Raw genomic sequence first — 72,089 nt, 5'->3', positions numbered from 1 at the left:
AAGTGTATATATGCACTAATACTTTATGAAAATCCAAAAACCAGCTCCCTTTCTGTCCCAGGTTGCCAGGCACCACGCTGACTGCTATGGGGAGCAGCCACGCTGCTTCCCATAGCAGTCCCCATAAGCTAGAGGAAGAGGTTATTATCAAAAGTGCAGCAATTATGGTTGATGATGATGAATGGACTGAGCTTCACCACATCCTTGAGGCTGTATGTTGGCTTGGGGTCATACTCTCTTCCACTTCCAGAAATGTGGTTAACCTTACAGCAAGTATGTCAAACCGGTCCTACGAGGGCCGAGATCTTCACACATTTTTGACACAGCTCAAATGAATTGATGGGTCTGAATCAGGAAAGGTGAGGTCCATCAGGTAGAACACATTCCTCTCTTTCTCAGTCCATCTTAAACACTGGCATGGATCTGGCCCTCCAAGCCTGGAGTTCGACACATGTGTCTTACACAATGCAGAACATCATGTAACCATAGGAGGTACATTGAGGAAACCACAGAAATTACAGGAAAACATGAACTTACATTGATGTAACATATAACACAAGAAAGTACTGAAGATGTAAGAATAACATGGTGATGAAAGCTGGCTATGTATCAAATCAGGAAAAGTCGGAGCCACATTTATTATTAGGGACACTAGACATGCGCACCTAGATGTGTAACCTTTCAACTGGTTCAATATTGCTGCTTTGGTAGCTGTAAGTGACTGAACAACACACAGTGCTACCTTTAGCAACGCAGGTGGCTTTGCCTTATATACAAGTTGGAAGTGCTCCTAGTGTCCAGGTGAGCTAATTGCGGCACTTAACACTGAACTGAGGAAGCAAGCACTCATTCACAGAACGCGTTGTTAACTGGTGCTTAAAGAGGAACTGTCACAAAAATCTTAAAATTTAAAACACATACAAAAAAGAAGTACATTTCTTTCAGAGTAAAAAAATCCATAAATTACTTTTCTCCTATGTTGCTGTCTAGGTAGTAGAAATCTGACATTACTGACAGGTTTTGGGTTAGTCAATCTCTTCATGGGGGATTCTCAGCATGGCCTTTATTCTTTATAAAGACATTCCCTGAAAAAGATTTATACAAAGATGCTGGCCAGCACCCCTGCTTGCTGCACACTTTTTTTGAGAAGTTGAACGGTACAACTGCCATTCACTAAGTGCTTGTAAAAATAAAGAAAACCCTGAGAACACCCCATAAGAAGATAAGCTAGTCTAAAATCTGTCGGTAATGTCAGATTTCTACTACCTACTGTAAGTGACAGCAACATAGGAGAAAAGTAATTTATAGCTCTGTTTACTCTAGAAGAAACATACTTCTTATTTGTATAGGTTTACATGTATTCAGGTTTGTACTTTTTACCGCCCAAGGCCAATGTCACCAGCCGCCCCCTTTCAGTATAGGTAGCCAGATGACCCCTCCCCTCTTTCCCTCTAGTATAGATAGCCTGATGACCCCTTCCCCTCCCCCTCCAGTATAGATAGCCAGATGACTCCCTTAATCCCTCCCTATCCCACTCCCCCCTTTTATTACAGCTCGCCTCCACACCGCAGCAGCCATCACGTCTCCAGTGTAGTAGCTTCCTTTTCCCTCTCCGTCACCAATGCTGTCCAAGTCCGTAGCCGCCAGCCACAATGCCAACGTGCACAGAGAGCAAGGTGGCTGTTGCTAGCAGCAGAGTACCGCGGGCAGGCGCTCACCTGATCTCCCTGCATTGCAGCATTTGTATGCTTGCAAATGCTACACCAGTTTAGTCTGCTGATTTGGTGCCCTTGCTCCTGTGGTGCCCTAGGCCATGGCCTAGGTGGCCTAGGCCTAAATCCAGCCCTGCATGTATTTAAAATTTTAAGATTTTCGCGACAGAGGTCCTTTAATGAAATTTTTGTATAAATCTTGCCGATAAGTCATCTCATTGGGGTAAGCTAACACTTATCTTCCTTTGCAAGCTTTTTGAAATTATTTTATCATTGTTGGCAGGGGTGAAGCTAGGCTCTAGCGAACCAAACGGCCGCTTGGGGCCTCACCCACAGCAGGGGCCTCCTATACTGTCACGTTGCCCTATCTGAGACTTGTGTGGCCGCTGCTGCCTCCCCGTCACTCACACACAGACCTCAGATCGGCATCAATGTAAACAGAGGGGAGAGCAATCCAGTGACCAGAGAGTGCACTGCAGATGTGGAAGTAAAGTAATTGCTCATTTCCTGCACTTGACTCGTGCCTCATGGTTACTATGCGCTGCTCTCCTCTTTTCCAGTTGCTGCTGATCTACAGGTATGTGATGTGAGTGTTGTAGATGGGAGCCAGAAGGATTCTAGATACCCTCACTGACACCAGTGCCCTATATGGGGAGGCACCTCTGGCTACCCATACTGGGGGTGGCTATCTATACGGGGGGGGGGGCACTTTAGATACCTATATGGGGGTAACTACATATACTGGGCGGAGACCTGGGGTACCTATACTGAGGGTGGCTACTTATAATGGGGGGGAGGTGGACTTTTGAATACCTATCTATACTGGAGGTCTACCCTATTGGGGAGGAGGGTACCTTTGGCTTCCCAATATAATGGGAGAAGGAGCCTCTGATGGGGGGGGGGAGGCAAAAATAACTTAGCAGCACCCCTGATTGTTGGGCTCCTCCTCCTCCCTCTTACATATAAATGTATGCCAGCTGCATTGCTCGCTGCGCTGTACAGTACAATAGAGATGACCTGAACAGTTCACCGGCGAGCAGTTTCCTGCGAACATCGGCTGTTTGCATTTGCGGAAAACAGCGAACATTTGGCGTATTCGATTCGGCCCCCATACATTACCATTGAGCTAAACTTTGACCCCATACCTCACAGTCAGCAGACACATGGCAGCCAATCAGCTAGCACCCCTTCCTGGACCTCCCACCCCCTATTAAAAAGCAGTTGCGGTGGCCATATTGGATTCATTCTCTGCTGGCTGCTAACAGTTAGTGAGAGCAGGGACAGACTTGCTGCAGATAGATAGGGAGAGCAATAGCTAAGCCTGTGTTCTTGTTCTTCACTCGCTGTGAAAGCACCCCAAACAGTGTTGACAACCGTCAGTAAATATAATGACAGTCGGTAAAAAAGTCAACAAATCTGGGCTGTGAAAAAATGTGTGGTGTCAGTAAAAAACCTCCTTCTCTTTCCCAGAAGATCACAGCACTTACCGCTTATCAGTTCACGTATCACACTGGAATGTACAGTGCTGTAGCTAAAGGTGGCCATACATCTGTAAACTTGGCGGCCAATCAACCGTCAGATAAGACAATTGTTATTGATATCATAAAAATCGGTGGCACCAAGAGCATGCCTAAATTACAATCAAACCAATTTCGGGCCAAAATTGGTTGCATGTATCGATTGCATGTATCGATCGCAATCGGACATGCTGGAAAATCTTAGGTTGGCATGCTCGATCAGGCGTGCAGTGGTAAGGGCTGCGATAATCATGAAAAAATGTGATGAAAACCCCCAGTTGCATCCCCCAAATGTAAATATATCAAAGTCCCCCTCCCCCCGATGCCGTGCATTAAAACTTCACCTGTCCGGTGTCCGCCACTGCACTCTTCTTCCTCATTCACGCCCCATGTGGTTGCCGGTGTATTGCATGTGGGGCGCATGTGTGATATCTTTCATTTAATTTCAATCATATTAGATGTCAGTAAAAAAAGTGTTCTGTCAGTACATTTTTTGTGCTTTGTCAGTAAAAATGTATTTCCGAGGTTGGCAACACTGTCCAGTGCATATTATTTCACTGTATTCTGATAGTGCTAATGTATTTCTCTGTGTGAGACACTCCACAGCCCACTGTATAATGTGATTTCTGCGGATCAGTTAATTTCGGCGTGTTGACGAGCGCCAAAGCCGGGCGCCGTCATAGCAGCAATGCTACGAGGTGCGCCCCGTGTATTGGTAATTCAGGGCTCTGGCGGCTGCCAGACCCCGAATTACATATCCCTCCGAGTTGCGACATCTCGGAGGGGGAATAGTAGTTAATGCCACCTGTGAGTTTAGCGGCAGCAGGGAAAGCTGTCATTTGGCTCTCCCCGCGTCGAACTGAGCGGTGCCGTCATAATATGTACCCTGATTTCTGCACTTTAGGGATTAAAACCCAACTTTGCGTCAACTTCGTAGTTTTTGGTGTTAGACTCCTTGAAACAACTTTTCCATTACGTTTGTGCCCTGAAACAGTCTTTGTAGGTTTTAAAATTAGCCTGCCCATTGCAGTCTATGGCGGTTCGCCAGATTTGCCTGTTCACGAACATATTACGGAACTTTGCGTTCACCGTTCCCCTTTTTACTGCCCGAAAGAGTTAATTTCTAGGCATGGAAGTGACAGCTTCTGTCTTGTCGGTTGCTTGTTGGGAATATAGTAAACATCACTGATAAGCTAATTACAGTCATAAACGTTTTCCTGCCAGAATACAACTTCTGAGGGCAAGGAGAGATAAAATACATGAACTATTGACTTTTTTCTAACTCTGGGACACTTAATAGGCTGTCACTGATCAGAGACAGAAAAACAATAAACTTATTTTGTAAATGTTTAAATATAAAAAAAGTCCCTGGCATACTTAAGAAAGTCATTTATGAAAGTAGGCGGATAAATATAATTGTTTATCTCATCAGTTTATTTTCACCTCGGGTTCACTTTAATCTGGGGTATGCTTTTATTCAATGCTGATTTGAGTTTTCTTCTTTATTTCCGCAATTGAAGCTAATAGCATAGACTTTCCATTAACTGTGATGTCACGCCAATGCTTTCACCAGCACTGCAGGCCGAAAAACTTTTTCTTCCTAAAGAATTCAGAAAACAAAACAGAGCCAGTCAAATACTTATTATAACTACATACACAGAATATTTATTCTTGTGTGATTGCACATCTCTCTTCGTTTTTTTACAATCAGCGGACAAATATTACAATCTATTCTGTAGGTTGTAGATTTTATGGACTTCTGACTCTGGGCATTATAAGCTAATATTTATTGAAGAGGCCCACTTAAGTAAAAAACGAGATGAAAGAGCAAGATCAATAAAGCTGTCACGGTGAGCGGAGCAGTACGCCGAGGTCCGCCAAGATGGCAGGCAGGGCTCTGAGCTCCTGATCTACAGTGGCTGTTTAGCAGCTAAGCTTCCGGAAATTAATCTAAAATATTGGCAACCATGTAGTAATATTTTACTTAATGCATTGAGGATCGGCCAAGCAGAAGTTGTTCCTGAAGTACTGAGATGGGCATGGAATTTTTTTCCCCTCCCCAATTTAAAGAAAATTACAGCATTTTTATTAGCATATTTCTCATATTTAGCCTTGAAAATACTTTTACATTAAATGATATTTTTAACCACTTCACTTTTCCATCACTTTTGTGGCCAGAAACAGTGTTTGTAGTTTTTCAAGTTCGCCTGCCCAATAGAAGTCCATTGCGGTTCGAAAAGTTTGCAGGTTTGCAACATTTTTCGGAAGTTCGACTTCAAGGTTTGCGAACCGAAAATCGGAGGTTCAAGCCATCTCTAGTTACCGGCGGCGGGGACGGCAAGAGGCACATTACAGCTGTAGGGGGCCGATAGAAGCCCCAAGTAAGTGTCCATTTTAGCTTTTTAAAATACACCGGAGAACCCCTTTAAAGAGACTCTGTAACAAAATTTTGAGCCTTATTTCTTCTATCCTATAAGTTCCTATGCCTGTTCTAATGTGGTCTGTCTTACTGCAGCCTTTCCTAGTTGCACTGTCTCTGTAATAAATCTTCTCTTCTTTCCTCTGTCAGCTCTGTCGGGCTCAGGCTGGAATGTGCGGAATGTGCAGCACTGCTTGTGTTAGGCAGAAGCTTTACACACCTTCTCCAAGCTCTCCTCTCAGCCTATCACACTCTGGTTAGCAGCCATGTCTTTTGTTTGTAAACACTGCCTAAAACTGGCAATTACAAGCCAGGATTGCAGCAGGGAGTGGCAGAAACAGCACAGAACATAATGAAGAGAATGGTATGCTTTTTATTGTAAGAATTTTAGAGTACAGATTCTCTTTAACACTAACTGACTGAATGTTTACAGTTGATGTCCATGTTTTTGTATACAGACATGGGCATAGTTTAACATATCACAACCTAATGTAACTGTAGCTTTAAAGCAAACCTGAAATGAAAAATTTATTTTCAGTTATATAGCTTTTTTTCCCCCCATAACATTGCATCATTCTGCCGTTTTGCAGTTTAGAAACCACACACTGTCTTTTAAGCTATAAAACGAAGCAGAAATAATGACCCTTTGAAATTTCCTGTAGTAAAACCTTACCTCAGCTTTCTCTCACTGTTTCTTTGCTGTTTAAGTGCTTTCAGAAATAAACAGGACTGTGTTCCACCCAGTGGGTTGAAGAACTCAGAGAAGCTCTTTTGCATAGATAACAACTGAAGTTTGTTAACCCTTCTAGTACTGGAAAACAACATGAATTTTTTTCTTTGCATACTAATGTTTATTTTCTTAGCTGTACAACACAAACAAATCTCAAAAATGTATTTTTGGCTTCAGGTTTGCTTCAGCCAGCAGACAAAGGCTTTGACAAGCAAAATGCAATTCCTTACATGCGTCAGTGGAGATTTGCACGTTAGGGTTTTTTTTTTGTTCATCACTATTTTAGAGAATGTGTGTTAAGTTAAGAGCTTAGGTTTGATTGGAGTGACACCTGCTGGTAGCAGACAACACTTCTAAAATATCAGTAGTTTATATTTCATGTTTGCTTGATTTTTATCAAATAAGATATCTTTTTTTTTTGCACTGAACAAAAAAATATATTAAAAAACTATACATTTTTAAGGGTTTATTGTTTTTCCTTCTTTTGGTTTGGGTTGGTTTCTGAGGTGTATTTTCATTTTTTTTTTAGAAACCAGTGGGGCCAGTCAAGTTTTCATTATGACAGGTTCCCTTAAGAACCCGAGATGTAAAACCGTTTTCTTCTTTAAAGTGAATGGGACCCGCATTTAAAAAAATGAGACAGATACTTACCCAAGGAGAGGGAAGGCTCTGGGTCCTATAGAGCCTTCCCGCTCCTCTCCTGGTCCCCTCGTTTCAGTGCTGGCTCGCCCGATAGCAGTATTTGACTAAATTAGTCAAATATTGCTTTATCCGGCCAGAGGAGGCTTCAGAAATCTTCGGGAAGCCCGAGTGCTCCTGAAGAAGGGCGGCCCTGTACTGCGCCTGCGCAAGCACGCTCTCTTGCACGCTCACGCCTGTGCAGTATGGGGCCGCACATCTTCGGGAGGACACGGCTCCCGAAGACTTCCAAATACCCTTTCAGCGGGGGATTCAAACGGGGGGGGAGCCAGCACAGGATAGAGGGCACCGAGAGAGGAGACGGAAGCCTCTATACAACCCAGAGCCTCCCCTCTCCTTAGGTAAGTATTTGCTTCTTTTTTTTTACAATGCGGTTCCCATTCACTTTAAACAACATCTGTACTTAGTGAGCCGGGATAAAAATCATCAAAACTCTGTTTTTTTACGTTCTCTCTATCCGCAAGTTTCTTGCAGTAATTTAATGCTCATCACAATGTTTTCTGACAACATTCTGCCTGGCCCATATGTCTTTTGTCTCTCTTTACATTTTTGGCAGGTTAGTTTGTAATCTAAGAAGCGAAGATGGAAGATGCGGCAATATGTCACGCTACACTTGCGAAAATTAGTATTTTCTTTACATGTGTCAGCATCCTACCGTGCAGAATAAATCAAATGCAGGGCACCGCTGTTGTTCGGCAACCAACAATAAAATCGAATGGAACAATAGCGTTCTGCCGCACATATATTAAGTGTATAATGGACGGTTACCAGGCTTGATGGAGAGTTTCAAAAGGTAATGCTGGTCCTTTATTCTGCAAAGGCTTCAAGGGCACTCTGGGAATGTACTTCCTCCTTTTTTAAAAAGTTTAATTGATTTGAACTTTCCTGAACACTAGAAATAATAGCTTCTTACTTATTAAAACAACAATGAACCAGTAAACAATGGCTTTTGTCATTAGTTATAGTGTACCCGAGATGACATATGACGTGATGAGATAGACGTCTATATACAGCGTTATAAATGAACCTATTTTTGTGCTGCACACAATTGTCACTTATAGTAAATAAACTCACAGAAAACGGAAATGATTATAAATGTAATTGTATTGGTAAACTTCCTTAAAGGATACCCGAAGTGACATGTGACATGATGAGATAGACATGTGTATGTACAGTACCTAGCACACAAATAACTATGCTGTGTTCCTTTTTTTCTTTCTCTGCCTGAAAGAGTTAAATATCAGGTATGTAAGTGGCTGACTCACTCCTGACTCAGACAGGAAGTGACTACAGTGTAACCCTCACCGATAAGAAATTCCAACTATTAAACACTTTCCTAGCAGAAAATGGCTTCTGAGAGCAAGAAAGAGATAAAAAGGGGAGTTTCTTATCAGTGAGGGTCACACTGTAGTCACTTCCTGTCTGAGTCAGGACTGAGTCAGCCACTTACATTCCTGATATTTAACTCTTTCAGGCAGAGAAAGAAAAAAAGGAACACAACATAGTTATTTGTGAGCTAGGCACTGTACATACACATGTCTATCTCATTATGTCACATGTCAGTTTGGGTATCCTTAAAAACACATTACTAAGCCATGCTATTCCCCAAGTATTGCACCAATCCCTGACAATAGGAAATACCAACTGTCTGCACCACCTGCCACGTCCCTAATGCTGTACTATTTGTGAATCAGTCCCTATACCATTCGGCCCAGTGAATCTTCAGCTGTGCTACAGCCTATGATGCCAGTTGTCGTGCTTGCAAAAGTTCACATAAAAGTTTGCATGAAAAATTCAAACTGCAGTGTGTAATCATCACATGTGATACTGCTTAATTTACTCACGCTGCCCGGGACTTTGAAGTGTCCTGTATCATGCCCACTGGGTTTCCTTTAACCATATGTGAAATATGTTCCCAAACGGCTCGCCACATTCTTCGTCACCAAGTGACTCTGTTCTGCTGCAGCTCTCCCTGCACTCGGGTACTTCTTGTTGGTGGCAGTTGCTTTGCCCTCGCCTCCCACACTTTTTGGTGGTGTGCAGGCGTTTCCGCTTTGCTGGAGGCTCTTGGGCTGCTCTGCTTTCCTCTGTGCGTTGTGTGGCTTGCAAATGCCACATAGTCCATTTAGTGTATATGTTATCCACAAGGTATAGTAGCGCTCAGTCCATACAGTTATCTGTCCTGATTTCTCCAAGATGCTGTATACCATATGAAAACACCTCAAAAGAGAGACATAAAGGTCGCAATAGTGCAGACTGTTAACATCAAATAGCAACACCACCAGTGCACTTCATGCACAGGCTCACACTGGTGCTCAGGTATGGGGGGGGGGGGGGAACCACCACCAGCTATCCAAACACTCCCCTCCGCTCCCTATGCTACCCTGCTCACTGTCAGGCTGCAGTAGAAGGAAAAGGGGTCCTGCTAATCACTGTGGTGCCTGAAGTTCTTAAAGAGGAGCTGTTAGGTATAGGGTCTCAGAGAAAAAAAAAACATATATCAGTAGCTAAATATTGGCTGTACTTACATTACATATGCATTTCACTGTCCACGTTTGGATTTCACAGAATTTTTATATAGTATTTGCAGAGAATGATGCTCCTGACAGCTCATAGCAGGTTCCATGTTTGTCTGTCTCCTATGAAGCCAATTGTGATGCCATATCCTCCCTGCTTCCTGATGATTCGACTCACAAAAAAGATCCTAATGGACAACACTACTGTGCAGTGAATATTAATTAGCCATGTGGCTAGGAACAATAGCGGACTTATGCAGTATACTCTAACGGAACATGTGCCCTGTGATTTTTCAGTGCTTTGAGTTTAGGCTGCTGTGTTACAAGCTGCTGTAACATGAGCCTGTAACTTCTCACTGTGAAAGCAGCCTTAGGGCGTGATAGGGAAATGAAGGGGAGGACCCAAGGTAGTGCACTGGGGAGAAGAAGCAGCCCCAGAATGCTTTGCAGCATCTGTTATGCGTCCTGCGCCTCCTTAGGAGCTTGGGAATAACAGCCTTGCTGTTCAGCACACATCAAAGTAAGAAAGATTTTTAACTTCAGTATTGCCTTTTTGGCTTCCTTCTAAACTGTTTAACACAGGAGAATAGTGTGAGAAATCGCGGAAAAGCCGCCGCGTGCACTGGCGGCAAGGCGACTGATTCGCGTCCAGCACGGCGGTTTGTCTGCAGCAGCAAGCGGCTGGTGTGGCTGGGTCTGTTAGTTCACACAGATTGAGGAATACGCGCGTGCGGAGAGGCAGAACCTTTATGCAAACGTAGAGGGATCAGCTGACCAGGTTGGTCAACTGACCTCAAAGGCAAGTGGCTATTGGTTGATCTCTGATGGGCGGCGCCGGAGACCGCTGCTCTATATATAGCCACTGCTGGCCAGTCTCAGGTTGTCTGCCGTTGCGAACACTTACATGGAAGCACTCAGACCTTAGTCAGATCCCACAGAGTGTTAGAACCAGGAGGACCTGGGAATTCACACTGAGCCAGATTACTTCTGTGTATTATTGTGTTATACTTCAGACTAGTTCCAGGGTGTCGAGACCATGGACCTCACACCCAAGATTAGGAACTCTGTGTTATCATTCTGTTATACTTCAGACTAGTTCCAGGGTGTCGAGACTACGGACCTCACACCCAAGATTAGGAACTCTGTGTTATCATTCTGTTATACTTCAGACTAGTTCCAGAGTGTCGAGACCACGGACCTCACACCCAAGTCTAGGGATACTCTGTACCATCATATTATATTCCAGACTAGTTCCCGGGTGTAGAGACCACGGACCTCACACCCAAGACTAGGCATTGTTTGTATCTGTTATGTAGTGTTGGGCGAACACCTGGATGTTCGGGTTCGGGTCCGTTCGCCGAACATGGGCCAGATGTTCGGCATGTTCGGCCCGAACCCCGAACTCCCCGAACATCCCACTTTTGGGGGCCCTATGGGGTCGCAGGCATAAGGGGGGAGCATGCCCCGGTCGCGGGGGGGGGGTCGGAAATTCCCCCCACCCCCTCCGCTATCGCTCCCCCCTCTGCCCGCTTCCCCATAAAAAAGTTTGATGAAAGTACCGGTGGCTGGCCTGGCAGTAGAGTGAGTGAGGAGGAGGAGTCCGGAGAGTGACGCGTTGAGGCCGGGCAGCGGGCGGTTCAGCGTTATACCCTTGTGGTACTTCCGCCCTTTCTCTGACCTCACGTCCTCTACGTGATGACGCATACGAGGGTACGCGTGACGCGTACCCTCGTATGCAGAGGACGTGAGGTCAGAGAAAGGGCGGAAGTACCACAAGGGTACTACCGCTGAACCGCGTCACTCTCCGGACTCCTCCTCCTCACTCACTCTACTGCCAGGCCAGCCACCGGTACTTTCATCAAACTTTTTTATGGGGAAGCTGGCAGAGGGGGGAGCGCTAGCGGAGGGGGTGGGGGGAATTTCCGACCCCCCCCCCCCCCCCCCGCGACCGGGGCATGCTCCCCCCTTATGCCTGCGACCCCATAGGGGGGCAGTATTCAGCCGAACAGGGCTCTGTTCGGCCGAACAGGGGCCCTGTTCGGCTTGTTCGGCTGGGCATTAAGCTGTTCGGGCGAACCCAAACTAAAAAGGCCGAACACCATGAGGTGTTCGGCCGAACTCAAACATCACCCGAACAGTGGCGAACACTGTTCGCCCAACACTACTGTTATGACCTTTTGCATTCCTGACTATCCCTCTGCTTACTGATTCGGTACCTACGTATATCTGATTACCTGTTGCCAAACCCTGCCTGCCTTGGATACCGAATCAGGCTTCTGTCTTTGTACTTTATCTGTCTGTGTGTTGCCGACCTGGCTTGCCCGACCTCGAGAGCTATCTCTCTCTTTAAGAGATAGTCTCCAGACCTGCTAGTGACATCCACCTTCAGGTGTCACTCACTTGCAGGCACTTCCTATCTTCACCCTGGGACTCTGCCCTTTGGGAGGTCTCAGGCTGTTGGAAGGTTATTGTACTTCTCTAAAGGCAGTTTCACCCGTACTGCCAGAGACCACCTGCTCCTCGGGTGGTCTTACTCAAAGTCATTACTGTTGCACCAAACACTCACACTATAAAGGTGTCCAGAGGTTAGTTATACTTGGATTATCGGTGATCATCAATAATCAGGTATAATCTGTATTCTTGGTGATACTGCAGATCGCCAATAATCAGATTCTCTCTGTGTGCTGACACCGATCGTTACAAATAGAGGTTTAAATTAGCTTTTGCAGCCTGACAGTTACTCTTTAATAACCACTTGCCAAAGTTGCTCCTCCAAGCCTGCTGTAGTGTTACCTCTTGCAAAGGTTGCTCCTCAAACCCTGCTGCAGCGTTACCTCAAACAACAAGCACAATTGCCTCTCATATGTAAAACCTCAATTTAATATTCAATAAAAAGTAAGTAATGCACGCACATATAAAACATAGTTAAAAGCACATCACAAGTTTATACCGATCCCCTGGTCACAGGCCACGGCATTCCTCATCTTTCGCCGTCCTTAGTACTCAGCGTCCTTCTCGCTAGTTCCTAGGCCTTGGGCGTAGGTTATCTCAACTGTATTGTGTTTTTCTTTTGAAGAGAACAGTTCAGAACAGTTCAAAAGTTCACTGCCTGTTCTATAAAAATTTTTAGAATGCTGAATAATGCGTAAACTGTAAATATTAGAGAATGATGCAATGTTATAAAAAAAGCTGTATAACTGAAAATAAAAATATGAGAACATTTTTTTTTGCTACTAATGTTCTAGTAATTACCCCTACTACACAACCAATTCATTATATCATCATTTTTTTCGGTTCAGTTTCTCTTTAAAGAGACACTGAAGCGAAAAAAATATATGATATAATGAATTGGTTGTGTTCTATGAATAATTACTAGAAGATTAGCAGCAAAGAAAATATTCTCATATTTTTATTTTCAGGTATATAGTGTTTTTTCTAACATTGCAGCATTCTCAAATATGTGCAGATTACACAACACTCAGCATTCAAAATGATTCTTTCAGAGCAGTCTGTGAAGTAATGACCTCTCCTCTGGCAGAGAAAAAGTAAAAAATTAACTAACAGTTGAGATAATAAAAGTCAGAAAACAGCCCTCTCCACGACTTTGAAAGTCGTAGAGCTTAATGGCTTTTTTGTATAGAGATAACAACTGGAGTTTCTTAAATCTTCCTGTACTGGAAACAATTAGACTGATGTATCTGATCTTAATGTTTTATTTCTTAGCTGTACTACACATACAAATCATAATATCATATTTTTTTTTCGCTTCAGTGTCTCTTTAAGAGATGTTTTATGGAACTGTGGTTACTTTAGACAAATTTCAAAGCGGACCCTTTATTACATTTTTTTTTATTCGGTGTGATGATTGCATCTGGTTGGCTCAGATGTCTTTCCTTGTATACAATTCCCAGTTTCATTCCCAGTTGGGCCTATGAGGTTTCTATGGACTTTGTTGTCACTCTCGCTGTCTTTTGCTCTGTTGCCTCCTTGAGACATCGGGTGACATGATATGCAGTTTTCCTTCATTATATGGTATATCATGTGTTTCTTGTTATGAAGTTTTCTCTTCTACCTTTTTCTGAGTGTACGGGCTCAAATTTGGCTGCCCCTTGAGGACACTCTTCTTTTCTGTGACTAAATATGCTTTTTTTTTACCACTTTCTTTTTAAATCGGTCTAAAAGCCCTGTGTGCAATATACTGACTCTTTTTACGTATCCTTTTTTATCCTGGTTTCTAACCTTTCCTCTTCGTTTGGGGATCCTTTTTAATTTTTTTCTTCTTTTTTTGATATTGGATTTTGTGTGTCTGCACTTTTAGAGAAGTATTTACTTAATTGTATCAAGTGAGGAATGTTAACACAAGATAACATTATCTCCAGTTCGGATGCATCCAGCTTTCTCTGCAGGGAACTTGTAACTTGTAAGTCCTGTGTTTAACTAATTTAATGCTGTTCTAGTAAAAAAAAATGGTGGTAGTATATAATATGCTGTAAATAATCTGTTAGAGCAAAGAAGAAATGCTGGGTTTCATTCTGCTTTAAGTATTTACATAGCAACAACATATTACGCAGCACTGTGCAGAGTAGATTGTATCATCACTAATTGTCCCTCAGAGGAGCTCACAATCTAATCCCTACTATAGTCATATGTCTATATCATGTTGTGTATGTATCATAGTCTAGGGCCAATATTAGGGGGAAGCCAATTAACTTATCTGTATGTTTTTGGGGTGTGGGAGGAAACCCACGTAGACACAGGGATAACATACAAACACCTTGCAGATGTTAACCTGGCTGGGATTCAAACCAGTAATCCAGCACTGCAAAGCAAGAAAGCTAACCACTGCGCCACCGTCCTGCAGTGTATCTTCATTAAACATAATGTATAACCTGCAAGGTGATCTGTTGTTAGAGGAAGGATACAGAATGTGTGACAGGCCATATTTAGCACTCGTCCATTTCCCAGCATAGTTGACTTGCTATGATGACAATGGCTATTTCCAAGGCCTGTCATTTCCCACCATGCCCACTGACTGATTTTTGCCAGCCTTGTGATCTCACTTCGTATATTCTCGCCCTCCTGAAAGAAGAGTGGCTGCCTCATGCAAAGAGATCAATTTATCTTTTTCAACCTGGGCAATTTCCAATAACTTTGCGGATGACTTCTGTCAGCTCCGCACCTCACTTTAATCATAACTTCACTCTCAATTCCAGGCTGATTCACATCATTGTCCAGAGCTGTGATTATACAACCTACATTACAGGAGTCAGTTAAACCGCTATCAGCTGCAGGACCTGATAGGAACACTCAATCATGTGTACTGAACTTTGCCATCTTGAGGTTGGAATTTAAACAAGATTGTCTGTTCTCTCCTTACAGTAAGGTTGCCATTAGTCTCTGTGGAAGCATATATCCTCCTCCCATTCTGACTTAGCTCTCTTTAAAAAATACCCCCAGGGATTGAGAATGAAATATTATTTTTGTCTTTTGATTAACTTTCATTAAAGCCCAGTTTTGGACTGTATATTTTTGAAAGCACCTGATTCTGCTTTATACAAGGAAAAAAGTATTGCATATCATATTTCAGGCATATAAGTGATGGCCTGCACATCACACTTAATCCATTGCAAGATTCTATTGTGATTAAAGTGCAAGCGCGTGACAAACAATCACCATACAAATATGTTACCACTTTAAAGTGTGATAAAACTCTCATGTAGTAAAATAATATGGCTGTAATAAAATAATATGGCTGTGTGTGTATGTATGTCCTGGGAGCAGAGCTGCGACGAGGGACTTGTCGGCTGCAAGGGGATGAAAGAAGACCCAGGTAAGTAGATCTGGGGGTAGCATAGATTGCCTTACATTTCCTTTAAGTCTAAGTGTTTTTATCTGCATGGTGAAAACACATTGGTCCTCAATTCTCCTGTGCAGAAAGCAAGGGGGGTGGGGGGGAACCCATCCAAAGTTTCGCAGAGAGGCCCAGAGATGTCTAGTTACGCCCCTGTAGTCTGTCGAGAAATTACAAATTCCCAAAGTACAGTTTATTTGCTCTGAAAGCTGCCATTGTATTTTATTTGATAGCTGCTGTATTTATATATTACAATCTATCTAGTAATCACCTCTTAGCTGCACACATACTAGAAGCAGAGAGACCCTTGACCCAGCGCTGTGTGCCAGAGATGACACCACTTGCCTTTAACGAGAATGTGTTATAGAGGGCAAGTCTGCCATTCATTCAACTGTATGAAACTTTAGATGGTACTTTCTCAGTAGCATAGTGACCACGGGTAATGGCCGGGGAATCCTGGTTCGATTCCGGTCCGGAGTGGGAGCCTAAGAAACAGCTACCACCACCACACATCAAAGGAAGGCAGCAGGCACGCTGTGGGCAAAGTAGCAGGAATGGCTACCACACATCCAAGGAAGGCAGCAGGCATGGCATGCACGTCCTGAGGTAGTGACCAAAAATAACAATACAGGAGGACTTTCGAGGTCCTGCTGTATATGACACTGATAGACTTTACTACCTTTAACGCGATTCTGTTATGGAGGGCAAGTCTGCCATCCATTCAAGTGAAAGGTATACACTGACTGCCAGGTATAATACAATGTGCAGTCAAAGATGCAGTGAAAGGTATGCAGTGACTGCAAACAGCTGTTTGTGTAGTGATGGCCGTGCTGGACTGGTGCGCACCTTGACGAGAGTGCAGGTGATGGCGGCTTTCCAGCCCATATAGTCGGGCTGAGGTAGCTGAATGACAGGACAGTGACTGTCCAGCTGATCAAATTTGGTCTGTCCACAATGAAGCAATGACCTTATTATCTTTGGTGTGCCCCAAGACACTCATATAGCCGGCGGTCATTGCTTCATTGTGATACGCAAGCCCCTTCACCACGGCAAGGTAATGATCACGAAGGGGAATTGACACATGTACATGCCTTTTGTTTTGTTGTTGCAGCTGCAGTGCAGCCAAAAAGAATTAGGCAGGCATGTACACGCACCAGAAAAATTAGGTCTGTCCACAATGAAGCAACGACCTTATTATCTTTGATGTGCAACAGTGACTGTCCAGCTGATCAAATTTGGTCTGTCCACAATGAAGCAACGACCTCATTATCTTTGATGTGCTAGCAGCGGCCTTAAAAATTCAGGAATCCACCTGGAGTCCTGGACACTGTTGGTGGTGGCGGAGAAGGCAGGCAAGCGGCCTGCGAGCAGAGGTGCTGTGTGGGGAGCGACTTAGTCTTGGGGCAGGCAGCCAGTCACATGGCGTGCAGGCAGAGATGCTGTGTGTGGGGACTGACTTAGTCTTCGGGTGGGCAGTAGCCTTCCGGGATCCATGCCTCATTTATTTTGATAAGGGTGAGGTACTGAACACTTTTGGGACTTAGGCGACTTCTCTTCTCAGTGACAATGCCTCCAGCTGCGCTAAAGGTCCTTTCTGACAGGACGCTTGAGGCAGGGCAAGACAGATGTTTGATGGCAAATTGTGACAGCTCTGGCCACAGGTCAAGCCTGCGCACCCAGTAGTCCAAGGGTGGCGTAGTGGTTAGCTCTCTCGCCTTGCAGCGCTGGGTCCCTGGTTCGAATCCCATCCAGGGCACTATCTGCAAAGAGTTTGTATGTTCTCTCCGTGTCTGCGTGGGTTTCCTCCGGGCACTCCGGTTTCCTCCCACATTCCAAAAACATACAGATAAGTTAATTGGCTCCCTCTAAAAAAAAAAAAAAATTGGCCCTAGACTACAGTACTTACACTACATAATATATAGACATACGGCAATGGTAGGGATTAGATTGTGAGCTCCTTTGAGGGACAGTTAGTGACAAGATATGTATATACTGTACAGCGCTGCGTAATATGTCGGCACTATATAAATACTAAATAATAATAATAATAATAATAATCGCTGCTCAGCTCACAGTGTCTACATCCACACTTAAAGAGAAACTCCGACCAAGAATTTAACTTGATCCCAATCAGTAGCTGATACCCCCTTTTACATGACAAATCTATTGCATTTCACAAACAGACCATCAGGGGGTGCTGTATGACTGATATTGTGGTGAAACCCCTCCCACAAGAAGCTCTGGGACTGCGGTACTCTGGGCAAACTGCCACAATGTAACAATGTTCACAGACAGGAAATAGCTGTTTACAGCTGTCTGTAACAGCCAGAACAGCTAGAAACAGCTACATAATCTGCCCACAGTAACAATGTCACCATGTAATACATGTCAGAATGTGAATCTGGGAGAGAAAAGATTTTATAATGAGCAAACACTGACTAAATAATTTATACATAATTATTGTAAAAATGAAGCACTTTTTTATTACATTATTTTCACTGGAGTTCCTCTTTAAGGCCAGGTAGACGGCTACCTGCCGGTCCAGGTGTTGGTGGAGGGTGGATCCGGAAGCGCTAAGGTGAGGCGTTGGACTAAAGAATGTCTGCATGTCCGACATCACCTTGAGATCGCTGGAGCGTCCTGTCCTTCCTCAACAGGCTGGACAGCATGAAAGATGCCATCTGCACAAAGTTGGATCCAGACGTACTATCCATCTCCTCTTGCTCTTCCTCAGTGATGTCAGGTAAGTCCTCCTTCTCCCCCCAGCCACGAACAATACCATGGGAACGTCGAGCAGCACAAGCCCCCTGCGACGCCTGCTGCGGTTGTTCTTCTGCCGCCGCCTCCTCCTTCTCCAAAGAAACACCTTCCTCATCATCCGAGTCTGACTCCTCTTCCCCACAGGACTCTTCCTCCTCCTCCCCCCTCTATGCTGCCGCAGGTGTTGAGAACACATCTGTTTCTGATGAAAATTGCTCCCACAACTGTTCCTCTCGTAACTGTTCCTGTTCACTATCCTCCACTTGATCCACCACTCGACGCATGGCACGCTCCAGGAAGTAAGCGTACGGGATCAAGTTGCTGATGGTGCCTTCACTGTTACTCACCAGGTTGGTCACCTCCTCAAACGGCCGCATGAACCTGCATGCATTTCGAATGAGTGTCCAGTTGTTGGGCCAGAACATCCCCATCTCCCCAGATTGTGTCCTTTTACTGTAATTGTACAGGTACTGGGTGATGGCTTTCTCCTGTTCTAGCAGGAGAGAGAACATAAGGAGGGTCGAATTCCAGCGAGTCGGGCTATCGCAAATGAGGCGTCTCACCGGCAACTTATTTCTCCGCTGAATCTCGGCAAAGTGTGCCATGGCCATGTAAGACCGCCTGAAATGCCCACACAACTTCCTGGCCTGTTTCAGGACGTCCACTAAGCCTGGGTACGGGGAGCCGGCCCGCCGAGCTGGAGGGGTAGCTGGCAGGACGGGGATATTGGGCCAGCCGTATATGTAAGAGGCACGGGCGGGGAGACACTCACCTCCTCCTCGCTCCAGCGTGCGCTCCACTGACATCACTTCCTGCAACGCTGCAGGAAGTGATGTCAGTGGAGCGCATGCTGGGAAGAGGTGAGTGTCCTCCCCGCCCGTGCCTCTTACATATACGGCTGCGTCTATTTAGGCTGGAGGGGAGCGGAGGACGGGGGACCCAGGCGAGGGAGGGGGGGGTCCGACCCCCCTCCCCGCCGCTGGCCCAATACCCCCGTCCTGCCAGCTACCCCTCCAGCTCGGCGGCCCCCCAGAGCGCCCCCCCCCCCCCCCGAGGGGGGGGGGAGGGGCGGCGGCGGCAATTTTTTTTAAAAAATTTGCCTCAGGCGGCAAAAAGTCTAGGGCCGGCCCTGGTCGTACCTGGCATGCAGCATAGGCCCTGGGGAGATGGGGCTGTGTAGCTGGAGAGGAGATCGCAGCACCAGTAGAGTTGAACTGACACTCAGCCAAGGAGGAGGAGGACGACAGCGAAGAGGATGTAGCAGGAGGAGAAGGAGAGGAGGTGGCAGGAGGTCTGCCTGCAAGCCGTGGAGGTGTCACAAGTTGGTCCACTGCACAGCCACGTACTCCCTGCTTGTCAGCAGTCACCAGGTTGACCCAATGGGCTGTGTAAGTAATGTACCTGCCCTGACCGTGCTTGGCAGACCAGGCATTCGTGGTCAGATGGACCCTTGACCCAGCGCTGTGTGCCAGAGATGACACCACTTGCCTCTCAACTTCACAGTACAGTTTGGGTATCGCCTCTTTAGAGAAATAATTGGGGCCCGGGTATCTACCACTGTGGTGTCCCAATGGCCACACATTTACGGAAGGCCTCAGAGTCCACCAGCTGGTATGGTAACAGCTGGCGAGCTAACAGTTACGACAGGCCAGCTGTCAGATGCCAGGCAAGGGGTTGACTGGCAGAAATTGGCTTCTTCCGCTCAAAGATTTCCTTCACGGACACCTGGCTGTTGTTGGCAGAGGAGCAGGAACCGCTCAAGGGCAGAGGCGGAGTGGAGGAGGGTGGCTGTGAAGGTGCAAGGGAGAAAGCAGCTGAAGGAGGAAGAGGAGAAGGCGGGTGGCTTTTCTTTTGTGTGCTGCTTTTGCTCAGGTGGTCTTCCCATTGCAGTTTGTGCCTTTTCTGCATGTACCTTCGTAAGGTACTTGTCCCTACGTGGGTGTTGGCCTTTCCACGGCTCAATTTTTGGAGGCAGAGAGAACAGATGGCATTGCTCTGATCTGCGGATGACACACACTAAAAAATTTCAAAACCGCTGAGCTCCCCCGGGGTGATGGCACTATGGTGGCATCAGCAGCTGACGTTGAAGGGCATATTGGCTGGCTGTACATAGGTGGCGATACATGGCGCTGGACACTGCCACCAGCTGTTTCTGATGACGAGCTCCCCCTGCTTCTTTCAGCAACTCATCTTCTCCTACTCCTCTCTGGCTCCCCCTCTGAACTGTTCCCTTGGTCATCTTGTCTCTTAGGATCCCACGTGGTATCCGTATCATCGTCATCATCATAATCATCCTGCCCAGCTTTGCTTGCCTCAGACACCTCCAAAACTGCACCAACAGCAGGTACTCCATCATCCTCCTCCTCACACGTTATGTCCATAGTGTCGCCGCCTAACTCAGACATATGAGGTGGCGTAAGTTGCTTAGCACCTTCATCTGGTTGTAACAATAATGTCTGTGAATCAGTTAATTCCCCACCAATTAACTCCTGCGAAGTGTCAAATGCAGTGGATGTAGTGCTTGTAGTAGCACTGGTGGCTGCGGAAGATGAGGTGTTCTGTGTTAAATAGTCAACCACATCCTGACAATCTTGGGAGTTGATGGGAGGTCCCTTCTTCTAAGCACTGTACTTTGGTCCAGGGCCACACAAAATCACATCAACACGACCTCACACAGACCTGCCAGGTGGCCTTCCTCTGGGTCTGCCTCTGCCTCTACCTGTTTTGTCCATTTTGTCCATATCAGGGGGGATGAAGTGAAAGGTATGCACTGACTTGACTAATACAATGTGCAGTCACACAGGTGCAGCTAACAGGTATGCACGGAGTGGTATATCACACTGCGTGCACTCACGTAGGTAGGTGGGTGCACTGTGAACAACAGGTAGGTTTATACAGTGATGGATATTAAAATGTGCACCTGTAAGTCACACAGACAGGTACTGGAAAGGGACAGTGACACTGCGTGCGCTCACGTAGGTAGGTGGGTGCACTGAAGTAAACAACAGCAGGTAGGTATATGCAGTAATGGGTATTACAATGTGCACCTGTCAGTCACACACAGACAGGTACCGGACAGGCACAGTGACACTGCAAGCGCTCAGCTCACGTAGGTAGGTGCACTGAAGTGAACAACAGCAGGTAGGTATATACAGTGATGGGTATTACAATGTGCACCTGTCACACACAGACAAGTGCTGGACAGGCACAGTGGCACTGCGTGCGCTCAGCTCATGTAGGTAGGTGGGTGCACTGAAGTGAACAACAGCAGGTAGGTATATGCAGTGATGGGTATTACAATGTGCACCTGTCACACAGACAGGTACCGGACAGGCACAGTGACACTGCATACGACTGCATGCGCTCAGCTCACATAGGTAGGTGGGTGCACTGTGAACAACAGGTAGGTAGGTATATGCAGTGATGGGTATTACAATGTGCACCTGTCACAAACACAGGTAGTCACTGAATGTGCTGGGCCTGGCAGTGGCACACACAGTAGGAATTACCAAGGCTGTCTATGCAACACAAGTGTCAGTGGGACACACACACACACACACACACACACAAAATAGATCACAAGAACAAGATTAGCTCTCAAAAGAGCTGTTGAGAGGTGCTTTTTTTAGCAATAAGAATCAGCAGGGAGCAAGCTAACAAGCCTACAAGAACCTAACTAAGCTTTCCCTATGAGAGAGTCTGCAGCAGCTTTCCCTTCTCTAATAACTGCAGGCACACGAGTGAGTAAAATGGCTGACGTTGCCTGCCCTTTATAAGGGGGAGGGGGGGAAGTGGCTCCAGGAGGAAGTGTAGCCTGATTGGCTACAATGTGCTTGCTGACTGTGATGTAGAGGGTCAAAATTGACCCACATGATGGGGATGAATTGAACTTCCGGTAAAGTTTGCGGTCCTCCACGATCGCGAACTCCAGAAGTTCGTCCGGAAACCGTTCGACGGCGAACCGTTCGGGTCATCTCTAATCCCAATCCCATGGTGTGACCCGTATAGGCTGAAAAAAACTATATGCGATTCTGCTAAGTGGGCTGCCTGCTTTAAAGGACCTCTGTCGCGAAAATCTTCAAATTTAAAATACATGTAAACATATACAAATAAGAAGTACATTTCTTCCAGAGTAAAATGAGCCATAAATTACTTTTCTCCTATGTTGCTGTCACTCACAGTAAGTAGTTGAGATCTGACATTACCGACAGAGTTTGGACTAGCCCATCTTCTCATAGGGGTTTCTCATTGTTTTCTAGATTTTTAAAAGCACTTAGTGAATGGCAGTTGCTCAGTTGCTGCCAAAGAAATGTACGGTGAGCAGGGAGGTTGGCCAGAATTAGTGTATAAATCTTTTTCAGGGAATGTCTTTATAAAGACTAAAGGCCGTGCTAAGAATCCCCCATGAAGAGATGGACTAGCCCAAAACCTGTCATGTAATGTGATATTTCTATTACCTACTGTAAGTGACAGCAATATAGGATAGAAGTAATTTATGGCTCATTTTACTCTGGAAGAAACGTACTTCTTATTTGTATGTGTTTTAAATTTTAAGATTGTCGCGACAGTTTCTCTTCAAAACCCACTCAGGCACTGGATTACCACCCTGTTATGCGGCTTTCCGTCCCGAGCCTGACTCGGGATTACCGCTAAGAAGGTTAAGCATACATTTTCAGAGATGTAGTCTCTACAACCTCCTCAGACAGTTCTGTGTAATCCCAGCCTACTCGCTGTTTGTAAATCTATGTTGTAGGTTAACCATTTCTGGATGACACTAGTTGAAATCTATGCCCTGATTGGTACCTGTTGTGCCTTCAAGGGCGTAGATTTCAACTGCCCCCTTGCACGCTCCTGCCGATACTGCTGATCATGTTGCTTTCCCGTCGCTGCAGCCCACTCGCACATGCTGTCGCTATGACTGCAAAGCTCTGTGAGCTGATCAGGAGCCAATCTCATTGGTTCACATTGATCACAGGGTCAGAAGCCAATAAAATTAGATTCCTTGTGGCGAGATGTCGGTGAGCCCCGTTTTTGGTACCTTAAAAGGCCAGAGACTAGTGCTGATATGTAAGTGGTAAAGCAGCAGCAGCTCCACTCGCAGATGCTACTGTTAAAGGACAACTGTAGTGAGAGGTATGTGGAGGCTGTCATGTTTATTTTCTTTTAAACAATACCAGTTGCCTGGCAGCCCTGCCTCTAAGGGCCCGTTTCCACTATCGCGGATTCCGCAGAGTTTCCCCGCACATGAATCGCACGGGGAAACTCTGCCATAGGGGATAACGGCGCCGCGGCCGAATTGCTTGCGGGAGCCATTCGGCCGGAACCCCCCGCAGAATTCGCACCGGAGGCTGCGAATCCCATAGCCGTGCATGGCACGGCTCATGGGATTTGCCTGCGATCCCGCCCACCCGCTCAGTGCTGGCGTGCGTCTACGAGGCGCACGCCGCACTAGTGGAAACGAGCCCTAATACTTTCAGCCATAGACCCTGAACAAGCATGCAGCAGATCAGGCGTTGCTGACATTATTGTCAGATCTGACAGATTGGCTGCATGCTTGTTTCTGGTGTTATTCAGACACTTCTGCAGCCAAACAGATCAACAGGGCTGCCAGGCAACTGGTATTGTTTAAAAAGAAATAAACCTATAAACCTCCATAGTCTTCTCACTTCAGTTGTCTAATCCCTTCAACTGGGCTGTTGCATGTCAAATTGTTTAAACTGAAAGACTTGCTTGACAATAAAAAAAGTGACAGAGGCCCTTAGCTTGATGCCAGACTCGCATGAGTTATATGCTCTTTTTATAGCCTGAGGAAGCGGGATATACTTGCAAAACGTGTTGCTCTTTCTGGAGTATGTGAATAAATAGTTTTGTTGAATAATATCAACAGTATCTAGTGTCTGCTTGGAGGAGGTAAGTCTACCTTGACTTCCTCTTACTTTAAACTTTTTAGCGATTTTTATCCTTTTGGTGCCTCTGTTTTGGCTATACAATAAAAAAAGTGACATTTGGGCACATAACTTACTAAAGTTATTATCACATTTTATTTAGTTGATTTGGCGCTGTGCCTTTAGTTAGAGTTTACATTCACCCGGGGGCCTCATATAATCTCTAGAGTTGGGCCGAACGGTTCGCCGGCGAACCTGGTTCGCGCGAACCTAGGTGGTTCGCGTGCGGGTACCGCACGCGAACTTTATTGCGGAAAAGTTCGCCCCATTGCGGTTCGCCCCATAATGCACTGAGGGTCAACTTTGACCCTCTACATCACAGTCAGCAGGCCCAGTGTAGCCAATTAGGCTACACTAGCCCCTGGAGCCCCACCCCCCCTTATATAGGCAGGCAGCGGCGGCCGTGGCCACTCGTGTGCCTGCATTAGTTAGAGTAGGGCGAGCTACTGCAGTCTCTCATAGGGAAAGATTAGTTAGCCTTAGCTTGTCCCTGGCTGCATACCTGTTCATTGATCCTGCCACTGCATACCTGTTCATTGATCCTGCCACTGCATACCTGTTCATTGATCCTGCCACTGCATACCTGTTCATTGATCCTGCCACTGCATACCTGTTCAGTGATCCTGCCACTGCATACCTGTTCATTAATCCTGCCACTGCATACCTGTTCATTGATCCTGCCACTGCATACCTGTTCATTGATCCTGCCACTGCATACCTGTTCATTGATCCTGCCACTGCATACCTGTTCATTGATCCTGCCACTGCATACCTGTTCATTGATCCTGCCACTGCATACCTGTTCAGTGATCCTGCCACTGCATACCTGTTCATTGATCCTGCCACTGCATACCTGTTCTGTGAACCCACCACTGCATACCTGTTCTGTTCAGTGGACCCGCCACTGTATACCTGTTTAGTGAACCCGCCACTGCATACCTGTTCTGTTCAGTGGACCCGCCACTGTATACCTGTTCAGTGGACCCGCCACTGCATACCTGTTCTGTTCAGTGAACCCGCCACTGCATACCTGTTCTGTTCAGTGGAGTTTGGTGTGTCAGTGTGAAGCAGTACCTTAATTACACTCCCTGATTGATGTATACACATGCAAGATGTTTTAAAGCACTTTAGGCCTGTCATTTAGCATTCAATGTGATTTCTGCCCTTAAAACGCTGCTTTGCGTCAAATCCAGATTTTTCCCGGTGACTTTTGGCGTGTATCCCACTCCGCCATGCCCCCCTCCAGGTGTTAGACCCCTTGAAACATCTTTTCCATCACTTTTGTGGCCAGCATAATTTTTTTTTTTTTTCAAAGTTCGCATCCCCATTGAAGTCTATTGCGGTTCGCGAACTTTAACGCGAACCGAACCTTCCGCGAAAGTTCGCGAACCCGGTTCGCGAACCTAAAATCGGAGGTTCGGCCCAACTCTAATAATCTCCAGAGCATTCCAATCATCTCCAGCTGAGACATCATAAGTGATCCAGCAATCCTTGACTGCATTCATTAAAGCCCCAGATTACACACATTTTTCCATAATTGCATAGAAATGCAATGATTAAAAAAAAGTGCATTTAAAATCATATTAGCAAATGCTGAGGCTTCTGCAATATAACGTTTTGTTTGCTCTTCTCCAATATACATAGTGCAAAAAAAAAAAAAGGGGGGGAGGGGCACTTTTTAGACTAGACCCTGCTGTGTAAATATCTATGGCCTCCATCCATTCCTCCCTCCCCTATGAGATGGAGGGGGGGGGGGGGGTGATCACTGTTAAAACATCCATACAATGCTCTATTCTCAGCATCAATATCCAGCCAATTTAATCATAATGATAGACGCAGATCTGAAGCAAAAAAAACCCAAACAAAAACAAACAAAAAACAAACTTATGATATAATGAACTGTATGTGTAGTACGGGTAATGAATGGAACATTAGTAGCAAAGAAAAGAGTCTCATATTTTTATTTTCAGTTATACAGCTTTTAGTAAAAACACTGCATTGTACTGTCATAGTTGCAGTGTTAAATAAAACCACACACTGTCTTTAAATCTATAAAACAAAGCAGAAATATTGACCCTTTGAACTTTTCTGCAGTAAAACCTTATCCCAAGCTGCTAAAGAGCTTCAGAAAACAGGATTTATTGGACCCAATAGTTCAAAGAAGCTCTTTTGCATACATAACAAAGTGAAGTTTTTTAACTCTTCCTGTGGTGGAAAACAATATGAGACTCTTTTCTTTGCTACTAATGTTCTATTTCTTAGCTGTACTACATATTCAGTTCATGATCTCATAAGTTTATTTTTGCTTCAGTTTTGCTTTAAATCTAGCAGAAATTGATGCTGCAACATCAAAAGGATTGATCTGGCATGCTGGAAAACCTCGGATGAAATGGCTTGATTGGGTGCGCAGCAGAAATAGTGTTTGATTTTCCAACAAATGGAGTTATTCAAATCCAGACTGAAAAGCCACCGGTTTAACTTGGCATTTGAGAACTAGTGGAAGTCTTCATGGCCTTTATTTTCTTAAAGGAAACGTCAGGCTATTCAAGTTAGGCAAGATCTACTTACCTGGGGCTTCCTCCAGCCCAATGCAGACGATATGTCCCTCGACGCAGGTTTATTCCCAGCCACCAGCTCGGGGTCCCCGCTGGTGAAGAGGCTGACCTCGTGAGGTCGTCCTATACTGCGCCTGCGCAAGCGCCGCTGTCAGTCACTCGTACGTGGTTCTGGGCCTGCGCAGAGCACTCCAGCCCACGTGCGAGTGATTGACAGTGACGCAGGTGCAGTAGAGGACAAGGTAAGTAGACCTTGCCTAGCTTAAATAGCCTGATGTTTACTTTAAATAAAAGTCCCATGCTGGATTTCTACCTAAGGTTGGTCATAGCTGCCAGAGCTGTTTCTGGACACAGGCCATCCAGGCAAAAACTTGCAGGCTCCCTCTAGTGTAAAGGGTACAAAACTGCACCCTTAGTGTTATCAGGCCTCTGTTTCAGGTTGTCTTCAGTGCACAGTACAGTATATTCCACCATTTTCAGAGCCCTGCAATGTCCTGCAGCTTTCCAGTGTCCCCTCTAAGGCAATCCTTGGCTGATGCTATTGTTTTTATTAACTCACCTGCTCTACAAGTCTACAATGGTTCTAGCCGTTCAGGAAGTCAGTGTGAGAGTTTGATTTCCTCAAAGGTTGCAAGTGGCATCCCCAGCACTCCTGCAGACCTGCAACAGCCTGCACAGTCTGGTACCAGTCAATTCATTGGGCAGGCTCTGCAAGATGGAGTTTCCTGCATTCCTGTAGTCACTCATGGTGTCCACTCTAAGACACGTGTGATCACTCGTTCCTCCTTTGCATTATGTCGCAGACGCTGACAGTGGTTGATTAACTAGCTTATTGCTATGCATGATGTGCAGGAAGTGTTTTCTGGTTGGCTGCTGGGAGGTGTGGTCTGGTGTGATTGGCTTACTGTGGTATATAAGCTGCTCCTAACTCTCACTCGTTGCCCATTAAGAGTTAGTTACACTAGCTGCTGGCTGCATGTGGATTACTGTTGATGTTCTGTTGTGGCTATTGCTTGGACTCTGACTGCTCTTTTGGATTGCTGTTTCTGTACCTGATCCTCCTAATTGCTTGTGTAATGCAATATTTTATTTACTCTAGGAATTTGTACTTTATCCAATCCTGTTGCTGATCCAGGTTGTTTGTACTCTCTGCCTATAGTGTGGTTCTGGTGGTTTTTCTGTCTTCATTCCCTATGCTTTGCATAACCGTAGTCGAATAGGTGTAACTCTGTATGCCATTCACGCCAGGGCTTGGCTTTAGGTGAAGAGTGTGGTGGTTGATTAGGGCATAAGGACTAAAGGAAGGCTGGATATCTGCCAGGCTTCACGATTGCACTCTTCCCCTCCCCATAGAGTTTGCCTTTTAGCACTTTTGCATAGTGGTACTTTCACAATACATTAAAGTTTGGTTGTGAAGAGTTGTTATGAGTTATTTGCTTTGAAAGAAGAAGAAGAAAAAAAACATTTTTTATTTAATATGTAATTTTTTGTTTTCAGCTCAACATAAAGACTGCGAGTTTGCGCATTTGATATACATTTTGAGGAAATGAAATCCGAACAAATAGCAGCTTTCAAAATATTTTCCACCGGTGCTATTTCCGCGCAGCACAACATTTTGGCTTTTAGTGCTCATTTGTTATACTGGCATAAATGCGTAAATATTGTTAGCAGAACAGATTAGTTGGGCAGGCAAAAGCCAGAGCATGGAAAATGGCTTGTTTTTGCCAATGACTGTGTTTAGCTTTCAGATTTAATGAAAGAAAAAATTAGTTCAAACGTACAGAACAATCTGCAAAAATGTAGCTACTGTCTTGTCGAACTAAAAATATGCGAGTAAGTGTTCTGAAACGTAAAACAAAACAAACAAACATTAGTAACGGTGGCAGAGTAGAAATTGCACAACAAAACAATAAAATCAAAAAGCTTAAAGAAAAGGTAAATGTACCGGAAGGTAAAATAGTCTGATGTTATTATGCTGTTGAATTAAGGCTAACTGCAGTCGCATTTATTATTTTCCTCGGATGGTACAGTAAAGCATAAAAAGACTAGTGCCACGATTTAGTTTCCATTTTTGTCCCTGAGGGTGGTTTCCTTGATGTGGGGGAGGCACTACAGGTAGTCCCCCAGTTAGTGAACCAGATAGGGACTCTAGGCCAGTTCTTAACCTGAATTTGTTTTTAGGTCGGAACACTGTGTCATCTCTTTCCCCTTTGCTTCCAGTGTCCCCCTCTGGGTCACCTCTGTTCTTCTGTCCCTTCAGTGTCCCCCTCTTAGCAGTGGCGGACACAGCCAGCAGTGGGCCCCTGTGCAAAATTGTAATTGTGGGCCCCCTATACGCGCGCCGCGGCAAAATATGGGCGTGGCTGCAACCTGCGGCGCGCGAAGTGCGCCGCGGCAAAAATTAGTGGACAGAACCTGCGGCGCGTAGCGCCGCGGCAAAAAAATGGGCGTGGCAATGACCGGATGAGGGCGGAGCTAACTGTAACTTAAAGCGAACCCGGGGTGAGGGTTTATTTCCTTTTAAACAATACTAGTTGCCTGGCGGCCCTGCTGATCTATTTGGCTGCAGTAATAAACTGAATTACACCAGCAACAAGCATGCAGCTAATCTTCTCAGTTCTGACAATATTGTCAGAAACCCCTGACCTGCTGCATGCTTGTTCAGGGTCTATGGTTGAAAGAATAAGAGGCAGAGGACCAGCACGGCAGCCAGGCAACTGGTATTGCTTAAAAGGAGAGAAATATGGCAGCCTCAATATTATTCTCACCTCAGGTTCCCTTGAAAAGTGCAACGCAAAGACAGTGGGCCCAAGTTTTGGTGACCCTTTCCCCAGAAAATTCACATAATTGTGCAGGTTTTCTCAAGAAAATACACATATATGCCCAGAAAATACGTGCAATCATGTCGGCAGATATGCCCAGAAAATACGTGCAATCATGTCGGCAGATATGCCCAGAAAATATGTGCAATCAAGTCGGCAGATATGCCCAGAAAATACGTGCAATCAAGTCGGCAGATATGCCCAGAAAATACGTGCAAACAAGTCGGCAGATATGCCCAGAAAATACGTGCAAACAAGTCGGCAGATATGCCCAGAAAATACATGCAATCAAGTCGGCAGATATGCCCAGAAAATACGTGCAAACAAGTCGGCAGATATGCCCAGAAAATACGTGCAATCATGTCGGCAGATATGCCCAGAAAATACATGCAATCATGTCGGCAGATTTGCGAAGAAAATACATGCAATCATGTGGCAGACCTGCCCAGAACATACACCTGCTAATATAAATAAAACAAAAACATTTACTCACCTGCAGCAGCAGACCTCCTGTCCCAGCCTCCATCCGGCGCGCAGCTCCCATGGGTGGTTGGGTGGATAGGTAGCCTAGTGGGTGGGTGAGTGGGTGGGTGGGTTGGTAGCCTGGTTGAGTGGGTGGGTAGGTAGCCTGGTGGGTGGGTGGGTAGGTAGCCGGGTGGGTAGGTAGCCTGGTGGGTGGGTGGGTAACTAGCCCGGTAGGTAGGTAGGTAGCCCGGTGGGTGGGTAGGTAGGTAGCCTGGTGGGTGCGTGGGTAGCCGGGTGGGTGGGTAGGTAGCCTGGTGGGTGGGCTGGTAACTAGCCCGGTAGGTAGCCGGGTGGGTGGTTAGGTAGGTAGCCGGGTGGGTGGTTAGGTAGGAAGCCTGGTGGGTGGGTAGCCGGGTGGGTGGGTAGGTAGGTAGCCGGGTGGGTGGTTAGGTAGGTAGCCGGGTGGGTAGGTAGGAAGCCTGGTGGGTGGGTAGGTAGCCGGGTGGGTAGGTAGGTAGCCGGGTGGGTAGGTAGGAAGCCTGGTGGGTGGGTAGGTAGCCTGGTGGGTGGGTAGGTAGGTAGCCTGGTGGGTGGGTAGGTAGCCTGGTGGGTAGGTAGGTAGCCGGGTGGGTAGGTAGGAAGCCTGGTGGGTGGGTAGGTAGCCTGGTGGGTGGGTAGGTAGGTAGCCTGGTGGGTGGGTAGGTAACCTGGTGGGTGGGTTGGTAACTAGCCCGGTAGGTAGCCGGGTGGGTGGTTAGGTAGGTAGCCAGGTGGGTGGTTAGGTAGGTAGCCGGGTGGGTGGTTAGGTAGGTAGCCGGGTAGGTAGGTAGGTAGCCGGGTGGGTAGGTAGCCGGGTGGGTAGGTAGCCGGGTGGGTGGTCAGGTAGTTGAGTGGGTGGTTAGGTAGGAAGCCTGGTGGGTGGGTAGGTAGCCGGGTGGGTGGTTAGGTAGTTGGGTGGGTGGTTAGGTAGGAAGCCTGGTGGGTGGGTAGGTAGCCGGGTGGGTGGTTAGGTAGTCGGGTGGGTAGGTAGGTAGCCGGGTGGGTAGGTAGCCGGGTGGGTAGCTATCCGGGTGGGGGGCCCGACTCCTATCCTCCCTCCCTCCCTTCCTTCCTCACCTCGGGGGGCCCCCTCCCGATATGCGCGGCGGGAGAGTGAGCGGCAAATGCAGGAAGTCTTCAGGGCTCTCCAGGCATCCGCTAGAGGCCCAGCCGCTGAGTCTCCAATATGTCTCCAACTGGAGACATATTGGAGACCAAGCGGCTGGGCCTCTAGCGGATGCCTGGAGAGCCCTTCCTGCATTTGCCGCTCGCTCGCTCTCCCGCCGCGCATATCGGGAGGGGGCCCCCGAGGTGAGGGAGGGAGGGAGGATAGGAGTCGGGGGGCCCCCGGGAATAAAATAATAATAAAAAAAAAAAATATTAAAAAAAAAAAAAAAAGTACTTAATGCCATGGGCCCCTGAAGAAAACGGAACTTCAGGGGCCCTCGTGCGGCGGCACGGCCTGCACGGCCGTATGTCCGCCCCTGCCTCTTAGAGATGTGGCAAACTGTTCGCCTGGCGAACATCTCTGGGGCTTGTACTACTTCCGGGTCGCTCTGACCCGGAGTAGTACGCCTGCGTTGCCCGGCGGAGCGCGTCCTAGATCGCGCTCCTGTTGCCGGGCACTCTCTGCGCATGAGCGTGACGTCGTCCCTCTGTACCCCCTTTGCCCCCCTGTCCACTTGTGTGCCTCTTTATGTCCCCCCTTGTGCCTCCTTCTGTCCAAGTGATGATTGTGCTCCTTTTGCAGATCTATATAAAATAGTGCCTCTCAACAAAATTTCATTTTACTGAGTTTCCCAAAAACTGCAGGCCTTTTTGAATTTTTTTAAGGTTTGTTCCCATAGAAGCAATTACTTGTTCGTATCGGCAAGTTGTTCATAATTCGGGGGTTTGTAAGTGTTTTTAAGTTGGGGACTACCTATATTTTTGTGTCCTCTTTTCCTGTCCCTACAGGAAGTGAAGTAATTTTTTTTTTGATAAAGTGGGAAAGGGCTTTAACCTTTATTAGATTATTCCCTCTGCAACATTTGATTTCCAAATGACTCACTTATTACTTCAAAAATGAATCAAGGCAAGGGCGTAACAATAGCCCCTGCGACCCTCGCCATCAAAGGCTAAGGGGGCACAGTCCTGGGCATACATGACAAGGATTGGCAGTGGAGCTTCATACTTTACCTGCTTGTGACAGCGAATAGGTGCTCCTCACTCCCCTGTAGCTGCATGCTGTGCAGCCTATCACCTTGTGGCTCTTCATGCCTATCACATGGCATACAGAGATGGGAGGAACAAGATGATAGGCCGCACAATTCAGAGATGCTTTGAAAAGGGGAATAAAGACCAGTCCTGCTGCCAGAAGCAGGAACACTTTTATAATCCATTGTTGCTGTTCTCCTTTATATGGGGAAAAGCTTTTACTACTTTTGTTGGGGAGGTGGCAGGGAGCAGCAGAATAATGCTATGGGCCGGGGTAGGGGAAACTCAGCCAAGGATTTTGTTAAAGGGGCACCCCAAATTACAGTTATGCCCCTGAATCGAGGTCAAAGTAACGTCAGCTGTGTCCCTGCTGTCTTGTTTTCATTAGCTTGTTGACCTAAGGTCTAAGGCTCAACACACACCATACAATCTAGGTTGTTCAATCTTACCACTTTCATGTAGTATAAGAGCTTTTACAATCAATCATCCAAGGTATTTTCAATCTGTTGGCCCTTATACTACGTTGATTTGGTAAATCTGTACAACCAAGATTGTATGGTGTGTGTTGAGCTTAAGTGTTAAAGAGAAACCGTGACCAAGGATTGACTTCAGCCAAATCAGTAGCTGATACCCCCTTTCCCATGAGAAATCTGCCTTTTTTCAAACAAATCATCAGGGGCTCTGTATGGCTGATATTGTGTTGAAACCCCTCCCACAGTGTGATGTCAGGACCATGGTGCTGACATCACACTGTGGGAGCCTTGTTGCATTCTGGGAAATAACAGCTGTTTCCAACTGCCAAAAAAGCAAGCAGCAGCTATTTCCACTTCCATCACCAGCAGTAAAAATGTCACCATATGATATATGTTACTCAGGGAGAGGAAACATTTTACAATGGGCAATCACTGACTAAATCATTTATACATAATTATTGTAAAAAATAAGCACTTTTGTTTATTATGCTATTTTCACTGGAGTTCCCCTTTAAGCAACTAGTACTCTAATCAAATAACAGTTTATCAGCAGTTGAATTAAACTCAGTACTGTAAGTCTTACTGATGAATGATTACAGGTCCAAAAACTCCTGTGTGAGGAAACAATTTGTGAGTAGAGGAAATAGATGAAACGTTCATTAGATCAAGATTTGTATTTCAGCTGAATAAACATTATTATTCATTCTTCAAATTTGAATGATTTAAACCAAAATAAGGCAATGTGATTCTAAAAAAGCCCTATTTAGGATTAAAGTGAACCCTAAGTGAAAAAAAATGAGTTTTACTCACCTGGGGCTTCCCTCAGCCCCCTGCAGCTGATCGGTGCCCTCGCCGTGTCTCTCTGATCCTCCCGTCTCCGCCGGCGGCTACTTCCGGTTTCGCCGTCAGGACCCGACAGGCTGGGAACGCGAGTGATTCTTCGCAAGGAAGGCCGCAATAGCAGCATAGGGGGCGATATTGTGGCTAGGAACGCGAAGAATCACTTGCGTTCCCAGCCTGTCGGGTCCTGACGGTGAAACCGGAAGTAGCCGCCGGCGGGGATGGGAGGATCGGAGAGACACGGCGAGGGCACCGATCAGCTGAAGGAAGCCCCAGGTGAGTAAAACGCTTTTTTTTTTACTTAAAGCGGTCTAACACCCAGCATTACAACTTTGCTTTAAAAGATTGCTTACAGCTTAGAAACTATTATGCCAGATTTTTTTTTTAGCAGAAATTCACTGAATGGATTAAACATGACATTTTAGTGTTGCATTTAGCTAGAAATCCTCCTCCGTGCTGAGGTTATTAGATACAAATGTATCTATTTACAATGTAAATAAACAAACACCTCTCTGAGAGAGCACAGAGGGCTTCCCAGACAGGCTTTTCAGAGGTCTATTTGCATTCCAAACAAAGATACATTTGTAACTAAACCTCAGCACGGATTCGGATTTCTAGCTAGATCCAAAACTAAAATGTCATGTTTAACCCATTCAGTGAATTTCTGCTTAAAAAAAAAATCTGGCATAAAAGTTTCTAAGCTGTAAGCAATCTTTTAAAGCAAAGTTGTAATGCTGGGTGTTAGACCGCTTTAAGTGCCTCTTTAAGACCATAGGTATAATTGTTTATCTCATCAATTTATTTTCACTTCAGATTTGCTTTACATTTTTGGATGACCTTACAAGAAGAGTATGATTAGCTTCAAGCCTGGAAGTCTGGATCCACCACATGAATGCCAGACATACTAACAATAATGAAATATGGACTTTGGTCAGCCGTTTGGAAAACGAGTTTCTTTATGTAAGCTCATAGTGATTATTATGCATAAAATGCTATTCTGTTCATCAGGCTCTCTTCCAGGGAGCTTTTTGATGCCCAGAATCCTATCCAGATTTTTCTTGGAGTAAACATCACATTTGTCTAATAGATTTTGGGACTGGCAGTAAGCATAACATTTTTTGACTATTCTACATGTGAATTAGGTGTGTCCATTTTCTTTCTAATTTAAAGTGTACCTGAGGCAAACTTCTGGTCAAAAATCAAATACTTACCTAATTGCAGTATTTGTATAGCGCCTTTCTCCTGTCGGACTCAAAGCGCTTGCGAGGCAGCCACTAGAGCGCACTCAGTAGCAGTAGCAGTAGCAGTAGCAGTGTTAAGGAGACTTGCCCAAGAAACTCCTTACTGAATAGGTGTTGGCTTACTGAACAGGCAGAGCCGAGATTTGAACCCAGGTCTCCTGCGTCAGAGGCAGAGCCCTTAACCATTACACTATCCAGCACCTAAGAAGAGGCAACCCTCGGAATCCTGTAGAGGCTTCCCACACCATCCTCAGTTAATGTTGATTAGCATGGGCCCATTAAAGGGCCACTAATTTTAGCGAAAAAATTAGGCTACTGGGATAACCATATTAGCATGCTGCTAATAGGTAGTGTTTTCGTTTAAAGGACCACTATCGTGAAAAAAGTAGGCAGTTAAAATCTGACAGAACCGACAGGTTTGGGGCCAGTCCATCTCCTCATGGGGGATTCTAAGGGTTTTCTTTGTTTTTTTAACAGCATTTCCTGAACAGCAGTTTAACCACTTAAAGAAAACATGAACTGAAAATTAAAAGTCAAAATCAACATGCACAAGTCATACTTACCTCCCGTGTACTCTACTTATCAATCTCTTTTTCCTCTCCTGCGTCCTGTTCATCCACTGTGATCAATGAAATTCTCTGTCCTCCATTTTGAAAATGGCCATTACCCCATAACAGCTTTCTTGTCAGCACAGTTAAACTGTAACATCGCCCAGTTGAGCCATGGGGAAACATGGACACATCAGTTCTCCTCTCAGCTATAACTGACAGCAACTGATATATTTCAGTTCTGACAAAATGTTGTTAGAACTGGAAGGGATCATTGTCAGCTTCTGAGAGGAACTGATGGCAAGGTAACTATGTAATGTTCATTTGAAGTTACCTCATGTGTTTATTTTAAATATTTTTACTCAGTACAGGTTCCCTTTAAGTACCAGCAGTCTCTGCCCCCTTAAGGACTGGCACAAGAAACAGTGGAACAACAACAAATACAGAAGAATCGTCACACATACCCACTGCAATCGCCATCCACTCCGCACACAGGGAACCTCAGGCCACCCACTCTGCCATCTCTATGATGGCAGAGTTCCTGTGAGCCGGTCAGGAGCCGCTGCCATTGGCTCCTGACCCCGCCTATCAATGTAAGCTAATGGGAGCTGCTTACGTTGATAGACAGGGCCAGAAGCCAATGAAATCAGCTCCTGAATCGCTCACAGGGCTCTGCCGTTGTATAGAGACGGCAGAGTGAATGAGCTGCGGTGGGGAGACAACAGCGAGATCGTTGGGAGCAGCGAGAACGCGCAGCGTCGGTGTATTGAAATCTACGCCCTGGCAGCTAGATAGCCATCAACACAGGCCGTAGATTTCAATTAGCACAGTCCTTAACTAGTTAACTTCCAAAAAATAAGATACCAGCCAGCCTCCCTACTCACTTTCACACTTTCTTGTCAGTTAGACTTTGCAACTGCTGTTCAGGAAATGCGGTTGAAAATAAAGAAAACCCAGAGAATCCCCCATGAGGAGATGGCCTAGCCCAAAACCTGTCTTTTCTGTCAGATTTTAACTGCCTATTTTTTCGCAATAGTTGTCCTTTAACGTGAACCTGAACTGAAAATAAAAAGTCAAAATAACCACACACAGGTCATACTTACCTCCTGTGTAGTCTACTCCTCAATCTCCTTCTCCTCTCCTGCGCCCCATTTGTCCACTGTGATCGATGGAATTCTCCATCCTCCATTTAAAAATGGCCATTACCCCATAACCGCTTCCTGGTCAGCACACTGTTAAACTGTAATATCGCCCACTTGAGCCATAGGGAAACATGGACATTACCTTGCACATTCAGTTGTAACTGACAGTTGCTGATGTATAACTGACAGCATGTGGTATATTTCAATTCTGACAAAATATTGTCAGAACTGGAAGGGATCACTGTAAGAAGAAAATGGTGAGCTTCTGAGAGGAACTGACGGTGAGGTAAGTATGTAATATTCATTTGAAGCTATGTCATGTGATTATTTTAAAAAATTTTACTCGCTTCAGGTTCCCTTTAAACAGGGCAGTTGGATAGCATAATTTACAGTACATGTACAGATCCTGTCCGTCAGAAACAGGCAAGCAATGTGCTTTCTGTTTTGTTAGGCTGTGATAACAGCTGATAGCTCTACTCTCTGTGCTTTGCAGACAAACCCCGTTCTCCTAATGCAGGCTCAATTCTACATTCTCTGATTGGTCCAAGTTCTGTGATTGGGCTAAAATAACTGATTTGTGGTAAGTTCCATTTTCCGATTTCTGAGTTCCGATCGGTAATGCTGATTTTCAATTGGAAATGCAGAAATTTTAATTCAGCGGGATCTCTGAATGAGCATACCTAGCGGTGAAGCTCAAAGCACAGTTCATTGCAAAAGCTAAGCCTGCAGAGAAATGTAGATATGCTTACAAATGTCCTCCAGTTTAGTTATCCCTGTAACTGCATGTCAAGGCCATAGATCCAAGGAGGAGTAGATCCAGGAGAAAGAGCCATGGGTGAGGTCCAAACACAAGAGAGAAATCCCAGCAAACAGAGACACACTGGAGACCCAGACATGTTTCACCGGATATACCGGCTCATCAGTGAGCAGCAGCATGAGAAATATAGCGTCTTCACCCGCTTATAAGCATGTGGCCAACCAATCACAGGACGCCAGAAGTAGAGTCGGTATCCACGTCATCATATGCGGGAATCTGCACTTATCTGTGAAAATCTGCACTAAATGCAGGCTTCAGCGCCTACCTACCTATACTGAATGCCCCATACCGACCTACCTATACTGAATGCCCTATACCTACCTACCCATACTGGAAGCCCCATACCTACCTACCTATACTGAAAGCCCTATTACCTACCTCCCTATACTGAAAGCCCCATACTTACCTACCTATACTGAAAGCCCAATACCTACCTACCTATACTGAAAGTCCTATTACCTACCTCCCTATACTGAAAGCCCCATACTTACCTACCTATACGGAAAGCCCAATACCTACCTACCTATACTGAAAGTCCTATTACCTACCTCCCTATACTGAAAGCCCCATACTTACCTACCTATACTGAAAGCCCAATACCTACCTACCTATACTGAAAGTCCTATTACCTACCTCCCTATAATGAAAGCCCCATACCTACCTACCTATACTGAAAGCCCTATTACCTCCCTCCCTATACTGAAAGCCCCATACTTACCTACCTATACTGAAAGCCCAATACCTTCCTACCTATACTTAAAGCCCTATAACCTACCTCCCTATACTGAAAGCCCCAATTACCTACCTACCTATACTGAAAGCCCTATTACCTACCTACCTACCTATACTGAAAGCCCCATTACCTACCTATCTATACTGAGGACCTCATACCTACCTACCTATACTTAGGACCCCATACCTACCTACCTATACTGAAGGCCTCATACCTACCTACCTATACTTAGGACCCCATACCTACCTACCTACCTACACTGAAGGCCCCATGCCTACCTACCTATACTGAGGACCACATACCCATCTATCTATACTGAAGGCCCCTATACCTACCTACCTATAGGCCAGGTGAGATGCATATTTATGTGAGTTTTTTTAAGTTACACCACTGCTATGTTCATGTGCATTTGGTCCTACCTATGACCACGCCCACTTTCAGCGACATGACCACGCTCATTTTTTGCCGGTCTTCCCCTCTTGGTGCCCAGGGGTGCCCCAGATCTCCCAGGAACCTAGAAACGCCCCTGGATATCATGTTGGACAATATACAATGCGTTGTACCAGAATATATATTTTTTTAAAAAGAACACACCATTCTGTGTGCTAACCTACATGAGTAATGTATTGCGCATATACGTGGAAGAAAAATATATAGCTGAGCGAGACAACATATTAAAACACATTTTTTAAATAAAAAACCTGAATAACCAAATGGTTACCTTGAGTTGTGGTGAAAGTCCTCAACCACAAACAGCAAATGGCAGCAGCCAGACCTCTTTGGCATCAAACAACAGGCCCATACAGAAATTGTAGTTCAGCACATGCATTTACATGGTGCGCAAACACAGGGAAAAGCAAGCATACAGTAGAACAAGAAACCCAGAAAACGGTTGCACTGCGCATATTATCAAAATCCAACATTTTATCTATTAATGATTAGTACAAATATTAAAAAAAAAAAAAAAAAAAAAACAAGAAGCACACAGACAATGTTTGCAAAACATTCCTACTACACAAAAAAGTGGAGGTAGCCAAACAAGCTTCCCCTGTTGTCAAACTATGAATCCCTCTGCTCAACCGTACGCACAAAGGGGAGGAGTCTCCTCTGTTATAAAAGGACCGGGGTCCAACACTGTGGTTTTGAAATATGCTATGCCAATGTGGTGCAACGTGATATAAGAAAGTGCTTCAACTGACAATTAATGCCACGCCACAAATATAAACACCATGAGTCTGGGGTACTATTGAACATGCATCCTATATAATAATACCTAACTGTCCCTGCGTCAATCTGTCCCTGTGTCCGTGCGTTTGCGCTTCTGCGCATGTGCAGCACGGACAGCCGTTGGGACAGGAGGATGGGGCTAGGGAACCGGGGGGGTGGGCGCACACAGCAGACGGGTGCGCGCGCATGCATACTAACATGCAGCGGTGTCACAGAGACCTAGAGCACCTTTTTAAACGGGCTTAGGTCAACTAGTAAGTAAAAAATAATATAGGCTAAAGTGACAAGGTGTACACGGCGGCACAATGGAGGAGATAGACATAACCCAGCATAGTTACCAAACCAAGGCCCCAGGTGGGCAACGGCGATCGGTAATAAGGATGGGAGAAGAGAAGGCCCGTTTTGGTAAATCTAGGAGGAAGGCTATTAATATACAGTATGTGAAGAAATCAAAGTGCCCATAGGAAACCGGTGCAAATTTGGAGAAAACATACAAACTCTCAGTGGCAATGCTAAGGAGCTATGGGCCCAAGTGCAAGTTTTACATTCCCCCTCCCCAAGCACTCCATACATAACAACTGACACGGCACATCAAAACCAGCCAAGGACAACCTCAATGTCAGAGGTACAAGAAGGGGATGGGAAACAGGTTGTTAATCATCACTACTATTCAAAACATCTATAGAAGTGACTATTACCAGCACAAGACCAATAGAGAGCTAATAATGCAGTTGAGGCAGGGCCTCTTGGGGCAAGGGTCAGTTCCAGCTACTATGGGGCCCCAGGGTAAAAGTAACCTGGGGGCTCCCTTGACACCCAACCCCTAATATAGTAGTCTTTAACGACTCACCCCCTGCAGCATTACGGAGGCCGGGGGTGACAGGCAGAAGACACTCACCTCCTCTGAGTTTTAGGTGCTGGAAGTCCCATCTGTCTTCTCTGTAGTGTTGCTGCTCTGCACTTCCTGCTCCTCACAGGCAGTAGAGCCCAAATGGAGAAGCAGGAAGTGCAGAGCACCAACACTAAAGAGAAGACAGACGGACATGCAACACCTGAAACTCGGAAAGAGTTGAGTGTGTACCTGTCACCACTGCCTCCATAATTTAGTGAGGTGGTGGCAGAGCCGGATTAAGGCTAAATGGGGTCCTAAGCAAAGTAACTGATTTGGGCCCCCCATCCCCCAATATTAGAATGGGAAGATGCAGCTGCTGTGTGCACAGTAACATGCCGGACACACCGGGGCAGCCGCTCTACTGGTTGCTAAGGGCAACAGCCCGCTTTCCTCTGCGGGTGTACAATGCACGGAATAGCAGCGCCAACATGCAAAGGGAGAGATGAATGGCTGGGACGTTGTCACTCGGGGCACCCCTGTAAAGAGGGTGCCAGATATCACAGCAGCACTTTCCCCCTGCATCTCCAGCCTGGCAATAACAGAAAGCTCTGGACACCGCCAACCCGGAAGCCACCCCCCAGACAGAATTACATAACTTCCCACCACCACCACCGAACAACCAATTTCCTCCCAAACTAGACAGCCACATCCACCATGCAGCCTCCACCCCCGTGAATACAGTAGTCCTGCAGAGAAGGGCAGCCGCAGTGGGGGAAAATGACAGCACCAGATGACTCGCATTCACCTATTGCGATCCAAGCAATAGAGGTCCCGTCATCCGGAGCCCATCTGTTTCCACTAGAGTGCCGCTGCTCTGTTACTTCTATTATTACTACTTCCTACTTCCTGTCTGATCTGAGAATCAGGAAGTTCAGAGCAAGAGGCAGCACCGTAGAGGAGACAGATGGGTTTCAGATGACGGGATCTCTATAGCTTGTATCACGGATAGGTGAGTGGGCGTTTGTCATCTGCTGCTATCATTCCTGCCCGCTGCAGTTGTGGTTCTCTGTGGGAAGGAAGGGAGGAGTGTGCAGCAGCAGAGCGCACAGTAGCAGGAGAGGGACCCAGGAGGAGAGCCCGGCTCTGAAGGCAGTCAGCAGCGGGCGGTGTCCTTTGACAGGATGGTGAGGGCTGGATTATGTGCTGATGGGGCCCCTTTGACTCTGAATGGGGCCCCAAGCATCTGCTTCTGTTGCCTGGTCGGTAATCCGGCCCTGGGTGGTGGCAGACACCTGGGGGCCCCTTCGAGTGCTGGGGCCCTGGGGAAATTGCCCCCTTTGCCCATATGGTAGCGCCGGCCCTGCTCGGGGCCCGAGGGCTCCCAGTGCGGTCGCAGCCTCTGCATCCCTAATTGCTTGCTATGTCGCTGCAAACTCTATAGCTAAAAATCAAACCTCAAAGACTAGTAGTGCTGCAAGGAGAAAGTGCAAGCCGCTTAGCCGTGCCTTACTAATTTATAAATACAGCAAATGTTACTGAAACCCCTAATGAACCAACTTATACTCAATAAAGACGAGGATAAATTATCTACGGGCCTTGCCAGAAACTCTATATTATTTCACATTCAGGAAGCAGAACGTCCCAGATGACCCTCAATTGTCAGTTGCTGAAATGTGCAATGAAATTACAAAAGGTTCAATGCATTACAAGAGATTTTGAGTAACGAGAATGAGAGATCATTTGTATACTTTAACATTTCCCTCGCAGAAATACAGGCTGGAGGGTCTTTTTTCTTAGCAATAGTTATTAGAAAAGGGAAAAACTGACAGAGTGTGAACTTTTAATCAGTCAGGGATTACTGGGAGTTCATACTTTCGTAAGGATTATTAAAGAGCAACTTCAGGCAAGTGAAATCCACCAGGACTGCTATTTCCAAAGCAAGAATCAAGTGCCCCTGATAGACCTAGAATAGGCATTTACTTTAAAGAGCACCTGAAGTGACAAATAAGGTGGTGCGATAAACATGTGTATGTCCAGTCCCAATCCTACTTAGAACTAGGCTGTGTTTCTTTTTTCTCACTGTAAGGGTTAAGAATTCAGAGCTGTACATGACATACTCTCTACAGTCTGACTGCAGTCAGCTGTGTAACCCTCTCTGATAACTAATCACAGCTAATAACACTCTGTGTGTGGCCAGGAGATATTTCTAAGGCCTTTTTTCCATATCCAGCTGAAAGCAATGAATCCACCGCCTTTCAGTAGCTCCTGTTCACTGACCAGGCGGTTGCTAGTGCTGATCTTGGGTGGTGGGCAAGTGCCTCCCTATGGGGTGGAATCTGAGCACAATGTTTGTCATTCTCAGATGCGCCAAGTAAAGCCACTAGTTGTCAAACATGACATGTGTGTTGGTACCAAATGCTACCATTCAGCTGCATGTAATTGTAGCTGAAAAGCCATTGTGACTATCAGCCAGCAGGTTGAACTCTCTGTGAAAAAGAGGTCTACGCTATGAGGGACATTTATCAAGAGAGTCAGAGACAAACTACTGGTAGGTTTTTAGAAATCAGTGCAGAACTGTCTCAGACACCTTAAAGGGGAACTGAAGAGAGAGGTATATGGAGGCTGTCATGTTTATTTCCTTTTAGACAATACCAGTTGCCTGGCAGCCCTGCTGATCCTCTGCCTCTAATACTATTAGCCATAGCCCCTGAACAAGCATGCAGCAGATCAGGTGTTTCAGTGGTTCAGACTTATAAGTCTAATCTGACAAGACTAGCTGCATGCTTGTTTCTGGTTTTAATCAGATACTACTGCAGAGAAATAGACCAGCGGGGCCGCCAGGTAACTAGTATTGATTAAAAGGAAATAAACATGACAGCCTCCATATACCTCTCTCTTCAGTTCCCCTTTAAGAAGTCACTAGATAGTGCAGTTTCCGTCTAAAACTGATGTAAAATAGGAGGAGCTAGGAAAGTTTATCAGACAGTGCAGTATGCGAGGGGAATTGCTGTTGCTGAGGTAACCAATACATCTGCAATGTTGACACCAGCAGGCTCTGAGTGAGGAATTCAGCAGGGGGAAGAAGGCCTTCACAAATCATGTCTAGCCTGCACTACTGCACTATCTGTAGAACAGCTATTAAGCACTTCTTAAAGTATATCTCCATCCAAAAATTAAAAACCCTTCAGTGAAGCTGTAAAGAAAAGTTATATTTACCTGTGGAGTCTTGTCACACGAAGCCATCCCAAAGCCACTGCATCACACTACTTCCGGCGCCTGGCCCAGCTTCCCCTCTCTCCTCTCTTCCCCTTATCACACATGCACAAAGGTGGACAAGTGCCAACAAGGAGATCGTTTCGGTAGTCCTAGCACTGTTATGTTCCTCTTGTCTTATTTAGCAGTACGTATTACGTATCTGGGGCTTCCTTCAGCCCCTGCAGTCCATCTGCTCCCATCCAGTCCCCTCCATTGTGCCGCTATCACTCCACAATCCAGCTGGGTTGCAGGCCACTGCAGATGCTCTGCCTCCTACATTGTGCTCGAGTGGCCAGGAGCCTTTTGCCTAAGCACAGTTACAGTCTTGAACAGCCAGGCGATTTGCATTGTTAAAAAGGAAATAAATATGTCCGCCTTCATATTCCTTTTACTTCAAGATCCTTTTAAAGTGAATGTTAAGGCGGAGAAAAATTATTCCTATGGAGAGGGTCCTGGGACCTCTAGAGCCTTCCCACTCCTCTCCAGGTCCCTGTGTTCCAGCGCTGTCACCGGTATGCAGTATCCAACTGATCGGTCGAATACTGCTCCACTGCAACTGCGAGATGCTCTGGAAATCTTCGGGAGCCAAAGTAGTCCCGAAAACAAATGGCTCCGTGCCGCAAATGTGCTCTCGCACAATCACGCAAGCTCAGTATAGAGTCTTTTGGAGCATTTGGGCTCTCGAACACTTCCGAAGCCTTCCGCGGCGGGGGATTCAAACTGGTCAACATTGCTGGAATGCGGGGACAGTGTGAGGAGTGGGAAGGCTCTATAGGACTCAGAATCTTCCTTCTCTATAGTCGAGTATCTTTTATATTTTCTTTTTCCTGGCTTAACATTAGCAGTAACACTTAAACAGGCACTTCCTGATTGGCATAAGACTGGTAACTTTATTGGTATAACAAATGTGTTACTACAGTAGGTGCTTCTCATAATACCAGACCTGTTTTTTATATGCTCCATCTTATTGCCTGAGGAAGCGGGTCACTCCCGAGAAACGCGGTGTTTTTTTTACTGGAGTATGTAAATAAATTGTTTGCTGAAAATTGATCAGCATTTACTTGTGTCTGCCTGGAGGAGGTAAGTCCACCACTACCTCCTCATTTGTAAACATTTTAAATATTTTTATCCTTCTGGCGCCTCTGTATCCATACTACATGTTACCACAGTAGTGTTGTTAACCACTTTCCCCACCACTACAGTATATTTACGTCAGCTGTGGCACCCTCCAAGCCACAGTCACGTAGATATACTGACCTCCTTGCTGCCCTGCTGTGCACGATCGGGTGCGCTTCAGAACGCACCCTCCGGCACTGTCAGCTGCAATACTAATTGGTGGAAGGGAACATGTTCCCTTTTGGCCAATTAGTCCACCCCCCTCCCATGAATGATCGCTGCAGCGATCCTTCACTTGTCCACCTCGGTGCACAAATAGTGAAAAAAATCATCCAGCAAGCAGCCTCACTCACCTACCTCATTCCTGCGACGATCCTGAAGCCTGATCCTCCGAACACCGCTCTGCATTCAGCCGCATATTGCCGGAAACCCGGGTCCCGGCTTGATGACGTCATCAAGCCGGGACTCGAGTTACCGGCAATATGCGGCTGACTGCAGAGCGGAGAACAGAGGATCGGGCTTCAGGACAGTCGCAGGACCGAGGTAAGGTAAGTGAGGCTGCTTGCTGTTGGATTTTTTTAGGATTTCTACACGGAGGGGGCTGCCTCAAGTGGGGGGGGGGGCATCTGGCTATCGATCCTGGGGGGTTGGGGTAGGATAAATAAAAGGGGGATTACATATTTGTTGGGGGGCATCTAATTGACTAAGGGGAGGGGGGATTTACTAATTTGGTGCAACTGGGGGGGCAGTAATCATATACTGGCTATAATGGGGGGCTGCACTACTCCTGGGGGTACATCTGGCCATAATGGTGTTAATCCTGATCCGGGGACACATATGGTTATAAAGAGGGGCACTATTCCTGGGGGTGCGTCTGTCAATCTATTCTGGGGCTGTCAAACGCAGGGGACACATGTGGCTATGCTAGGGGGGCTGATATTGGGGACACATCTGACTATACTGGGGGAGGCGGTGATACTGGGGACACATCTGGATATCTATACTGGGTCGACTTTAACTGGCGGCACAGTTTTTATGTCAATCGCACTTTTTATTTCCAAAATTGAGAAACCATGCATTTTTTAAAAAATTTCCCACTTTTTCCCATTAAAATGCATAGAGAGGAAACATTTTACTTCGTACCAAATACCCCCCAATGAAAGCTTAGTTTGTCTTGAAAAAAACAATATATAGATAATTTAAGTGGCACGAGTACAGATGAAGTTAATGCTCATTAAAAAGGGACACCGCTAAAGCGTCAAAACTACTCTGATCAATAAGGGGAAAACAAGGTCTGGATGCGAAGTGGTTAATGTGCAGAGAAAGTTTCTGCTGGTTTCAGAAATGGTTTTGGTGATTATCTCAACTCCCAACAACTCTGGACTCCCAGGACAATATTCAGCAAAGCATAAAACGGATGCTTCTGTATGAAAGGCCGAAGAGACTACCGCTGAATACTACCATCCCTGCCATCTAGTTTTCTAGCTTTGACAAATATTGAAGTACTTGCTGAATCATGTTATGTTGATTTTTTTTAGTAGAGACCTATATACCACTGATGGAGTAAATTCTGCACTGCAGTGTCACCTCCCATTACTCAATACAATAAAGCATCATCCTGGGTTTTATTAAATCCATAAAACAACATGTATAAAAATAAGCTGAAAAGCTAAGGGGTGTCATCATCTTCCGCAGTGTTGTACAGAGTATAATACTCAGAATAGCGGGTAGCAAACACAAACGTAGATATCATAGAAGCATCTCACAATATATATAAATATACATGCTTTACTACAAACAACTTTATCTAACAATACAGGCACAAATGTTGAGCTCAACTTTCGCACAGTAGTTATTTTGCAGCGAAATTTGCAACTACAATTCAAATTTGGAGTTCCACATTTCAACTTACTGTAGCATTAACTTTGCATGCAATCATACTTGTGATGCGTAATTTTGCAATGAATCTTTAGTGAAAGGAACTTTAGTGAAAAGGGGAAAATAATAAAATAATAATAAAATAAAATAATAAAATCAATACATTCCAGAATCAGTTGCAAAAGAAATGATTGCTATTCACCATGTAATTTGATAAAAACAGGGAACTGTGACGGATTGCGGAGAAACCGCCGCGTGTTCTGACAGTGAGGCGGCGGAATCCGCGCACAGAGCGGCGGTTTCCCCGCAGCAACATGCTTCTGGTTTGTCTGGACCTAGTAGTGCACACAGATGGAGAGCTACGCGCGCGCACGGCGCAAGACAGGCTCTTTATGCCAATAGGAGAAGGGTCAGCTGATCGAGGCGGTCAGCTGATCCCAGCTCAGCAGGTGATTGGTTGATGGGAGCTGGTCGGCGCTGTGGAGCGCTTTACTATATATATCTCTTGCTGTTCAGTTGCTGGTTGTCTGGCGTTGTGAATACCTATGTGTTAGCACTCAGACCTTAGTCAGATCCTTCAGTGTGGTGGAACCAGGTGGACCTGGGAATCCACACATAGCTAGTTTACTGTGTATCATCTGTGTTATTCTTTAGACCAGTTCCAGGGTGTAGAGACCACGGACCTCACATCCCAGACTAGGAATACTGTGTATCATCTGTGTTATTCTTTAGACCAGTTCCAGGGTGTAGAGACCACGGACCTCACACCCCAGACTAGGAATACTGTGTATCATCTCTGTTATTCCTTAGACCAGTTCCAGGGTGTAGAGACCACGGACCTCACACCCAGACTAGGGAACCTGTGTTATCATTCTGTTATACATCAGACTAGTTCCAGGGTGTAGAGACCACGGACCTCACACCCAGACTAGGGAACCTGTGTTATCATTCTGTTATACATCAGACTAGTTCCAGGGTGTAGAGACCACGGACCTCACACCCAGACTTGGGAACTTGTGTTATCATTCTGTTATACATCAGACTAGTTCCAGGGTGTAGAGACCACGGACCTCACACCCAGACTAGGCATTGTTTGATATCCGTTATGACTTATTGCTTTCCTGACTTTCCCTCTGCTTTCTGATTCGGTACCTTGCATTTCTGATTACCTGTTGCCAAACCCTGCTTGCCTTGGATACCGAATCAGCTTCCTGTCTTTGCACTTTATCTGTCTGTGTGTTGCCGACCTGGCCTGCCCGACCTTTCTGGCTGTCACCCACCCTTTGGGTGCTCAGCCTTCCTGCAGGGGCCCCCTGCTCCTCAGAGGGGGCACTGCTGCAGAATCAGTCAGGGTCTCCTTCTCCTGGAGTCCTTGACTGAAGTAGAGTCTGTCTCTACTCATTGGACCACCTGCTACCCCGGTGGTCCAATTACTACTGTTACACCAAACACTTACACACTTCAGTTGTCCAGAGGTTAGCAATATATCTGTATTATCGGTGATTCTGCAGATCATCAATAATCAGGTACATATCTGTATTCTTGGTGATACTGCAGATTACCAATAATCAGATTCTCTCTGCGTGCTGACACCAATCGTTACAGGAACACCAAGAGCCCCAATAGTGTAATACGTACTGGATAAGGCGGGCAATAAATTCGTATTGCTAGATACTCACAAGTCAGGGTCATCAGCAGGCAACCAACCACTGTAAAGGCAGGTGGGGAGATTATCCTGACCCCACTCAGGATTAAGAAGTCGCTCTCTGTAGACAGGAAGAAAGGGTAGCAACCCTCCACCAAGGGTGGACTCCAAATTGTATACAATGAACAGAGGTGCCAAAAGTATAAAATTAGATTAAATGAGCTTAAAAACCAACTTAATTGGCAAAAATAATGGAGGAAGTGGTGGTCTTACCTCCCTCAAGCAGACACGACAACGACTGCGATTCAGACAGTCAAACACATTTATTAGAAACTCAAAAAATTGCAACGTGTTTCACAGGCTCAATCCCGCTTCATCAGGCAATACAGGGAGGAGTATCAAGCGATCTGCACAAGGATTCAAGTTAAGCGCCTCTTGAATCCTTGTGCAGATTGCTTGATACTCCTCCCTGTATTGCCTGATTAAGCGGGATTGAGCCTGCGAAACGCGTTGCAATTTTTTGGAAGTTTCTAATAAACGTGTTTGACTGTCTGAATCGCAGTCGTTGTCGTGTCTGCTTGAGGGAGGTAAGACCACCACTTCCTCCTTCATTTTTGCCAATTAAGTTGTCACCATGTAATTTGTTCATATTGTTTGATCTACAACAATCAACCTGGATGTTATCATATTTACTACTGGCAGACATAAAAAAAAACTAGATAGCACCAACTGTCACTATCTATAACCACACTCCCTAACATTACAATAGGCTCAAAGGTTTTTTTTAATAGATATGCATTTGCACAGAAGGAGATACTGGTTGCTTAGCTGTAGGAAAATGCTGTTATTTCCCACAATGCAACAAGGCTCACAGACAGGAACATCACACTGTGGGAGGGGTTTCACCACAATATCAGCCATACAGACCCCCCTGATGATCTATCCGAGTAAAGATTTCTCATGGGAAAGGGAGTATCGGCTACTGATTGGGATGAAGTTCAATCTTTGGTTACAGTTCCTCCTCAATTCATGAAAATATAATGGGGTTTCTCACAAGATACACATATTCTCTAAAATTAGAATTTTCACAGCCCATATAAAACTTGACTGTAATTTTGCATAGCTTGCAAACCAAAATCATAATTGTAAATATGTACAAAAGCAAAATGACCCCTTATAATCACGGACATGTTCCTTTAGAAGAGCAAGTACAGCCTTTAAAAGTTGATAATTTAGAGCTTATGCTCTATTAGTAGGTTGCCAAAAAATTCATGGTCTGATCCTCTATACGAAATACCAGATCAATAATTTTTTACTATATCTATAAATAATTTATTTGTACATTGTAAAGTGCCAAATTCCAGGATCGTACAGTTGTGATAATTTTTTGTTTTATATAATTTTTGATAATTGAATAAAAAACTCTTGTCAACAAAAGTGTGGAATTTCCATTTTTTGAACTTTCGGTCATTATGAAGTTTCTATTCCAGCAGAAAACAATAACTACGAGGAAAAAACATGAGTGTATGCTGCAAACGTTTTGGTGGCAATCTCCTATATGATAATCACTATTCAAAAAGTGGTGCGCCAACTCTGGGATTTTGAGGCTGAAGGTGCAGCAAAATCTGGAATTGATGATCACGCTCATGTTTTGAAATAGGCAGGTCAGCGAGTCACAGCTAAAGCAAATTCTGACACACTAGAGATATCCATTGAATGTGTTGTGCTCATAATTCATGAGCAGTTATGTATATAGACATTAGTAGTAGCAGTAGACATTGTCACTCAACTGAATGCCAAAATGTTTTAAAGGATACCCGAACTGAAATGTGACATAATGAGATAGACATGGGTATGTACAGTGCCTAGCACACAAATAACTATGCTGTGTTCCTTTTTTTCTTTCTCTGCCTGAAAGAGTTAAATATCAGGTATGTAAGTGGCTGACTCAGTCCTGACTCAGACAGGAAGTGACTACAGTGTGACCCTCACTGATAAGAAATTCCCCTTTTTTAACCTCTTTCTTGCTCTCAGAAGCCATGTTCTGCTAGCAAAGTGTTTTATAGTTGGAATATCTTATCAGTGAGGGTCACACTGTAGTCACTTCCTGTCTGAGTCAAGACTGAGTCAGCCACTTGCATACCTTATATTTAACTCATTCAGGCAGAGAAATAAAAAAGGAACACAGCATAGTTATTTGTGTGCTAGGCACTGTACATACACATGTCTATCTCATTATGTCACATTTCAGTTCGGGTATCCTTTAATACCAATCAAGAACTAAACCGATTGAAGAGCTCGAGTTGTATTTTTTAGAATTTTTAACAAAAGGGTGTTAAGTCCTTGAAGTAACTCATCACTGCTAGTGAAACTTTATACCTTTCTATTTTTTTCCCCACATGCAAATCAGATGGTAGACAACGTATTTCAATAAGCTGCATCTCTAGTCCAAATTTTGCATGTGGGGAAACTGCAAATTCATGTAAGTGGATTCGTGCTCTTAGAGGAGCTCATAATCAAATATGACTAACCAGGGGGTGTAACTAGAAGGGACTAGCATCTGTGATCACGGGGGGTGGGGGGGCAAGAACTGGGGGGGGGCGCAAACTACCAACCTTCACTTCCTACAATACAGGGGACCATACTTCAGATCAGGTGTTTTTGTGGCTACACTTGTTATGGGTGTGAAGATCATGATGTCCACTTGTCTGACCCTTGTGAGATGGACCCAGAGGCTGTTGAGGGCGCCAAGTAAAGGCAGGGAAAGGGGTGTGGACATGGGGGGGAGGGGTTCATCAAAATTTTGCTGGGGGGCCTCATGAATTGTAATACGTCACTGTGAATAACCATCTTTAGAAGGGACACATAGTCAATGCAAAATATTACTTTAATACTGTAATCTGTAGATACTCAAATACAAGTTGACCTCGTGTATAAGTTGACTGCAATATACAACCCTCTTAAACTGGGATTTTTTATTGACTCAAGTATTAAAGTTTACCCAACAAAGTTATTGGCTGCACTTGGAGACTAGGAGGAGTTAATGACTGCACTGCATACAGTATTGCAGCCATTAACACCTCCTGTCCCTTAAGTGCAGCCAATAATTCCTTCAGGTCCTCAAGTGCAGCAATTATCCACCTCCCTTTTCTGCAGCCCAGTATTTCCCCTCTGCCCCTTTCCTTGTTAATTGTTGTGGCCGTGATCTTTCAGACCTGTTTTCTTGCCATTTTCTTTATCAAGAAAGTGTCACTTACCACTAGGTAAATGGCTGCAAATTGTGACTTGTGTATAAGTCAACCCCTGTACTTTTATTAAGTGAGTCAGACCTAAATGTCTAGACTTACACTCGAGTGTATATGAAAATTAATTAAAGGAAGGGTTGTAAGAAAAATGGAGAGGGAGTTGAGAACATGTAGGAAGGATGTTATCTGCCTAAAAAGGAACGACATTCAATTTTATTACAAGTGCTCAATTCAGAGACCATTTATTATTTGATGTGCAACATAAACTAGGTGTTATGACAATGATTATACAGATGGAATTGTTGGGCCCAGAGCCGGGACAAGGTCCTCCAGCACCCAAGGCTGAGACACCAAAGTGCGCCCCTCCATCCCTGCCACCCGAGCCATCACACACTGATTGCTATTAGACTAAGAGGCACCCCAGGGCCCACAACAACATAATCTCTAGGTATCTGGCTTGTAGTCACTTCCATGTATCTCCTTTTCTTATTTCTTTGTGCTTCAAACACAATTAGGAATGACAGCTGAATGAATTGTGCGCCCCCTCCTACACTGCGCCCTGAGGCTAAAGCCTCTCCAGCCTATGCCTCGGCCCGGCCCTGGTTGGGCCTGATAACAGGTGTACTTTAGGAAGGCGATTCATAAGTGATACAGTTGCAAACTTTTTTTTTTGGCCTCTTTTATTCTCTCTCTGAAAAATGTTAAGTTCCCTATTGTTGCTGAAATTATGCACCTGTAAGCATAATATGGAAATGTCAGCTATCCAAGGATAATAGATATGTAAAACCTTTTATTTTCCTCGCGCGCCATTTTTCCGAGAAATGTAAATAAGGAACTTCACTGAATAGACAATCTTAAACAATGCATTGGGAAAAAAATAAAAATAAAAAAAGGCGACAATGATGTATTGTTTGTGAATGCTAATGTTCCATTATCAATATTCTGTTATTGTGCAGACTGTTCTTTAGTTAAATATCCTGCACACACATGATCTATTATTTATTTTATTATAGAGCTTTATTTACAATTCAGGTTTGTTATTAGCGTGGATTGAAGTTTGCGCTACCAACTATATATAGGCCCTGGTTAAAAAAACACTGAAATGTTATGATCATTACTTTTGGTGTCATCTTCATTATTTTTTTTCCCATTTTTTTTTTTTTAAAGTGACACTAAAGCGAAAAAAAAAATATAATATAATGAGTTGTTTGTGAAAAACAGGTAAGAAATAGAGCATTAGTAGCTGAGAAATTATTCTCATGTTGTTTTCAGTACGGTAAGTGTTAAAAAAAAATTGTTATCTATGCAAAAGAGCTTCTCTGAGCTCTCTGACCAAGTCAGCTAAAGTGCTGTTTTCATAAGCACTTATATATCAAAGAAGCAGTGAAAAACAGCTTCAGATAATATTTTACTGCAGGGAAGTTTAACTGGTCATTAGATCTGCATGTTAAACTATTATACAGATAGAGATGGCCCAAACAGTTCCCTTCGAACTTCCGGGGGTTCACGATCACGGAGAACCACGAACTTTAACGGAAGTTCGGTTTGCCCCCATAGTGCACCATTAGGGTCAACTTTGACCCTCTACATCACAGTCAGCAGGCACATTGTAGCCAATCAGGCTACACTCCCTCCTGGAGCCACTCCCCCTTATAAAAGGCAGGCATTGCCGGCCATTTTACTCACTCGCATGCCTACAGTAAATAGAGAAGGGACAGCTGCTGCAGACTCTCTCATAGGGAAAGATTAGTTAGGCTCTTGTAGGCTTCTTAGCTTGCCCCTTGCTTATTCTTATTGCTAAAATAGCACCCCACAACAGCTCTTTTGAGAGCTAATCTTGTTCTTGTGATCTATTTTATTTTTCTGTGTGTCCCACTGACACTTGTGTTGCATAGACAGCCTTGATAATTCACACTGTGTGTGCCACTGCCAGGCCCAGCACATTCAGTGACTACCTGTGTGTGTGACAGGAGCACATTACCCATCACTGCATATACCTACCTGTTGTTCACTGTGCACCCACCCACCCACGTGAGCGCTTGCAGTGTCACTGTGCCTGTCCGCTACCTGTCTGTGTGTGACAGGTGCACATTGTAATACTCATTACTTACTGCATATACCTACCTACCTGTTGTTCACAGTGCACCCACCTACCTACCAGTGTTCCCAACTCATCCCTTTAATTACTGACACATCTAAGTTATACCGGTTCTGGGGCTATTTGCACATAATCAGTGCCTTAAAGGAGAACTGTAGTTAAACATATATAGAGGCTGCCATATTTACTTCCTTTTCATAAATTCTAGTTGCCTGGCTTCCATCCTGATCCTCTGCCTCTAATACTTTTAGCCATAGTCCCTGAACAAGCATGCAGCAGATCAGTTGTTTCTGACATTATTGTCAAACCTGACAAGATTAGCTGCATGCTTGTTTCTGGCCTAATTCAGACATGACTGCAGCCAAATAGAGCAGCAGCGCTGCCAGGAAACTAGTATTGTTTAAAATGAAATAAATATGGCAGCCTCCATCCACCTCCCTCACTACAGTTGCCCTTTAACTGCATCTACCTAGCCACAAAACCTGTATAATTGATATGTGTCAATAATTAAAGGGATGAGTTGGCAACACTGCTACCTACGTGAGCTGAGCGCATGCAGCGTCACTGTGCCTGTCCGCTGTTTGTCTGTGTGTGACAGGTGCACATTGTAATACCCATTACTGCATATACCTACCTACCTACCTGTTGTTTACAGTGCACCCGCCTACCTACGTGAGTTGAGGACACGCAGTGTCACTGTGCCTGTCCGGTACCTCTCTGTGTGTGACAGGTGCACATTGTAATACCCATTACTGCATATACCTACCTGTTGTGATCACTGCACCCACCTACCTACATCAGTGCACGCAGTGTGATATACCACTCCGTTCATACCTGTTAACTGCACCTGTGTGACTGCACATTGTATTAGTCAAGTCAATGCATACCTTTCACTTCATCCCCCCAATATGGACAAAACAAAAGGCAGAGGCAGGCCACCTGGCAGGTCTGTTCGAGATCACGCTGTCATGATTTCGTGCGGCCCTCGACCAAAGTACAGTGTTCAGAAGAAGGCACGTGCCATCAACCCCCAATATTGTCAGGATGTAGTTGACTATTTAACACAGAACACCTCATCTTTCTCAGCTTCCGCACGGAGGCGTGACATATCTTCCTCCTCCTGCTCTGATTCTGGCACCCCACTTGAGAGCAATGCCATCTGCACTCTCTGGCACCAAAAATTGAGCCGTGGAAAGACCAAGACCCACGTAGTTGAAAAAATGTAAAGGATGGAAACCGAGAGCCCAATATGGTGTAGTAAGTCTTGGTAAATTGGACAAGACAAAACAACAAATAGGAAATATACTCACAAGTCTGGGTTACCGCTAAGGCAACCACTGATGGTGCAGGTGGGGAGAATTATAACCTGACCCCACTCAGGTCTAAGAAGTCGCTCTCTGTAGACAGGAAAAGGCGGGGATGCACCCCTCCACCAAGGGTGGACTAGATCAACAAGGGATAAGGAGTAACAGAGGCGCCAGATTAGTGTAAAAGGTTTAAAAACCGCTTAAAAGGAGGGGGGTTGGTGGTTACCGCCCTCAAGTAAAAAGTGACCAGCCAATGAGTCATATATAAATAACCAATATAATTTATTTAAAATCTCCAGGCAAGCAACGCGTTTCACGGGTACAAAGCCCGCTTCATCAGGCAATCAGTTTGGAGATACACATGACTGTGTCAGTTCAAGGTAACAGTAGGCGCTTTACCTTGAATTGACACAGTCGTGTGTATCTCCAAACTGATTGCCTGATGAAGCGGGCTTTGTACCCGTGAAACGCGTTGCTTGCCTGGAGATTTTAAATAAATTATATTGGTTATTTATATATGACTCATTGGCTGGTCACTTTTTACTTGAGGGCGGTAACCACCAACCCCCCTCCTTTTAAGCGGTTTTTAAACCTTTTACACTAATCTGGCGCCTCTGTTACTCCTCATCCCAAGACCCACGTAGGGACAACTAACTTACGAAGGCACATGATTACAAAGCACAAACTGCAATGGGATGACCACCTGAGGAAAAGCAGCACACAAAAGCAAAGCCACACACCGCAGTGGAAGATAACAGGCCACAATTTTTTTCTCAAAAAAGGTGATACCTAAACTGTACCGTGATGTTGAAAGGCAAGTGGTGACATCTCTGGCACACAGCGTTGGGTCAAGGGTACATCTGACCACGGATACCTGGTCTGCAAAGCGCGCTCAGACCTGCCCGAAGACTAAGTCAGTCCCCACACACAGCATCTCTGCCTGCACGCCGTGTGACTGCCTGCCCCAAGACTAAGTCGCTCCCCACACAGCATCTCTGCCCGAAGGCTGCTTGACTGCCTTCTCCGCCACCACCAACAGGGTCCAGGACTCCAGGCGGATTCCTGAATTTTTAAGGCCGCTGCTAGCAGCGTCCGCTATAATCATTTTTTCTGGTGCGCGTACATGCCTGCCTAATTTTTCAGACTGCACTGCAGCTGCAACAACAAAACAAAAGGCATGTACATGTGCCAATTACCCTTCGTGATCATTACCTTGTGAAGGGGCTTGCGTATCACAATGAAGCAATGACCGACGGCTATATGAGTGTGTCGGGGGGGGCACACCCACGATAATAAGGTCGTTGCTTTATTGTGGACAGACCAAATCTGATCAGCTGGACAGTCACTATTCTGTCATTCAGCGACCTCAGCCCGGCGACCATATGGGCTTGAAAACCGCCACGGCCTGCACTCTCGCCATGGTGCGCACCAGTCCAGCATGGCCGTCACAACACAAACAGCAGTTTCCGGTGCGGTACACAGTGAGTTTGGTGTGTTAGTGTGAAGCAGTACTCTAATTACAATCCTTGATTGATGTATACACATGCAAGATGTTTTAAAGCACTTTAGGCCTGCAATTCTGCCCTTAAAACGCTGCTTTGCATCAAATCGATATTTTTCCCCGGGACTTTTGGCATCTATCTCACTCCGCCATGCCCCCCTCCAGGTGTTAGACCCCTTGAAACTAGAGATGTCGCAAACCTCCGATTTTCGGTTCGTGAACCCTGTTTGCGAACCTCCGTGAAAGGTTCGGTTCGCGAAAAAGTTCAGGAACCGCAATAGACTTCAATGGGGAGGCGAACTTTAAAAATTTGAAAAAATTCTACTGGCTGGAAAAATTATAGAAAACATGTTTCAAGGGCTCTAATACCTGGAGGCCTTTCCTCTTCCCTCCACCCTCCTCCCTCCACCCTCCACCCTACCAGTTGCCTGAATCACCTGCTGATCCTGTGTCTCTAATACTTTTAGCCACAGCCCCTGAACAAGCATGCAGATCAGGTGCTCTGACTGAAGTCAGACTGGATTAGCTGCATGCTTGTTTCAGGGTGTGATTCAGCCACTATTGCAGTCACAGAGATCAGCTGGACTGCCAGGCAACTGGTATTGTTTACAGGAAACATCCATATCACTCTCAGTTAAGGTTCCCTTTAAGCAACCTAATGTTTCTATTGCATTGAGCATAAATAGTAAATGCTAGGCCAGCTTCAGTTAGTACTGTTGTGGTACAGTGGTTAGGGTGCTTGCCCACCACACAGTTAGACCTGGGTTCGATTCCCAGCTATGGTATGTAAACTGGTTTTTTAAATAGTATAATTCCCTGGCAGATGAGACCCTCCTCCCTCCAGGTGGAGGGAGGAGGAAATAAGTAGAAGGGGAGGAGGGTAGAAGGGGAGGAGGGAGGAGGGAATAGGTAGAAGGGGAGGAGGGCAGACGGAGGAGGGAAGCAGCTGTCCCTTAAAGGGGAACTTCAGCCTAAACAAACATACTGTCATCAAGTTACATTAGTTATGTTAATTAGAATAGATAGGTAATATAATCTCTTACCCACCCTGTTTTAAAAGAACAGGCAAATGTTTGTGATTCATGGGGGCTGCCATCTTTGTCATGGGGGCAGCCATCTTTTTGGTTGAAAGGAGGTGACAAGGAGCAGGAGACACAGTTCCAACTGTCCTGTGTCCTGATTACCCCTCCCAGCTGCACACACTAGGCTTCAAATGTCAAATTCAAAATGTAAAAAAAAAAAAATTGCACCAAAACAACAGAACGAGAACAACAAAATCAGAAATCCCATCATGCTTTGCACAGCATCAGAGGGAAAAAGCCCGGGCAGTTTTCTTCTGTGCAGCTAAAAATGAGGCTTGTGTAAGAGAAACAAAGTTCTGATGCTGTGAAACTGTTAAAGAAACACCAAGCCTTTTCAGTGCTGCTGAGTCGATTTTTAGTCCGGAGGTTCACTTTAACTAATTAGTGTAGGCAGACAAGTGTGTGAAATGGCATAAGGACCTTGCTTGGAGGAGGGAAGGGGGGCGGGCCTCCAGCAGTAAGAGCAGTGTGTTTGGCAATAATGTGCCTGCTGACTGTGATGTAGAGGGTCAAAATTTTGCTCAATGGAGCATTATGGGGCGAATCGAACTTCCACAAAAGTTCGCCTGGTGCAGGCGAACGCGAACCCCCAAAGTTCGCCTGGAACCATTCGCCGGCGAACAGTTCGCTACATCTCTACTTGAAACATCTTTTCCATCACTTTTGTGGCCAGCATAAGTGTTTCTATTTTTCAAAGTTCGCCTCCCCATTGAAGTCTATTGCGGTTCGCGGAAGATCGCGCGAACCGAACTTTTGGTGGAAGTTCGCGAACCCGGTTCGCAAACCGAAAATCGGAGGTTCGGGTCATATCTAAATACAGAGCAGAGTATGGTTTATAAGTTGCAAATATGAAAGAATCATGCAATGTTATTAGAAAAAGCTATATATCTGAAAATAAAAAGAAGAGACTATTTTCTTTGCTACTAATGTTCTTTTAATTACCGTACTACACATACAGATCATTATAGCATAAGTTGTTTTTTTTTTTTTTTTTTTTTTTTTTGCTACAGTGTCACTTTAATACTTAAATAACAGAAAATATCATCATTTTTGATGATTCCTGCATTGATAAATATAATGAAAATGTGTTAATTTGAAAACTTTCAGATTTCTACCATATTTACTGCCAAAACCAACTTTTAAGCAGAAAATGCCAAAAAGGAAAAGGATGATGACCCTCTCAATAAATAAAGAAAAAAAATCCTCATGATTTAGACCCGGACTGAGGCGACTGAGCAAGTTACCAGGGCTGATCGCGGCTGATCGGCACGGGAGGACGGCGAGGGACTGGTCGCAGTCAGCCAACTTCGCTACGCTGGAACTACACGTATTTCTACGCAAATACGCTTCGCAATCTACGGCTATGTAATCAGAAACTTCACTACGTTTGCATTTCATAGACTACGTGTTAAAATACGCAAGCTTCGCGTAGTGCGAAGCGTAGTTGATGCGACCGCTTATGCCCTTATGCGGAAAAATTTCTGCAATAATCTTCAACCTGTTTGCAAATATAAACTAATATAAGCGTACATTCCACCTTCCAATGCGGAATTGTATGCGTATAAAAGGGCAAATACATTTCTGCGCATGCGCAATGATCCATATAGATGCAGTTACCGCACGCGTAGTTGACTTCGCAATACATACGTCAACTACGCGTAACGTGCGAAGCTTCGCATAGCGGGACTACGACTACGCGGAAATGCGTACGTGTAGTTCTTAAACTTCGCCTACGAACTACGATGCATAGTTGCGTACTACGACGCGTAGATTCGCGCTGGCGTAGTTTACGAGCAACCCTGGATTCTACTACTATTCTCACCTCTGGTTATCTTTAAATCCCTCACACCACTTTAAGTAATAATTTGTAGCCCCATATCTCTGAATCAATGGAGGGCAATAATTCCTATATTCCACTTGAGGATCGAGACCCCATTCTGGCAAGAGTTTTGAGGGCTTTCTAAAATAAATTTATAAGGTACACCTAAACATTGGCATCAATTGAGAGCACTTTTTGGACACTTTTGTTTCCAGCCCATGAAAATTTTGTACATCATCTCCTCATATATTTTTCATTGTAGGTGTGTACATTCGTGCTGGATTGAGGCACACGGGGATATACATATTATAATGCAAATGTTCCCAACATTGACATACTGTACATATTTGCAGGGCCGGCGCTACCATAGAGGCAAAGGAGGCAGTTGCCCCAGGGCCCCAGAGCTTGTAGGGGCCCCCAGTGGCTACAAGAGGAAAAAAAAATTTCAAATCATAGTTATAGTTTATGAGAAAATCGATTTTAAAGTTTCAAAGGAAAAAAAATACACATTTAAAAACCTGCCGACTTTAATGGTTATTAGCAAATCCACCTTAAATGCTAGAAACCCTAAATTTGCAGGATATGTTAAGGAGATCATTAGGAATAAGAGGAAAAAACAATTTTTCAAAAAGACCTTATAGTTTTTGAGAAAATCGATTTTAAAGTTTCGAAGGAAAAAAGTATACTTTTAAATGCGGTAAATGTCACTTTTAGTAGCTAACCTAACGGTAGTGTAATTTTACATGCATCAAACGAAAGCGCAATACATTTCCTGGTGGGGTTTCCAGGGGGTCTATACGCAGCCGCAGCGCTTTGACCAGGGATCGCTATACAGCCGCAATATGGATGTATGAAGATCCCTGGCATTTTTCCCTATTTTCCCAATTTTTTTTTTATGTTTAGAGTGTGGGAATTTTTTTTTTTTAAATGATGTGGGGTCCCCCCTCCTGAAACTTTTTAACCCCTTGTCCCCCATGCAGGCTGGGATAGCCAGAATGTGGAGCTCCGACCGATTGGAACTTCACACCCTGACTATACCAGCTGCAAAAAAGGTCCCCTAATGCCGATTTTTGTTCTGTGGTATATGTTGGGGGGGGGGGGGGGGGGGCAGGTTTATTTTGCCCTGGGGCCCCATTGTTGCTTAAACCGGCCCTGCATATTTGATCTGAATAACCTGCACATGCTGCTTCCTGCATTTCACCATAGCCTTGTCCAAATTGTTGCCTGGTTCTTGGCTAAGGGTTCTTCTAAACAATCTCCTGACTTTCTATCTGGCTACTGTTGAAAATCTAGCATCTGACTATGCTCTGGCTCTGCTTCATGTTGATCTTCTGGCTTCTGACCTTGACTCATCCAACTGTGCTTTGTACTAATATCAATCTGACTTCTCACCATGTCTTTTCTGGCTAGTACATATTGAACTGTTGGTTTCTGAACCTGGCTCATGTGACTCTGTTTTATATAGATTGTCTGGCTTCTGACCTCAGTTTTCTGATTGCTTCATATTTTTTTGAGATTTTGACCTTTGATCCTGACTTGTGTATTGGTTTGCAGTGGTTTTAGCTAGGGACCAGAACCTTGGAGTCATTTTGAGCTGAGGTTAGGCTTTTCCTACATCAGGTCGGAGTCTATCAACCCATGAAGGGGGATATGGATGGTCCTTAAAGGGACCCTGTAATGTATCTGTGTATATAGACCTACTGTTATATCCTGAAATAGACTTGTTTAATAAAGTACAGATTGTGGTTATTACCTTCAAAATATTTTTTTCTATCTTATCCAGTCTTATCATAATTTAAGTTTTAATCATCTATTAATTATTTAAAAATCACAGATACACTTGATGGTACCCACACTAATTCACTAAAACATGAACTGATTTATAAATTAATATTGTAAAAAAAATTACATTATTTTCACTACAGTTTTTTTTTATCCTAAACTCTCTTTTAAAATTATACATAGCTTTAGCCAACAAAAACAACGCATAACTAACTTAGCACATTTAAAACTAATCTCCCCCCTACCTGAAACCAAACTCACCTCAGTGATGTCTAAAGCTAGCATTCAGATCTTTAGGAATTGGCTTCAGTGCTGCCGAGGGTCAGGAAAAAAATTTAGCGCTAGGGTGATCTGTTAGGGTTAGTTGTGCATTGTACAAAATGCACTGAAACACCACTGTTAAGCAGTGATGAGCAAAAATGCCAATAATCTTTTCACATTAATTTTCACGAAAATAATGTAAAATTCGCGAAAATGCCTTTAAAAATAATGTGATAATACATTTTTGGTTTTTGGTGATTTTTCACTTTAAAAAGGTGTTGTTTTGTTTTTGTTTTTTATTTGCTATTTTTAGCTTTAAATGTAATTTTCTCTAAACTAATTAGGTTAAAATTCTGACAATTTTGGCAATTTTTATTTTTTTTTATAAAATTGACATTGTTAAAAATACAATGCTTTTTCACTAATATATTTTTGAGGTCTAAAATAACATTTTCAATGCAAAAAGGACTGTGGCAAAAATTTGCAAGAAACACTGCTGTCAAGTAAAACGGTGTCTGATTTACACGTAGCCTTACTAAAGGTGTCTAAAAAGTACCTGTTGGTAATGTTCCTCTAATAAAGTGAAACAATAATAAAGAAAAAAGGTTATCAATTTTTATTTCTACTATGGAGCTGATTTTCTACGAAAAACCAACTGACCTCTATAGCTGAGTATCTGTATTTTTGCTAAGCATTCAGTTTTGTAGCTCCGACATTTTTATTGAATTTTATTACCTTACTACATTTGGCCAGCTCGTGGGTTACAGATTCCACTTAACATGTTACCTTCTGAAGCTATCGGTACTTGTGTAGAGTATTCGGTAATAACAGAGTTCACAAAGACTCCATCGTACAGAACTGACAGCACTTACACGAAGGGAAAATAAAAGCCTATTATTGCATTAAGGCCTGTAATTATAGAAGATTGTTATGACTGCTATAACTGCAGTCACATAAACAATAAAGCACAGTGGTCCTCATTTATAGCAAACGGATGGCTATTTGTTACTGAAGGTTAATTCCATCAAAGCGTATCCTAGCAAGCCTACCAAATGCATGGTATGACATTGGTATCTGTGTGTAGTATGATGAGTACAGATGGTCCGTGACGTGCTAATAATTCTAGATTTTATGCTAATTGAATGCAAATTGTACTCGAAATTAGACCAATCAAATGTTCTTTCTGAGAATTCCGATTGGCCCATTTCTAAGCAGACATATTAGTATCTCTGATTATGAGAAGGGGATAGTGTATTTTTTGTATATTTGTTTTATTTGTTTATGCTTGTTATGGGCAGTATGGAAGAGTAGTGATTAGCGCTCTCGCCTTGGATATCTTGGTCCCCGGGTTCAAATCCGAGCCAGGTCAGCATCTGCAAGGAGTTTGCATGTTCTCCCCGTGTCTGCTTAGGTTTCCTCCAGACACTCTGGTTTCCTCCCACATCCCAAAAACACACAGATAAGTTAAATGGCTTCCCCTCAAAGAAAAAAAAATGGCCCTAGACTACAATAGACATACGACTATTTGTAGCGATTAAATTGTGAGCTTCTCCGAGGGACAGTTTACTTGACAGGAAATTATCAATTCACGGTAAACAAGTGCTTGACGATGGCCGGTTGTGGTGCCGAAACAACCTGATCTGCATTGGGTAATATACAGCTTGGAAGATGCTGGCGCCATATAAATTCCAAATGATAATAATAATAAATGCAAGATGGAATAATTACTATTTAATTGACCATCTCTGGTCAAAGTAGCTCAGTCTTACGCATTGCCTTCTGGGAGTGGGGCATGCTGCATGTATCGCTCATCTTCTCCTCCTGCTACATTGGAAAATGTGCGGTGGTAACAGTTACAATTTTGTATGCAGGGCAATGAGCTTAGTGACACACCGATGCAGTTAAATTTGTTGCGCGGCACTGAGCGCCAAAGCTGGGCACCATCATAGGAGTAATGCTATGCTGTGCGCCCCGCGTAACAGTAATTCAGTGCCCAGGTGGTTGCCAGACCCTGGATTACATCTCCCTCCGAGTTGCGACAACTCGGAGGGGAATAGTATTTAACGTCGCTGAGAAGTTTAGCACCAGCAGGGAGAGCCGTCATTCGGCCCACCCTGTGCCCAACTCACCGGCGGCGACATAAGCTGTACTCATATCACACACCTCAGGATGTTGTTTAATGCAGTGCTAGGGGCCATAGGACAAAACAGGTCATTTTGGTGCTCAGCCTGCCAAAGCTGGGTGCTGCCATAGCGGTAATGCTACAGAGCGTGCCCTGCACTAGGGTAATTCGGGGTTCTGGAGGTTGCCAGACCCCAAATTACATCTCCCTCCGAGTTGTTGTTAAAGCTCGGAGGGGGGGATAGTATTTAGTGCCTCCGGGGATTTGAGCAGCAGCAGGGTGAGCTGTCACTCAGCTTGCCGTGAGCCCAGCTGACCGGTGATGTTACAATACGTACGCCCATGGGAGGGTGTGAGGCCAATCTGGAACTTAACCTCTTTCCAGCTGTTCTGCATAGAAGAGAGGCGTGGCCCAAGGTACCTGGGCTGTAACGACAGTGCCGCTTTTTCCTCAGAGAGTACGACCTAACTTGATGTCTTCTTTCCTGACACAGCACAGATGGTACGTGTTCCATGTGAATAATGGGTGAAGTTCAATGCTTCCAGAAGTTGCTTTAATAAATGCTCATGTTTTTTCAGCAATTACAGACGTACAAATCTGGTAGTTACACAAATCCTTGGCTTTACAGCTAATAGCATAAAATATACTGCGCAAAATATGCCTCATTAAGCCTAAATAATGGCAGTAATTAGCAAAGTCCATTAAGAGTTTAAAATATTAAAAGCATTCTAGTAAACAGCAAAATTCCTATTAAATATTCAGTTGTGCAAAGCAAAACACAGAGGTGACATTATTCAAATGCTGCTTACTTAACACTCAATTACCTGTGTGAAATAACGGTTTCTGTGTAAAGCGGGCGCTGTGTGATTGTGCAAGCTGGGACTGGTTGTTATTCCACAGACCTATGTAGAGCTGGCCGCACAGATGGCAATATTGTCGTTTCGTGGTCTTATTATCTAAAGTGACAAAAATTGCAATCACGCAACAAAACCACACATACGGCAATTCGTTCCAACCATCTCCATCTGATTCCATTGTTTTCATTTGAGAAAGACCGAAAATGTACATTGAATGGAATACAAATAAATAGAAATAATTAGGTTTCAGGCCCTTTTTACACTTGCTTTGCAATTATGCGTTCAGTTAAGTGTTGCTTGCGAATTTTTGCCAAAGTCATTTTCAGTTTCAAGAAAATGTTTGCAAGAATAGAGATGGCCCGAACAGTTCGCCGGCAAGCAGTATTCTGCGAACATTGGCTGTTCGATCCTCCCCCTATACATCATCAATGAGCTAAACTTTGACTCCTTACCTCACAGTCAGCAGACACATGGCAGCCAATCAGCTAGCAACCCCTTCCTGGACCCCCGGCCCGTATCAAAAAGCAGTTGTGGCAGCCATATTGGATTATTCCCTGCTGGCTGCTGACTGTTAGTGAGAGCACGGTCAGACTTGCTGCAGATAGGTAGGAAAAGAATTAGCTAGGCCTGTGTTCTTGTTCCTCACTTGCTGTGAAAGCAAACAGTCCTTTTGAGGGCTAGCACATCGGTCTCCTGTCTTTTTTTGTGTGTGACACTCCACAGCCCACTGACACCCAGAGCTGTGTGCACACTACTGCTGTTGCCTCATTAATTTGCAGGCACAGTACCACTCCAGGGCATTATTATTTCACTGTATTCTGATAGTACTATTGCATTTCTTTGTGTGTGACACTCCACAGGCCACTGACACCCAGAGCTGTGCATAATGGGATTTCTGTCCTTTAGGGATTAAAATGTGGGTCAACTCCATAATTTTTGGTGGGACTTTTGGCACGGATCCCCCTCCGGGATGCTACAGTCCAGATGTTAGACCCTTTAAAACAAGTTTTCCATCATTTTTGTGGCCATAAACAGTCTTTGTAGGTTTTAAAATTCACCTGCCCATTGAAGTCTATGGCGGTTCACCAGATTCGCCTGTTCGCAAACACTTTTCGAAATTTTGCGTTCGCCGTTTGCAATTGGGAAATTCTATCTGCGCTACATCTCTACTTGGGACTTATGTCAAGACTAGTGATGGCCATGTCTAACAGAACTCATGGAGAGGCATGCGATTTGTTTGATTAGCAGATAGATTTGAAAAACTCTGACTTGCTGTGCAAACATCCTGCTTTAGGACATTATCATGACATAGCAAATCAGAGACCTGTATATCTATCACCTGACCAAGCTGATCACATACATGCTTCTCCACTACTTCTCCTAGACATGACCTAGTGAAGGCTAGTTTGATACATTGATCAGGGGTACCTAATGCTGACAGTGATATATGTTGGACCAAGTCTGATGGTGGGGCAGAAAGGGTTAAAGAGTTAACATTGCAAGACAAAACCCATTACATGTGGTACCTACAATATAATGTGTGTCCCTCATGTCCCACCATAACAAGCGTAGCCATCTTTGATAAGATTTCACATGCTTTGCATACAATGTATAGTTTATTTTCTTTTGTACAACCACCAGTCATGTTTACACACACTGTGAAAGTTTGTATGAGAGTTGTGAGGTGATTTTTGATACAGAAGGAGATGAACCGGCACAGTACAGGCTTAGGGAACCAGTCACCTATGGTGAATTCAAATTTTTCATGTATTTTTATTCACAAAAATTGAAGAAACACAATGTTCCCGATCAGCCAGTTATTTATTTATTTTGAACACCATGAGTTATTTAAAATAACATTAACTTTGCAAGTGTATGGAGGGTGTGGGGGGATGCAATAACATACAAGTCATGAATGTTTAGTTTCTCATGCAGTTACAGTACTTTACTCTGTTTAAAGGACTGATTTAGCCTCATTTTGTTTTTGTATACTCCCATTAAATAAAGATGCAATTATAAAAAAGTGCACTTATAGTTATATTGCAAACATGTTCAGTTGTTTGCAATATAAAAAAAAACACCTTCTCTCTCTGCACCTTCCCTACCCTGAGCCGAAAGCAGGAAATTTGGGTACCCAGCAGCTAATGGACGATTTGGGCAAATATTGGCTATTAGGCACCCAAAGCAGAAATTTGGGTGCACAGTAATTGCCATTATCAAAATTGCAACATTATAGTTTTTGAATTTTTTTTTTTTTATCATTTTGAAATTAGAATGTTATAGATTTGACATTTTTAATGTTTTGTATTTTCAAATGATTCACTTTTGCAAATTATTGTTTTGAAATGTATTGTTTTGAACATTATAAGGTTAGGAAAGGGAGTTTAAGGCCCGGTTCACATTAGCGTTCCCTGTCCGGATCCGCCTGATCGGATCCGGACCGTATACTGTACAAATGGAACGTACGTTCCGCATAGCAATGCAAAGTCTAGGCGTACATTCCGTACAGAACGGAGCCGGATTGGATCCGGACTCCGGACACTTTTCCAACATGCGCTATTTTCGGGTCCGGATCATCCGGCCCACGCACCCGGACCGGAGCCTGACTGCACCATCTGGAAATAGACGGAAAGCACAGAACACACTGCATACAAACACCTGAAGTTCTACCCCACTTCCTATGCGTATTCTAGCGGCCATTTCGGATGGGGAAACATGGGCAGCAGTGGAGCAGCAGTGACCTTACGTGCTGGAGCTGTGGCAGTATGTCGGAGGTGGAGGTGAGGCCTACACAGTAGACACAGTAGACCTGATTCTACAGGTGCACCAGGTGCACCTTCTGCTGAACCCAACATGTTCTTATTGTATTTCGCTGTTTTTACCACACAGATCCGGATGGCAGACTGATGCATGCCTGATGCAAACGGACCGGATCCGGATCGGATCCGGATAGGAACCATACGGTTCCAATCTGGATCAGGTCCTGATCCGATCCGGATCCGGTCCGTTTGCATGCCAAAACACAAGTGTGAACGGGGCCTTAGGGTTAGGCATCAGGAAGGAACATTTTAGGGTCAGTTGTCAGGAAAGGGTTTTTTTAGGGTTAGGCGTTAGGAAGGGGGGTTTTAGAGTTAGGCATCAGGAAGGGGGGTTTTAGGGTTATATGTCAGGAAAGGGGGGTATTAGGGTTAGGCGTCAGGAAGGTGGGGGGTTTAGGGTTAGGCATGGGGGAGGGTTCTGTGTGATAGTAGGGTTAGGTTAAAGGGACCTTGAGCAGTAGATAGAAATGAAATCGGTACTTACCTGGGGCTTCCTCCAGCCCACCGTAGGCTTCCTCCTGGCTCCTCTCCCGATCCTGCTGGCATCTTAGTTACCGGCAACACCCAAGCCGAGTGTCGGCACAACATTTCCTGTACAGTGACGCTCCGCGTCATCACGCCGGCCGCTACGTGTCATCACGGCAGCTGGAATGACAGCTGGAATGATAGATAAACTGAGTCTTAGGATGGGTCTAAAATTATCATGATTTTTCCAATTTTGTCTGCATTCCCTGATTGGTCCAATGCTTCTAAGTTGTGTGATTGGGTTAAAATTACTGAGTTGCAGCAAAATCGGATTTCCATAGAATTCTGATTTCCGAATTCCGATCAGAAATGCCGGAAATTTCAATTGCATTGCATTTGAAATCTGGATGAGCATTCCTTGCTTCATGGACAAAGAGCTCCTTGTCCTGTTAACTGTGCAAAAGCCTTCCTTCTTTTCTTCCATCCACCAAAATATTCACAAATACATATAGACATATGAGACCCAACTGTAGGAAATGACCATGGTTTTATAAAGAAAACTTTTGTTGATGCAAAAATCAATTACTATTATTATTGATTTATAAAGCACCAACATATTCCGTGGCGCTGTACAGAGTAAGAAACCAACATGGCATACATAATAATAAAGACAACAGTATACGCCAATATACAAAATACAGAATTGGTAATTACAGAGACAAAAGTAACATGATCAATAAAATGTACAACCAGGGACGGATCTATACTTTGTACCGCCCAAGGCCACTGTGAGCAGCCAGCCCCATCCACTATTGGTAGACAGATCAGCCTTCCCCCTCCCTCCATTATAGGAAGCCTGTTGACCCTTTTATCCAGTATAGGTAGATGAGGACCCCCCCTCCTTCCAGTATAGGTAGATGATGACCCCTCCCCCAACTTCCCTCTAGTATAGGAAGCCAGATGACCCTTACCTCACTTAGGTATACATAACCTGATGTCCCCCCTCCAGTATAGGTAGCCAGTTGACCCTTCCCTTTTTCCTAATATAGCCTGCTGCCCACTCGCCCTTGATCCTGTGGTGCCCTACTCCACGGCCTATGTGGTCTTTTCTTTAATTTTGGGCCTGTGTACAACCAATTTCAAGACACAGAAGGGTGAGTGAGCCCTGCACCAAGTGGGTGGGGGGTGGGGGGGAACAAGAGTTGGGGTAGCATACAATAATCATACCTAGAGGCAGCTTGATATTAGGATATCTAGTAGGAGTACAACTTGGCCTTAGGTCAAATGGGCAATGGCCTAAGGTAGAGTGTATGCTTGTCAGAAAAGCGAGCATTTAATGATATCAATGATTGGAGAGTGACTAACAATGCAAGGAGGTAGTTATAAAACAGGACAAAAGAAGGTCATGTGCAGATCTGATGTCAATGAGCCAACCTTTGTATAAACAGCAAACTTTCTTAGCCCTACAAGTGAAGTTTTTCTGGAATAAAGTACAAGGGATCACATAGATATCTGCATACATAACATCTGGGGGGACTTTCTTGTTCCTAGTGTGGCTGTAGTGATTCTCTTTTAGCATTAATAACTCTGACGAATTGGCTTTTTCTTGCTTGAAATTGCTCTTTAAAGGGTAAGCCTGCCTAGAGCTGATATTTCAATTTTTTGATGGATATCAATGGATTGAATCACTCCTACACTATCCCTTCTACCTCTCAGGGACACCGGCGGTGAGATCTATATATAGGGAACATGACAAGGCGCTCAATCAATTAGATGTAGTAAAAAAAGCTGCACGTAGGAGGAGCAATTCACAGCAAATGCACAGAACACAATTCACATTCCAAAGACTTAAAAGAAATACACCAGAACTCTCTCTCTGGGCTTCCCAAGCTCACTCTTACAATAAATTGGATAACCCAGAGAAAAAAGTAACAGAGTTTTCTTTTTAACTTTAGCGTGTGTCGATTTCTACAGGATCAGACTCTTTTAATGTATTCATGGAGTATAATTGCACTGGCAGTTTCCGAAACAGACTGCTTTTATCTCACAGCTTTCTCCTGAAAATGCCCGTAAGTCCCACCCCAGGCACACATGACCCCATAGGCCTGTGTAGGCATTCAGTAGCTGATCCCAATTAAATCTTTTTTAAAGAACCCATCTCAGGATCCCAGACACTGTCCATACTATAGGCTGCAGGGTCTCCAGAGCAAGACAGGTAAAATGGGTGCCACCATAGGCAAAGCATTAAAGGGACTCCGAGCTCAGCCAAAAAATGAAAGTTGTACTCACCTGGGGCTTTCTCCAGCCCAGTGCTTGTCGGGAGGTACCACGACGGCGTCCTGGCTCCTCTCCATGTCCCCGTTTCGGAGTGACTGACCGGCCGCAGCCCGGGCGACACTCGGCCGAGTGTCGGGCTGCTCCTTCCGCGTATGATGCGGCTGACGTCACTCGCCGGCCGCCTCGCGTCATCACGGCGGCCGGCGTGGCAGTACGCCGCATGCACGCTTTAAACGCGCATGCGCAGTACTGCCACGCCGGCCGCCGTGATGACGCCAGGCAGCCGGCGTGTGACGTCAGCCGCATCATACGCGGAAGGAGCAGCCCGACACTCGGCCGAGTGTCGCCCGGGCTGCGGCCGGTCAGCCACTCCGGAGCAGGGAAATGGAGAAGAGCCAGGACGCCGTCGTGGGACCTCCCGACCAGCACTGGGCTGGAAAAAGCCCCAGGTGAGTACAACTTTCATTTTTTGGCTGAGCTCGGAGTCCCTTTAAGTATTTGTAGTTTGCATAGCAGGTGGCCCTAGCCCCTGCTGTTTCATAAGGTGCCGGAGAAGCCCAAATTACAGCTAACAGCTGCTAATCGCAGCTATTAACATAGCCATCTATGGCGATCCCCAAAGTATCGGCCGGGAAAGGCATTGGTTTGGGGTCCTTAGTGTTAGGCCTCAATGAAGGACCTTAGTGTTAGGCTTGCTGGGGTGAAGGTCTTATGGTTAGGCGTCAGCAGGGGAGTCTTAACCAGCCTAGTGTTCTATTAAGATTGCCAGGCTGGCGACTGAATGTTTTTTTTTTAATAAAAAAAAACCGATTGCATGCAGCCAACTGAAAGTTGGCTGCATGAAAGCCCACTAGAGGGCGCTCCTGATGCGTACTTCTGATCGCCTCCGGCGATCAGAAGTAACAAGGAAGGCCGCGATGAGCGGCCTTTCTTGTTTTGCTTTACTCGTTGCCATGGCGACGAGCGGAGTGACGTCATGGTCATCAGCTGATGTCCTGACGTCAGCCACCTCCGATCCAGCCCTTAGCGCTGGCCGGAACTGTTTGGTCCGGCTGCGCTGGGCCCGGGGGGGCCTCTCTTCCGCCGCTGCACACGGCGCATCACCGCGCTGTGGCGGCGATCAGATAGCACACACGGCTGGCAAAGTGCCGGCTGCGTGTGCACCTTTTTATTTCATGAAAATCGGCCCAGCAATGTCTGAGCGGCAGCCTCCGGCGGTAATGGACGAGCTGAGCTCGTCCATACCGCCAGGCTGGTTAAAGGACAACTATCAAAGTTAACTAAAATTCTACAAGCCACATATATTTCCAGTAATTACTAGCAAATAGCAATACAAATACTTTTTTTCATCCTTACATTTTTTTTTTTTTTTATAGGAAGAAAATATGACATTTACAGAGAACAGTTTTCACTGTGGGAATTCCTATGGAGGACTGTGTCCAGAACATCAAGCATACAGAAACAATCTTCACTGGCTGTAATCCTGTGAGTAAAATAGCTCGTCAGCTGTTCCTGTGTCTCCCTCCGCTCACGCAGTGTAAAGTAAACAGAGATTGCAGCCAGGAAAAGCTAATTTTGAATGGTGTGTGTATAGGGTGAAGCATGCAAGTACGGGAAAAGTACAGGTCCTTCTCTGTAGCTATAAAAATCTGTCAGCTGTTCTCATATGATCTGTGAGAAAGCAGGCAGGGCAGAAACAAACAGTAAATCATTCCTCTGTGAAGAGTAACAAAGAAGTGAAACCTATCGACATGGCACAGCTCTAGCCCCTACACTGACACAAGCTGATACACAAAGTATTCCTTTCACACAGGCTGTGATAAGAGACGTCTGAAAAGCTTTCTATTGTTGCTGGCTAAAAACCCTATAGGTATGTGGAGTTTACAGAAGGACAGTTTGTTTGATTATTCCTCTTTAAGATTGGAAGGTTAGGAGGTGTCTTAAAGTTAGGGATCGCAGTGGGGATCTTATGGTTAGGCATCACCAGGGGAGTCCTTAGGGTTAGGTATCACCAGGTAAGGGGTGGGGTGTTGGGGGTAGTCATCAAGAGGGAGGGCTTGTGTGAGGGTAAGGTTAGGTTGGATCATAGTCATAGTAACTTATTGGTAAAGATTACCAATTAATTAGTAGAATATTATTAACTAATAGACCTAAGCCCATTTAAAAACGGGCGCTAGGTCTGTGTTGGAACCCTCCACCCCTCCCTCCCCTGTGACCGCCACACAGTTAGTGCGCATCTGCCGCATGCACATGCCTGCCGCGCGTGCGCCCCCCTGGCCTGTCCTGCTCCTGTCTCAAGGCTGTCCGTGCGACACATGCACAGTAGCGCAAACGCACGGACACACACACACACACACACACACACAGGGACAGGGACGCAGAGACATAGGGGCATTATTATATAGGATTTTAATGATATTCTACTACCTCTGTTTGTGCCCACCTCTTTGTAAGAGCAGAAGTAACACATTTTCTGCAGCA

This window comes from Hyperolius riggenbachi, chromosome 2, assembly GCF_040937935.1.
Source record: "Hyperolius riggenbachi isolate aHypRig1 chromosome 2, aHypRig1.pri, whole genome shotgun sequence".
Classification (NCBI taxonomy): Eukaryota; Metazoa; Chordata; class Amphibia; order Anura; family Hyperoliidae; genus Hyperolius; species Hyperolius riggenbachi.
The sequence above is the reverse complement of the archived record's forward strand: the minus strand, read 5'-3'. Positions refer to the sequence as shown.